This window comes from Pan troglodytes, chromosome 13 (genome assembly GCF_028858775.2).
Source record: "Pan troglodytes isolate AG18354 chromosome 13, NHGRI_mPanTro3-v2.0_pri, whole genome shotgun sequence".
Lineage (NCBI taxonomy): Eukaryota > Metazoa > Chordata > Mammalia > Primates > Hominidae > Pan > Pan troglodytes.
This window is the reverse complement of record NC_072411.2, coordinates 4,511,529-4,583,617: the sequence shown is the minus strand read 5'-3', so window position 1 is coordinate 4,583,617 and position 72,089 is coordinate 4,511,529.

Sequence of the window (72,089 nt, the reverse complement as noted above, 5' to 3'; positions counted from 1 at the left end):
CATGTTTATACAGATCACGGTGTAGATATTTCCTTGTTTATACAAATAGCGGTGTAGTTATTTCCATGTTTATACAGATAGCGGTGTAGATATTTCCATGTATAAACAGATGTCTGTGTAGATATTTCCTTCTTTATACAAATAGCGTTGTAGATATTTCCATGTTTATACAGATAGCGGTGTATATATTTCCATGTTTATACAGATCGCGGTGTAGATATTTCCAAGTTTATACAAATCGCGGTGTAGATATTTCCATGTTCCTTCACATGACTGTGTTGGTATTTCCATGTTTATACAGATGGCTTTGTAGATATTTCCATGTTTATAGAGATAGCGGTGTAGATATTACCATGTTTATACAGATAGCGGTGTAAATATTTCCATGTTTATACAGATCGTGGTGTAGATATTTCCATGTTTATACAGATACCGGTGTAGAAATCTCCATGTTTATACAGACCGCAGTGTAGATATTCCCATGTTTATACAGATAGCGGTGTAGATATTTCCATGTTTGTACAGATGGCGGTGTTGATATTTCCATCTATACACAGATTGCCGTGTATGTATTTCCATGTGTATACAGATGGCATTGTAGATATTTCCATGTTTATACAGATGGTGGGGTAGATATTTCCATGTTTATACAGATGACTGTATAGGTATTTCCATGTTTTTACAGATGGAATTGTAGATATTTCCATGCTTATAGAGATAGCGGTGTAGATATTTCCATATTTATACAGATAACGGTGTAGATATTTCCATGTTTATACAGATAGCAGTGTAAATATTTCCATGTTTATACAGATCACGGTGTAGATATTTCCATGTTTATAGAGACAGCGGTGTAGGTATTTCCATGTTTATACAGATAGCGGTGCAGATATTTCCATGTTTACACAGATGCCTATGCAGATATTTCCATATTTATAGAGAGGGCTGTGTAGATATTTCTATGTTTATACAGATGGCAGTGTAGATATTTAAATGTTCCTACACATGACTGTGTAGGTATTTCCACGTTTATACAGATGTCTTTGTAGATATTTCCATGTTTATAGAGATAGCGGTGCAGATATTTCCATGTTTATTCAGATAACGGTGTATATATTTCCATGTTTATACAGATCATGGTGTGGATATTTCCATATTTATACAAATACCCGTGTAGATATTTCCATGTTTATACAGACCGCAGTGTAGATATTTCCATGTTTATAGAGATAGCAGAGTAGATATTTCCAAGTTTGTACTGATGGCGGTGTTGATCTTTCCATCTATACACAGATTGCCGTGTAGGTATTTCCATGTGTATACAGATGGCATTGTAGATATTTCCATGTTTATACAGATGGTGGTGTAGATATTTCCATGTTTACACAGATGACTGTATAGGTAATTCCATGTTTATACAGATGGCGGTCTATATATTTCCATGTTTATAGAGATAGCGGTGTAGATATTTCCATATTTATACAGATAACGGTGGAGAAATTTCCATGTGTATGCAGATAGCGGTGTAAATATTTCCATGTTTATACAGATCACGGTGTAGATATTTCCATGTTTATATAGATAGCGGTGTAGATATTTCCATGTTTATACAGATAGCGGTGTAGATATTTCCATGTTAATACAGATCACGGTGTAGATATTTCCATGTTTATACAGAGAGCGGTGCAGATATTTCCATGTTTGTACAGATGGCGGTGTTGATATTTCCAACTATACACAGATGACCGTGTAGATATTTATATGTTTATACAGATGGCGGTGCAGATATTTCCATGGATATGTAGATGGCGGTGTAGATATTTCCATGTTTATACAGATAGCGGTGTAGTTATTTCCATGTTTATATAGATAGCGGTGTAGATTTTGCATGTATATACACATGGCTGTGTTGATATTTCCATGTTTATACACATGGTGGTGTAGATATTTCCATGTTTATACAGACATATTTGTAAGTATTTCCATGTTTATACAGATGGCGGTGTAGATATTTTGATGTTTATAGAGATAGCACTGGAGATATTTTCATATTTATAGAGATGGTGGTGTAGATATTTCCATGTTTATAGAGATAGCAGTGTAGATATTTACATGTTTATACAGATGGCTGTGTAGATATTTCCATGTGTATACAGATCGCATTGTAGATATTTCCATGTTTATACAGATGACTGTATAGGTATTTCCATGTTTTTACAGATGGCAGAGCGGATATTTCCATGTTTATAGAGATAGCGGTGTAGATATTTCCATGTTTGTACAGATGGCGGTGTTGATATTTCCATCTATACAAAGATGGCCGTGTAGATATTTCCATGTTTATACAGATGGCGGTGTAGATATTTCCATGGACATGCAGATTGCGGTGTAGATATTTCCATGTTTATACAGACAGCGGTGTAGATATTTCCATGTTTACACAGATGGTGGTGTAGATATTTCCGTGTTTATACACATGGCAGAGTAGATACTTCCATCTTTATGGAGATGGCAGTGTAGATATTTTCATGTTTATAGAGATGGCGGTGTAGATATTTCCATATTTATAGAGATAGCGATGTAGATATTTCCATCTTTCTACAGATGGCAGTGTAGATATTTCCATGTTTATACAGATGGCTGTGTAGATATTTCCATATTTATACAGATGTCTGTGTAGATATTTCCATGTGTATACTGATGGTATTGAACGTATTTCCATGTTTATACAGATGGTGGTGTAGGTATTTCCATGTATATTCAGATGGCTGTGTAGAAATTTCCATGTTTTTACAGATGGCAGTGTAGATATTTCAATGTTTATAGAGATGGCGCTGTAGATATATCCATGTTTATACAGTTCGCGGTGTTGATATTTCCATGTTTACACAGATGGCGGTGTAGATATTTCCATGTTTTTACAGATATCGGTGTAGATATTTCCATGTTTACACAGATTGCGGTGTAGATATTTCCATCTTTCTACAGATGTCATTGTAGATATTTCCATGTTTATACAGATGGCGGTGTAGTTATTTCCATGTTTATATAGATGGTGGTGTAGATATTACCATGTTTATACAGATAGCGGTTTAGATATTTCCATGTTTATACAGATCGTGGTAAAGTTATTTCCATGTTTATACAGATCGAGGTGAAGATATTTCCATGTTTATACAGATCGCGGTGTAGATATTTCCATGTTGATACAGATCGCGGTGTAGATATTTCCATGTTTATACAGATAGCGGTGTAGATATTTCCATGTTTATACAGATAGCGGTGTAGATATTTCCATGTTTATAGAGATAGCGGTGTAGGTATTTCCATGTTTATAGATATAGCGGTGTATATATTTCCATGTTTATATAGATGTCGTTGTAGATATTTCCATGTTTATACCGATAGCGGTGTTATTTCCACGTTTATACAGATAGCGATATAGATATTTCCATGTTTATACAGCTTGTGGTGCAGATATTTGTATCTTTATACAGATGGCATTGTAGATATTTCCTTATTCACACAGATGGCGGTGTAGGTGTTTCCATGTTTATACAGATGGTGGAGTAGTTAGTTCCATGTTTATGGAGATGGCAGTGTAGATATTTTCATGTTTATAGAGTTGGCGGTGTAGGTATTTCCATGTTTATAGAGAGAGCAGTGTAGATATTTACATGTTTATACAGATGGCTGTGTAGATATTTCCATGGGTATACAGATGGCATTGTAGATATTTCCATGTTTATACAGATGACTGTATAGGTATTTCCATGTTTTTACAGATGGCAGAGCAGATATTTCCATGTTTATAGAGATAGCGGTGTACATATTTCCATGTTTGTACAGATGGCGGTGTTGATATTTCCATCTATACACAGAAGGCCGTGTATATATTTCCATGTTTATACAGACAGCGGCGTAGATATTTCCATGTTTACACAGATGGTTGTGTAGATATTTCCGTGTATACACAGATGGCGGTGTAGATATTTCCATGTTTCTACAGATATCGGTGTAGATATTTCCGTGTTTACACAGATTGCGGTGTAGATATTTCCATCTTTCTACAGATGTCTTTGTAGATATTTCCATGTTTATACAGATGGCGGTGTAGATATTTCCATGTTTATATAGATGGTGGTGGAGATATTACCATGCTTATACAGATAGCGGTGTAGATATTTCCATGTTTATACAGATCGTGGTGAAGATATTTCCATGTTTATACAGATCGCGGTGTTGATATTTCCATGTTTACACAGATTGCGGTGTAGATATTTCCATTTTTCTACAGATGTCATTGTAGATATTTCCATGTTTATACAGATGGCGGTGTAGATATTTCGATGTTCATAGAGATAGCAGTGGATATATTTCCATGTTTATACAGATAGCGGTGTAGGTATTTCCATGTTTATACTGATCATGGTGTAGATATTTCCATGTTTATTGAGATGGCGGTGTACATATTTCCATGTTCATAGAGATAGCAGTGTTGATTTTTCCATGTTTATAGAGATAGCGGTGTGGATATTTCCATGTTTATACAGATAGGGGTGAAGACATTTCCGTGTTTATAGAGATGGCGGTGTAGATATTTCCATGTTTATACAGATCACGATGTAGATATTTCCTTGTTTATTCAAATAGCGGTGTAGTTACTTCCATGTTTATAAAGATAGCGGTTTAGATATTTCCATGTATATACAGATGGCTGTGTAGATATTTCCAAGTTTATACAGATGGCTGTGTAGTTATTTCCATGTTTATAAAGATGACTTTGTAGGTATTTCCATGTTTATACAGATGGCGGTGTAGAAATTTCCATATTTATAGAGATAGCAGTGTAGATATTTCCATGTTTATAAAGAGAGCGGTGTAGATATTTCCATGTTTATACAGATCGCGGTGTAGATATTTCCAAGTTTATACAGATCACGGCGTAGATATTTCCATGTTTATACAGATAGGGGTGTAGATATTTCCATGTTTTTACAGATATCGGCGTAGATATTTCCATGTTTACACAGATTGCGGTGTAGATATTTCCATTTTTCTATAGATGGCATTGTAGATATTTCCATGTTTATGCAGTTCGCGGTGTAGATATTTCCATGTTTATATAGATGGTGGTGTAGGTAGTACCATGTTCATACAGATAGCCGTGTAGATATTTCCATGTTTATGCAGATCGCGGTGAAGATATTTCCATATTTATACAGATCGCGGTGTAGATATTTCCATGTTTATACAGATCACGGTGTAGATATTTCCATGTTTATACAGATAGCGGTGTAGATATTTCCATGTTTATAGACATAGCGGTGTAGATATTTCCATGTTCATAAAGATGGCGTTGTAGATATTTCCATGTTTATACCGATAGCGGTGTTGGTATTTCCACGTTTATACAGATAGCGATGTAGATATTTCCATGGTTATACAGCTTGCGGTGCAGATATTTATATCTTTATACAGATGGCATTGTAGATATTTCCTTATTCACACAGATGGCGGTGTAGATGTTTCCATGTTTATACAGATGGCGGAGTAGTTAGTTCCATGTTTACGGAGATGGCAGTGTAGATATTTCAATGTTTATAGAGATGGCGCTGTAGATATTTCCATGTTTATACAGATCGCGGTGTAGATATTTCCATGTTTACACAGATGGCGGTGTAGATATTTCCATGTTTATATAGATGGTGGTGTAGATATTACCATGTTTATACAGATAGCGGTGTAGATATTTCCATGTTTATACAGCTCGCGGTGCAGATATTTATATCTTTATACAGATGGCATTGTAGATATTTCCTTATTCACACAGATGGCGGTGTAGGTGTTTCCATGTTTATACAGATGGCGGAGTAGTTAGTTCCATGTTTATGGAGATGGCAGTGTAGATATTTTCATATTTATAGAGATGGTGGTGTAGATATTTCCATGTTTATAGAGATAGCAGTGTAGATATTTACATGTTTATACAGATGGCTGTGTAGATATTTCCATGTGTATACAGATCGCATTGTAGATATTTCCATGTTTATACAGATGACTGTATAGGTATTTCCATGTTTTTACAGATGGCAGAGCGGATATTTCCATGTTTATAGAGATAGCGGTGTAGATATTTCCATGTTTGTACAGATGGCGGTGTTGATATTTCCATCTATACAAAGATGGCCGTGTAGATATTTCCATGTTTATACAGATGGCGGTGTAGATATTTCCATGGACATGCAGATTGCGGTGTAGATATTTCCATGTTTATACAGACAGCGGTGTAGATATTTCCATGTTTACACAGATGGTGGTGTAGATATTTCCGTGTTTATACACATGGCAGAGTAGATACTTCCATCTTTATGGAGATGGCAGTGTAGATATTTTCATGTTTATAGAGATGGCGGTGTAGATATTTCCATATTTATAGAGATAGCGATGTAGATATTTCCATCTTTCTACAGATGGCAGTGTAGATATTTCCATGTTTATACAGATGGCTGTGTAGATATTTCCATATTTATACAGATGTCTGTGTAGATATTTCCATGTGTATACTGATGGTATTGAACGTATTTCCATGTTTATACAGATGGTGGTGTAGGTATTTCCATGTATATTCAGATGGCTGTGTAGAAATTTCCATGTTTTTACAGATGGCAGTGTAGATATTTCAATGTTTATAGAGATGGCGCTGTAGATATATCCATGTTTATACAGTTCGCGGTGTTGATATTTCCATGTTTACACAGATGGCGGTGTAGATATTTCCATGTTTTTACAGATATCGGTGTAGATATTTCCATGTTTACACAGATTGCGGTGTAGATATTTCCATCTTTCTACAGATGTCATTGTAGATATTTCCATGTTTATACAGATGGCGGTGTAGTTATTTCCATGTTTATATAGATGGTGGTGTAGATATTACCATGTTTATACAGATAGCGGTTTAGATATTTCCATGTTTATACAGATCGTGGTAAAGTTATTTCCATGTTTATACAGATCGAGGTGAAGATATTTCCATGTTTATACAGATCGCGGTGTAGATATTTCCATGTTGATACAGATCGCGGTGTAGATATTTCCATGTTTATACAGATAGCGGTGTAGATATTTCCATGTTTATACAGATAGCGGTGTAGATATTTCCATGTTTATAGAGATAGCGGTGTAGGTATTTCCATGTTTATAGATATAGCGGTGTATATATTTCCATGTTTATATAGATGTCGTTGTAGATATTTCCATGTTTATACCGATAGCGGTGTTATTTCCACGTTTATACAGATAGCGATATAGATATTTCCATGTTTATACAGCTTGTGGTGCAGATATTTGTATCTTTATACAGATGGCATTGTAGATATTTCCTTATTCACACAGATGGCGGTGTAGGTGTTTCCATGTTTATACAGATGGTGGAGTAGTTAGTTCCATGTTTATGGAGATGGCAGTGTAGATATTTTCATGTTTATAGAGTTGGCGGTGTAGGTATTTCCATGTTTATAGAGAGAGCAGTGTAGATATTTACATGTTTATACAGATGGCTGTGTAGATATTTCCATGGGTATACAGATGGCATTGTAGATATTTCCATGTTTATACAGATGACTGTATAGGTATTTCCATGTTTTTACAGATGGCAGAGCAGATATTTCCATGTTTATAGAGATAGCGGTGTACATATTTCCATGTTTGTACAGATGGCGGTGTTGATATTTCCATCTATACACAGAAGGCCGTGTATATATTTCCATGTTTATACAGACAGCGGCGTAGATATTTCCATGTTTACACAGATGGTTGTGTAGATATTTCCGTGTATACACAGATGGCGGTGTAGATATTTCCATGTTTCTACAGATATCGGTGTAGATATTTCCGTGTTTACACAGATTGCGGTGTAGATATTTCCATCTTTCTACAGATGTCTTTGTAGATATTTCCATGTTTATACAGATGGCGGTGTAGATATTTCCATGTTTATATAGATGGTGGTGGAGATATTACCATGCTTATACAGATAGCGGTGTAGATATTTCCATGTTTATACAGATCGTGGTGAAGATATTTCCATGTTTATACAGATCGCGGTGTTGATATTTCCATGTTTACACAGATTGCAGTGTAGATATTTCCATTTTTCTACAGATGTCATTGTAGATATTTCCATGTTTATACAGATGGCGGTGTAGATATTTCGATGTTCATAGAGATAGCAGTGGATATATTTCCATGTTTATACAGATAGCGGTGTAGGTATTTCCATGTTTATACTGATCATGGTGTAGATATTTCCATGTTTATTGAGATGGCGGTGTACATATTTCCATGTTCATAGAGATAGCAGTGTTGATTTTTCCATGTTTATAGAGATAGCGGTGTGGATATTTCCATGTTTATACAGATAGGGGTGAAGACATTTCCGTGTTTATAGAGATGGCGGTGTAGATATTTCCATGTTTATACAGATCACGATGTAGATATTTCCTTGTTTATTCAAATAGCGGTGTAGTTACTTCCATGTTTATAAAGATAGCGGTTTAGATATTTCCATGTATATACAGATGGCTGTGTAGATATTTCCAAGTTTATACAGATGGCTGTGTAGTTATTTCCATGTTTATAAAGATGACTTTGTAGGTATTTCCATGTTTATACAGATGGCGGTGTAGAAATTTCCATATTTATAGAGATAGCAGTGTAGATATTTCCATGTTTATAAAGAGAGCGGTGTAGATATTTCCATGTTTATACAGATCGCGGTGTAGATATTTCCAAGTTTATACAGATCACGGCGTAGATATTTCCATGTTTATACAGATAGGGGTGTAGATATTTCCATGTTTTTACAGATATCGGCGTAGATATTTCCATGTTTACACAGATTGCGGTGTAGATATTTCCATTTTTCTATAGATGGCATTGTAGATATTTCCATGTTTATGCAGTTCGCGGTGTAGATATTTCCATGTTTATATAGATGGTGGTGTAGGTAGTACCATGTTCATACAGATAGCCGTGTAGATATTTCCATGTTTATGCAGATCGCGGTGAAGATATTTCCATATTTATACAGATCGCGGTGTAGATATTTCCATGTTTATACAGATCACGGTGTAGATATTTCCATGTTTATACAGATAGCGGTGTAGATATTTCCATGTTTATAGACATAGCGGTGTAGATATTTCCATGTTCATAAAGATGGCGTTGTAGATATTTCCATGTTTATACCGATAGCGGTGTTGGTATTTCCACGTTTATACAGATAGCGATGTAGATATTTCCATGGTTATACAGCTTGCGGTGCAGATATTTATATCTTTATACAGATGGCATTGTAGATATTTCCTTATTCACACAGATGGCGGTGTAGATGTTTCCATGTTTATACAGATGGCGGAGTAGTTAGTTCCATGTTTACGGAGATGGCAGTGTAGATATTTCAATGTTTATAGAGATGGCGCTGTAGATATTTCCATGTTTATACAGATCGCGGTGTAGATATTTCCATGTTTACACAGATGGCGGTGTAGATATTTCCATGTTTATATAGATGGTGGTGTAGATATTACCATGTTTATACAGATAGCGGTGTAGATATTTCCATGTTTATACAGCTCGCGGTGCAGATATTTATATCTTTATACAGATGGCATTGTAGATATTTCCTTATTCACACAGATGGCGGTGTAGGTGTTTCCATGTTTATACAGATGGCGGAGTAGTTAGTTCCATGTTTATGGAGATGGCAGTGTAGATATTTTCATATTTATAGAGATGGTGGTGTAGATATTTCCATGTTTATAGAGATAGCAGTGTAGATATTTACATGTTTATACAGATGGCTGTGTAGATATTTCCATGTGTATACAGATCGCATTGTAGATATTTCCATGTTTATACAGATGACTGTATAGGTATTTCCATGTTTTTACAGATGGCAGAGCAGATATTTCCATGTTTATAGAGATAGCGGTGTAGATATTTCCATGTTTGTACAGATGGCGGTGTTGATATTTCCATCTATACAAAGATGGCCGTGTAGATATTTCCATGTTTATACAGATGGCGGTGTAGATATTTCCATGGACATGCAGATTGCGGTGTAGATATTTCCATGTTTATACAGACAGCGGTGTAGATATTTCCATGTTTACACAGATGGTGGTGTAGATATTTCCGTGTTTATACACATGGCAGAGTAGATACTTCCATCTTTATGGAGATGGCAGTGTAGATATTTTCATGTTTATAGAGATGGCGGTGTAGATATTTCCATATTTATAGAGATAGCGATGTAGATATTTCCATCTTTCCACAGATGGCAGTGTAGATATTTCCATGTTTATACAGATGGCGGTGTAGATATTTCCATATTTATACAGATGTCTGTGTAGATATTTCCATGTGTATACTGATGGTATTGAACGTATTTCCATGTTTATACAGATGGTGGTGTAGGTATTTCCATGTTTATTCAGATGGCTGTGTAGAAATTTCCATGTTTTTACAGATGGCAGTGTAGATATTTCAATGTTTATAGAGATGGCGCTGTAGATATTTCCATGTTTATACAGTTCGCGGTGTTGATATTTCCATGTTTACACAGATGGCGGTGTAGATATTTCCATGTTTTTACAGATATCGGTGTAGATATTTCCATGTTTACACAGATTGCGGTGTAGATATTTCCATCTTTAAACAGATGTCATTGTAGATATTTCCATGTTTATACAGATGGCGGTGTAGTTATTTCCATGTTTATATAGATGGTGGTGTAGATATTACCATGTTTATACAGATAGCGGTGTAGATATTTCCATGTTTATGCAGATCGTGGTCAAGTTATTTCCATGTTTATACAGATCGAGGTGAAGATATTTCCATGTTTATACAGATCGCGGTGTAGATATTTCCATGTTGATACAGATCGCGGTGTAGATATTTCCATGTTTATACAGATAGCAGTGTAGATATTTCCATGTTTTTACAGATAGCGGTGTAGATATTTCCATGTTTGTAGAGATAGCGGTGTAGGTATTTCCATGTTTATAGATATAGCGGTGTATATATTTCCATGTTTTTATAGATGGCGTTGTAGATATTTCCATGTTTATACCGATAGCGGTGTTATTTCCACGTTTATACAGATAGCGATGTAGATATATCCATGTTTATACAGCTTGTGGTGCAGATATTTGTATCTTTATACAGATGGCATTGTAGATATTTCCTTATTCACACAGATGGTGGTGTAGGTGTTTCCATGTTTATACAGATGGCGGAGTAGTTAGTTCCATGTTTATGGAGATGGCAGTGTAGATATTTTCATATTTATAGAGTTGGCGGTGTAGGTATTTCCATGTTTATAGAGATAGCAGTTTAGATATTTACATGGTTATACAGATGGCTGTGTAGATATTTCCATGGGTATACAGATGGCATTGTAGATATTTCCATGTTTATACAGATGACTGTATAGGTATTTCCATGTTTTTACAGATGGCAGAGCAGATATTTCCATGTTTATAGAGATAGCGGTGTACATATTTCCATGTTTGTACAGATGGCGGTGTTGATATTTCCATCTATACACAGATGGCCGTGTAGATATTTCCATGTTTATACAGACAGCGGTGTAGATATTTCCATGTTTACACAGATGGTGTTGTAGATATTTCCGTGTTTACACAGATGGCGGTGTAGATATTTCCATGTTTCTACAGATAACGGTGTAGATATTTCCGTGTTTACACAGATTGCGGTGTAGATATTTCCATCTTTCTACAGATGTCTTTGTAGATATTTCCATGTTTATACAGATGGCGGTGTAGATATTTCCATGTTTATAAAGATGGTGGTGTAGATATTACCATGTTTATACAGATAGCGGTGTAGATATTTCCATGTTTATACAGATCGTGGTGAAGATATTTCCATGTTTATACAGATCGAGGTGAAGATATTTCCATGTTTGTACAGATCGCGTTGTAGATATTTCCATGTTTATACAGATGGCAGCGTAGATATTTCCATGGACATGCAGATGGCGGTGTAGATATTTCCATGTTCATATAGACAGCCGTGTAGATATTTCCATGTTTACACAGATGGTGGTGTAGATATTTCCGTGCTTATACACATGGCGGAGTAGATACTTCCATCTTTATGGAGATGGCAGTGTAGATATTTTCATGTTTATAGAGATGGCGGTGTAGATATTTCCATATTTATAGAGTTAGCGGTGTAGATATTTCCATCTTTCTACAGATGGCAGTGTAGATATTTCCATGTTTATACAGATGTCGGTGTAGATATTTCCATATTTATACAGATGTCTGTGTAGATATTTCCATGTGTATACTGATGGTATTGTAGGTATTTCCATGTTTATACAGATGGTGCTGTAGGTATTTCCATGTTTATTCAGATGGCTGTGTAGAAATTTCCATGTTTTTACAGATGGCAGTGTAGATATTTCAATGTTTATAGAGATGGCGCTGTAGATATTTCCATGTTTATACAGATCGCGGTGTTGATATTTCCATGTTTACACAGATGGCGGTGTAGATATTTCCATGTTTCTACAGATATCGGTGTAGATATTTCCATGTTTACACAGATTGCGGTGTAGATATTTCCATTTTTCTACAGATGTCATTGTAGATATTTCCATGTTTATACAGATGGCGGTGTAGATATTTCGATGTTCATAGAGATAGCAGTGGATATATTTTCATGTTTATACAGATAGCGGTGCAGATATTTCCATGTTTATACTGATCGTGGTGTAGATATTTCCATGTTTATTGAGATGGCGGTGTAGATATTTCCATGTTCATAGAGATAGCAGTGTTGATTTTTCCATGTTTATAGAGATAGCGTTGTGGATATTTCCATGTTTATACAGATAGGGGTGAAGACATTTCCCTGTTTATAGAGATGGCCGTGTAGATATTTCCATGTTTATACAGATCACGGTGTAGATATTTCCTTGTTTATACAAATAGCGGTGTAGTTACTTCCATGTTTATACAGATAGCGGTTTAGATATTTCCATGTATATACAGATGGCTGTGTAGATATTTCCAAGTTTATACAGATGGCTGTGTAGATATTTCCATGTTTATAAAGATGACTTTGTAGGTATTTCCATGTTTATACAGATGGCGGTGCAGGAATTTCCATGTTTATAGAGATAGCTGTGTAGATATTTCCATGTTTATACAGATAGCAGTGTAGATATTTCCATGTTTATACAGATCGCGGTGTAGATAGTTCCATGTGTATACAGATCGCGGCGTAGATATTTCCATGTTTATACTGATAGGGGTGTAGATATTTCCATGTTTTTACAGATATCGGCGTAGATATTTCCATGTTTACACAGATTGCAGTGTAGATATTTCCATTTTTCTATAGATGGCATTGTAGATATTTCCATGTTTATGCAGTTCGCGGTGTAGATATTTCCATGTTTATATAGATGGTGGTGTAGATAGTACCATGTTCATACAGATAGCCGTGTAGATATTTCCATGTTTATGCAGATCGCGGTGAAGATATTTCCATATTTATACAGATCGCGGTGTAGATATTTCCATGTTTATACAGATCACGGTGTAGATATTTCCATGTTTATACAGATAGCGGTGTAGATATTTCCATGTTTATAGACATAGCGGTGTAGATATTTCCATGTTTATAAAGATGGCGTTGTAGATATTTCCATGTTTATACCGATAGCGGAGTTGGTATTTCCACGTTTATACAGATAGCGATGTAGATATTTCCATGGTTATACAGCTTGCGGTGCAGATATTTATATCTTTATACAGATGGCATTGTAGATATTTCCTTATTCACACAGATGGCGGTGTAGATGTGTCCATGTTTATACAGATGGCGAAGTAGTTAGTTCCATGTTTACGGAGATGGCAGTGTAGATATTTCAATGTTTATAGAGATGGCGCTGTAGATATTTCCATGTTTATACAGATCGCGGTGTAGATATTTCCATGTTTACACAGATGGCGGTGTAGATATTTCCATGTTTATATAGATGGTGGTGTAGATATTACCATGTTTATACAGATAGCGGTGTAGATATTTCCATGTTTATACAGATCGAGGTGAAGATATTTCCATGTTTATACAGATCGCTGTGTAGATATTTCCATGTTTATACAGATCGTGGTGTAGATATTTCCATGTTTATACAGATCGCGGTGTAGATATTTCCATGTTTATACAGATAGCGGTGTAGATATTTCCATGTTTATACAGATAGCGGTGTAGATATTTCCATGTTTATAGAGATAGCGGTGTAGGTATTTCCATGTTTATAGACATAGTGGTGTAGATATTTCCATGTTTATATAGATGGCGTTGTAGATATTTCCATGTTTATACCGATAGCGGTGTTGATATTTCCACGTTTATACAGATAGCGATGTAGATATTTCCATGTTTATACAGCTCGCGGTGCAGATATTTATATCTTTATACAGATGGCATTGTAGATATTTCCTTATTCACACAGATGGCGGTGTAGGTGTTTCCATGTTTATACAGATGGCGGAGTAGTTAGTTCCATGTTTATGGAGATGGCAGTGTAGATATTTTCATATTTATAGAGATGGTGGTGTAGATATTTCCATGTTTATAGAGATAGCAGTGTAGATATTTACATGTTTATACAGATGGCTGTGTAGATATTTCCATGTGTATACAGATGTCAGTGTAGATATTTCCATGTTTATAGAGATGACTGTATAGGTATTTCCATGTTTTTACAGATGGCAGAGCGGATATTTCCATGTTTATAGAGATAGCGGTGTAGATATTTCCATGTTTGTACAGATGGCGGTGTTGATATTTCCATCTATACAAAGATGGCCCTGTAGATGTTTCCATGTTTATACAGATGGCGGTGTAGATATTTCCATGGACATGCAGATTGCGGTGTAGATATTTCCATGTTTATACAGACAGCGGTGTAGATATTTCCATGTTTACACAGATGGCGGTGTAGATATTTCCGTGTTTATACACATGGCAGACTAGATACTTCCATCTTTATGGAGATGGCAGTGTAGATATTTTCATGTTTATAGAGATGGCGTTGTAGATATTTCCATGTTTATACCGATAGCGGTGTTGATATTTCCATGTTTATACCGAGAGCGTTGTAGATATTTCCATGTTTATACAGCTCGCGGTGCAGATATTTATATCTTTATACAGATGGCATTGTAGATATTTCCTTATTCACACAGATGGCGGTGTAGATGTTTCCATGTTTATACCGATGGCGGAGTAGTTAGTTCCATGTTTATGGAGATGGCAGTGTAGATATTTTCATGTTTATAGAGATGGCGGTGTAGATATTTCCATGTTTATAGAGATAGCAGTGTAGATATTTACATGTTTATACAGATGGCTGTGTAGATATTTCCATGTGTATACAGATGGCATTGTAGATATTTCCATGTTTATACAGATGACTGTATAGGTATTTCCATGTTTTTACAGATGGCAGAGCAGATATTTCCATGTTTATAGAGATAGCGGTGTGGATATTTCCATGTGTGTACAGATGGCGGTGTTGATATTTCCATCTATACACAGATGTCCGTGTAGATATTTCCATGTTTATACAGATGGCAGCGTAGATATTTCCATGGACATGCAGATGGCGGTGTAGATATTTCCATTTTCATATAGACAGCCGTGTAGATATTTCCATGCTTACACAGATGGTGGTGTAGATATTTCCATGCTTATACACATGGCGGAGTAGATACATCCATCTTTATGGAGATGGCAGTGTAGATATTTTCATGTTTATAGAGATGGCGGTGTAGATATTTCCATATTTATAGAGTTAGCGGTGTAGATATTTCCATCTTTCTACAGATGGCAGTGTAGATATTTCCATGTTTATACAGATGTCGGTGTAGATATTTCCATATTTATACAGATGTCTGTGTAGATATTTCCATGTGTATACTGTTGGTATTGTAGGTATTTCCATGTTTATACAGATGGTGCTGTAGGTATTTCCATGTTTATTCAGATGGCTGTGTAGAAATTTCCATGTTTTTACAGATGGCAGTGTAGATATTTCAATGTTTATAGAGATGGCGCTGTAGATATTTCCATGTTTATACAGATGGCGGTGTAGATATTTCCATGTTTTTACAGATCTCGGTGTAGATATTTCCATGTTTACACAGATTACGGTGTAGATATTTCCATCTATCTACAGATTTCATTGTAGATATTTCCATGTTTATACAGATGGCGGTGTAGATATTTCCATGTTTATACAGATAGCGGTGTAGATATTTCCATGTTTATACAGATAGCGGTGTAGATATTTCCATGTTTATAGAGATAGCGGTGTAGGTATTTCCATGTTTATAGACATAGCGGTGTAGATATTTCCATGTTTATATAGATGGCGTTGTAGATATTTCCATGTTTATACCGATAGCGGTGTTGATATTTCCACGTTTATAGAGATAGCGATGTAGATATTTCCATGTTTATACAGGTCGCGGTGCAGGTATTTATATCTTTATGCAGATGGCATTGTAGATATTTCCTTATTCACACAGATGGCGGTGTAGATCTTTCCATGTTTATACAGATGGCAGAGTAGATACTTCCATCTTTATGGAGATGGCAGTGTAGATATTTTCATAATTATGGAGATGGCGGTGTAGATATTTCCATGTTTATAGAGATAGCAGTGTAGATATTTTCATGTTTATACAGATGGCTGTGTAGATATTTCCGTGTGTATACAGATGGCATTGTAGATATTTCCATGTTTACACAGATGACTGTATAGGTATTTCCATGTTTTTACAGATGGCAGAGCAGATATTTCCATGTTTATAGAGATAGCGGAGTAGATATTTCCATGATTCTACAGATGGCGGGGTTGATATTTCCATCTATACACAGAGGGCCGTGTACATATTTCCATGTTTATACAGATGGCTGCGTAGTTATTCCCATGGTCATGCAGATGGCGGTGTAGATATTTCCATGTTTATACAGACAGCGGTGTAGATATTTCCATGTTTACACAGATGGTGGTGTAGATATTTCCGTGTTTATACACATGGCGGAGTAGATACTTCCATCTTTACGGAGATGGCAGTGTCGTTATTTTCATGTTTATAGAGATGGCGGTGTAGATATTTCCATATTTATAGAGATAGCGGTGTAGATATTTCCATCTTTCTACAGATGGCAGTGTAGATATTTCCATGTTTACAGATGGCGGTGTAGATATTTCCATATTTATACAGATGTCTGTGTAGATATTTCCATGTGTATACTGATGGTATTGTAGGTATTTCCATGTTTATACAGATGGTGGTGTAGATATTTCCATGTTTATTCAGATGGCTGTGTAGATATTTCCATGTTTTTACCGATGGCAGTGTAGATATTTCAATGTTTATAGAGATGGCGCTGTAGATATTTCCATGTTTACACAGATGGCGGTGTAGATATTTCCATGTTTTTACAGATCTCGGTGTAGATATTTCCATGTTTACACAGATTGCGGTGTAGATATTTCCATCTTTCTACAGATGGCATTGTAGATATTTCCATGTTTATACAGATGGCGGTGTAGATATTTCCATGTTTATACAGAAAGCGGTGTAGATATTTCCATGTTTATAGAGATAGCGGTGTAGGTATTTCCATGTTTATAGATATAGCGGTGTAGATATTTCCATGTTTATATAGATGGCGTTCTAGATATTTTCATGTCTATACCAATAGCGGTGCTGATATTTCCAAGTTTATACAGATTGCGATGTAGATATTTCCATGTTTATACAGCTCGCGGTGCAGATATTTATATCTTTATACAAATGGCACTGTAGATATTTCCTTTTTCACACAGATGGCGGTGTAGATGTTTCCATGTTTATACAGATGGCGTAGTAGTTATTTCAATGTTTATGGAGATGGCAGTGTAGATATTTTCATGTTTATAGAGATGGTGGTGTATATATTTCCATGTTTATAGAGATAGCAGTGTAGATATTTACATGTTTGTAAAGATGGCGGTGTTGATATTTCCATCTATTCACAGATGGCCGTGTAGATATTTCCATGTTTATACAGACAGCGGTGTAGATATTTCCACGTTTACACAGATGGTGGTGTAGATATTTCCGTGTTTACACAGATGGCCGTGTAGATATTTCCATGTTTCTACAGATAACGGTGAAGATATTTCCATGTTTACACAGATTGCGGTGTAGATATTTCCATCTTTCTACAGATGGCAATGTAGATATTTCCATGTTTATACAGATGTCGGTGTAGATATTTCCATATTTATACAGATGTCTGTGTAGATATTTCCATGTGTATACTGATGGTATTGTAGGTATTTCCATGTTTATACAGATGGTGATGTAGGTATTTCCATGTTTATTCAGATGGCTGTGTAGAAATTTCCATGTTTTTACAGATGGCAGTGTAGATATTTCAATGTTTATAGAGATGGCGCTGTAGATATTTCCATGTTTATTCAGATCGCGGTGTTGATATTTCCATGTTTACACAGATGGCGGTGTAGATATTTCCATGTTTCTACAGATAACGGTGTAGATATTTCCGTGTTTACACAGATTGCGGTGTAGATATTTCCATCTTTCTACAGATGTCTTTGTAGATATTTCCATGTTTATACAGATGGCGGTGTAGATATTTCCATGTTTATAAACATGGTGGTGTAGATATTACCATGTTTATACAGATAGCGGTGTAGATATTTCCATGTTTATACAGATCGTGGTGGAGATATTTCCATGTTTATACAGATCGAGGTGAAGATATTTCCATGTTTGTACAGATCGCGTTGTAGATATTTCCATGTTTATACAGATGGCAGCGTAGATATTTCCATGGACATGCAGATGGCGGTGTAGATTTTTCCATGTTCATATAGACAGCCGTGTAGATATTTCCATGTTTACACAGATGGTGGTGTAGATATTTCCGTGCTTATACACATGGCGGAGTAGATACTTCCATCTTTATGGAGATGGCAGTGTAGATATTTTCATGTTTATAGAGATGGCGGTGTAGATATTTCCATATTTATAGAGTTAGCGGTGTAGATATTTCCATCTTTCTACAGATGGCAGTGTAGATATTTCCATGTTTATACAGATGTCGGTGTAGATATTTCCATATTTATACAGATGTCTGTGTAGATATTTCCATGTGTATACTGATGGTATTGTAGGTATTTCCATGTTTATACAGATGGTGCTGTAGGTATTTCCATGTTTATTCAGATGGCTGTGTAGAAATTTCCATGTTTTTACAGATGGCAGTGTAGATATTTCAATGTTTATAGAGATGGCGCTGTAGATATTTCCATGTTTATACAGATCGCGGTGTTGATATTTCCATGTTTACACAGATGGCGGTGTAGATATTTCCATGTTTCTACAGATATCGGTGTAGATATTTCCATGTTTACACAGATTGCGGTGTAGATATTTCCATTTTTCTACAGATGTCATTGTAGATATTTCCATGTTTATACAGATGGCGGTGTAGATATTTCGATGTTCATAGAGATAGCAGTGGATATATTTCCATGTTTATACAGATAGCGGTGTAGATATTTCCATGTTTATACTGATCGTGGTGTAGATATTTCCATGTTTATTGAGATGGCGGTGTAGATATTTCCATGTTCATAGAGATAGCAGTGTTGATTTTTCCATGTTTATAGAGATAGCGGTGTGGATATTTCCATGTTTATACAGATAGGGGTGAAGACATTTCCCTGTTTATAGAGATGGCGGTGTAGATATTTCCATGTTTATACAGATCACGGTGTAGATATTTCCTTGTTTATACAAATAGCGGTGTAGTTATTTCCATGTTTATACAGATAGCGGTTTAGATATTTCCATGTATATACAGATGGCTGTGTAGATATTTCCAAGTTTATACAGATGGCTGTGTAGATATTTCCATGTTTATAAAGATGACTTTGTAGGTATTTCCATGTTTATACAGATGGCGGTGCAGGAATTTCCATGTTTATAGAGATAGCTGTGTAGATATTTCCATGTTTATACAGATAGCGGTGTAGATATTTCCATGTTTATACAGATCGCGGTGTAGATATTTCCATGTGTATACAGATCGCGGCGTAGATATTTCCATGTTTATACTGATAGGGGTGTAGATATTTCCATGTTTTTACAGATATCGGCGTAGATATTTCCATGTTTACACAGATTGCAGTGTAGATATTTCCATTTTTCTATAGATGGCATTGTAGATATTTCCATGTTTATGCAGTTCGCGGTGTAGATATTTCCATGTTTATATAGATGGTGGTGTAGATAGTACCATGTTCATACAGATAGCCGTGTAGATATTTCCATGTTTATGCAGATCGCGGTGAAGATATTTCCATATTTATACAGATCGCGGTGTAGATATTTCCATGTTTATACAGATCACGGTGTAGATATTTCCATGTTTATACAGATAGCGGTGTAGATATTTCCATGCTTATAGACATAGCGGTGTAGATATTTCCATGTTTATAAAGATGGCGTTGTAGATATTTCCATGTTTATACCGATAGCGGAGTTGGTATTTCCACGTTTATACAGATAGCGATGTAGATATTTCCATGGTTATACAGCTTGCGGTGCAGATATTTATATCTTTATACAGATGGCATTGTAGATATTTCCTTATTCACACAGATGGCGGTGTAGATGTTTCCATGTTTATACAGATGGCGAAGTAGTTAGTTCCATGTTTACGGAGATGGCAGTGTAGATATTTCAATGTTTATAGAGATGGCGCTGTAGATATTTCCATGTTTATACAGATCGCGGTGTAGATATTTCCATGTTTACACAGATGGCGGTGTAGATATTTCCATGTTTATATAGATGGTGGTGTAGATATTACCATGTTTATACAGATAGCGGTGTAGATATTTCCATGTTTATACAGATCGAGGTGAAGATATTTCCATGTTTATACAGATCGCTGTGTAGATATTTCCATGTTTATACAGATCGCGGTGTAGATATTTCCATGTTTATACAGATCGCGGTGTAGATATTTCCATGTTTATACAGATAGCGGTGTAGATATTTCCATGTTTATACAGATAGCGGTGTAGATATTTCCATGTTTATAGAGATAGCGGTGTAGGTATTTCCATGTTTATAGACATAGTGGTGTAGATATTTCCATGTTTATATAGATGGCGTTGTAGATATTTCCATGTTTATACCGATAGCGGTGTTGATATTTCCACGTTTATACAGATAGCGATGTAGATATTTCCATGTTTATACAGCTCGCGGTGCAGATATTTATATCTTTATACAGATGGCATTGTAGATATTTCCTTATTCACACAGATGGCGGTGTAGTTGTTTCCATGTTTATACAGATGGCGGAGTAGTTAGTTCCATGTTTATGGAGATGGCTGTGTAGATATTTTCATATTTATAGAGATGGTGGTGTAGATATTTCCATGTTTATAGAGATAGCAGTGTAGATATTTACATGTTTATACAGATGGCTGTGTAGATATTTCCATGTGTATACAGATGTCAGTGTAGATATTTCCATGTTTATAGAGATGACTGTATAGGTATTTCCATGTTTTTACAGATGGCAGAGCGGATATTTCCATGTTTATAGAGATAGCGGTGTAGATATTTCCATGTTTGTACAGATGGCGGTGTTCATATTTCCATCTATACAAAGATGGCCCTGTAGATATTTCCATGTTTATACAGATGGCGGTGTAGATATTTCCATGGACATGCAGATTGCGGTGTAGATATTTCCATGTTTATACAGACAGCGGTATAGATATTTCCATGTTTACACAGATGGTGGTGTAGATATTTCCGTGTTTATACACATGGCAGACTAGATACTTCCATCTTTATGGAGATGGCAGTGTAGATATTTTCATGTTTATAGAGATGGCGTTGTAGATATTTCCATGTTTATACCGATAGCGGTGTTGATATTTCCATGTTTATACCGAGAGCGTTGTAGATATTTCCATGTTTATACAGCTCGCGGTGCAGATATTTATATCTTTATACAGATGGCATTGTAGATTTTTCCTTATTCACACAGATGGCGGTGTAGATGTTTCCATGTTTATACCGATGGTGGAGTAGTTCCATGTTTATGGAGATGGCAGTGTAGATATTTTCATGTTTATAGAGATGGCAGTGTAGATATTTCCATGTTTATAGAGATAGCAGTGTAGATATTTACATGTTTATACAGATGGCTGTGTAGATATTTCCATGTGTATACAGATGGCATTGTAGATATTTCCATGTTTATACAGATGACTGTATAGGTATTTCCATGTTTTTACAGATGGCAGAGCAGATATTTCCATGTTTATAGAGATAGCGGTGTGGATATTTCCATGTGTGTACAGATGGCGGTGTTGATATTTCCATCTATACACAGATGTCCGTGTAGATATTTCCATGTTTATACAGATGGCAGCGTAGATATTTCCATGGACATGCAGATGGCGGTGTAGATATTTCCATTTTCATATAGACAGCCGTGTAGATATTTCCATGTTTACACAGATGGTGGTGTAGATATTTCCATGCTTATACACATGGCGGAGTAGATACATCCATCTTTATGGAGATGGCAGTGTAGATATTTTCATGTTTATAGAGATGGCGGTGTAGATATTTCCATATTTATAGAGTTAGCGGTGTAGATATTTCCATCTTTCTACAGATGGCAGTGTAGATATTTCCATGTTTATACAGATGTCGGTGTAGATATTTCCATATTTATACAGATGTCTGTGTAGATATTTCCATGTGTATACTGATGGTATTGTAGGTATTTCCATGTTTATACAGATGGTGCTGTAGGTATTTCCATGTTTATTCAGATGGCTGTGTAGAAATTTCCATGTTTTTACAGATGGCAGTGTAGATATTTCAATGTTTATAGAGATGGCGCTGTAGATATTTCCATGTTTATACAGATGGCGGTGTAGATATTTCCATGTTTTTACAGATCTCGGTGTAGATATTTCCATGTTTACACAGATTACGGTGTAGATATTTCCATCTATCTACAGATTTCATTGTAGATATTTCCATGTTTATACAGATGGCGGTGTAGATATTTCCATGTTTATACAGATAGCGGTGTAGATATTTCCATGTTTATACAGATAGCGGTGTAGATATTTCCATGTTTATAGAGATAGCGGTGTAGGTATTTCCATGTTTATAGACATAGCGGTGTAGATATTTCCATGTTTATATAGATGGCGTTGTAGATATTTCCATGTTTATACCGATAGCGGTGTTGATATTTCCACGTTTATAGAGATAGCGATTTAGATATTTCCATGTTTATACAGCTCGCGGTGCAGGTATTTATATCTTTATGCAGATGGCATTGTAGATATTTCCTTATTCACACAGATGGCGGTGTAGATATTTTCATAATTATGGAGATGGCGGTGTAGATATTTCCATGTTTATAGAGATAGCAGTGTAGATATTTTCATGTTTATAGAGATGGCTGTGTAGATATTTCCATGTGTATACAGATGGCATTGTAGATATTTCCATGTTTACACAGATGACTGTATAGGTATTTCCATGTTTTTACAGATGGCAGAGCAGATATTTCCATGTTTATAGAGATAGCGGTGTAGATATTTCCATGTTTCTACAGATGGCGGTGTTGATATTTCCATCTATACACAGATCGCCGTGTACATATTTCCATGTTTATACAGATGGCTGCGTAGATATTCCCATGGACATGCAGATGGCGGTGTAGATATTTCCATGTTTATAAAGACAGCGGTGTAGATATTTCCATGTTTACACAGATGGTGGTGTAGATATTTCCGTGTTTATACACATGGCGGAGTAGATACTTCCATCTTTACGGAGATGGCAGTGTCGTTATTTTAATGTTTATAGAGATGGCGGTGTAGATATTTCCATACTTATAGAGATAGCGGTGTAGATATTTCCATCTTTCTACAGATGGCAGTGTAGATATTTCCATGTTTATACAGATGTCGGTGTAGATATTTCCATATTTATACAGATGTCTGTGTAGATATTTCCATAGTTATACAGATGACTGTGTAGATACTTCCATGTGTATACTGATGGTATTGTAGGTATTTCCATGTTTATACCGATGGTGGTGTAGATATTTCCATGTGTATACTGATGGTTTTGTAGGTATTTCCATGTTTATACCGATGGTGGTGTAGATATTTCCATGTTTATTCAGATGACTGTGAAGATATTTCCATGTATTTACAGAACACAGTGTAGATATTTCAATGTTTTTAGAGATGGCGCTGTAGATATTTCCATGTTTATACAGATCGCGGTGTAGATATTTCCATGTTTACACAGATGGCGGTGTAGATATTTCCATGTTTTTACAGATATCGGTGTAGATATTTCCATGTTTACACAGATTGCGGTGTAGATATTTCCATCTTTCTACAGATGGCATTGTAGATATTTCCATGTTTATACAGATGGCGGTGTAGATATTTCCATGTTTATATAGATGGTGGTGTAGATATTACCATGTTTACAGATAGCGGTGTAGATATTTCCATGTTTATACAGATCGTGGTGAAGATATTTCCATGTTTATACAGATCGAGGTGAAGATATTTCCATGTTTATACAGATCGCGGTGTAGATATTTCCATGTTTACACAGATGGCGGTGTAGATATTTCCATCTTTCTACAGATGGCATTGTAGATATTTCCATGTTTATACAGATAGCGGTGTAGATATTTCCATGTTTATACAGATAGGGGTGTAGGTATTTCCACGTTTATACAGATAGCGGTGTAGGTATTTCCATGTTTATAGACATAGCGGTGTAGATATTTCCATGTTTATATAGATGGCGTTGTAGATATTTCCATATTTATACCGATAGCAGTGTTGGTATTTCCACGTTTATACAGATAGCGATGTAGATATTTCCATGTTTATACAGCTCGCGGTGCAGATATTTATATCTTTATACAGATGGCATTGTAGATATTTCCTTATTCACACAGATGGCGGTGTAGATGTTTCCATGTTTATACAGATGGCGGAGTAGTTACTTCCATGTTTATGGAGATGGAAGTGCAGATATTTTCATGTTTATAGAGATGGCGGTGTAGATATTTCCATGTTTATAGAGATAGCCGTGTAGATATTTACATGTTTATATAGATGGCTGTGTAGATATTTCCATGTGTATACAGATGGCATTGTAGATATTTCCATGTTTATACAGATGAGTGTATAGGTATTTCCATGTTTTTACAGATGGCAGTGCAGATATTTCCATGTTTATAGAGATAGCGGTGTAGATATTTCCATGGTTGTACAAACGGCGGTGTTGGTATTTCCATCTATACACAGATGGCCGTGTAGATATTTCCATGTTTAAACAGATGGTGGCGTAGTTATTTCCATGGACATGCAGGTGGCGGTGTAGATATTTCCGTATTTATAGAGATAGCGGTGTAGGTATTTCCATGTTTACACAGATGGTGGTGTAGATATTTCCGTGTTTATAAACATGGCGGAGTAGATACTTCCATCTTTATGGAGATGGCAGTGTAGACATTTTCATGTTTACAGAAATGGCGGTGTAGATATTTCCATATTTATAGAGATAGCAGTGTAAATATTTCCATCTTTCTACAGATGGCATTGTAGATACTTCCATTTTTATACAGATGGCGGGGTAGGTATTTCCATATTTATACAAATGTCTGTGTAGATATTTCCATGTGTATACAGATGGTATTGTAGGTATTTCCATGTTTATACAAATGGTTGTGTAGATATTTCCATGTTTATTCAGATGACTTTGTAGATATTTCCATGTTTTTACAGATGGCAGTGTAGATATTTCAATGTTTATAGAGATGGCGCTGTAGATATTTCCATGTTTATACAGATAACGGTGGAGATATTTCCATGTTTATACAGAGAGCAGTGGAGATATTTCCATGTTTATACACATAGCGGTGTACATATTTCCATGTTTATAGAGACAGCGGTGTAGGTATTTCCATGTTTATACCGATAGCGGTGCAGATATTTCCATGTTTACACAGATGCCTATGCAGATATTTCCATATTTATACTGAGGGCTGTGTAGATATTTCTATGTTTATACAGATGGCAGTGTAGATATTTAAATGTTCCTACACATGACTGTGTAGGTGTTTCCATGTTTATACAGATGTCTTTGCAGATATTTCCATGTTTATAGAGATAGCGGTGCAGGTATTTCCATGTTTATACAGATAGCGGTGTATATATTTCCATGTTTATACAGATCATGGTGTGGATATTTCCATGTTTATACAGATACCGGTGTAGATATTTGCATGTTTACACAGACCGCAGTGTAGATATTTCCATGTTTATAGAGATAGCAGTGTAGATATTTCCATGTTTGTACAGATGGCGGTGTTGATGTTTCCATCTATACACAGATTGCCATGTAGGTATTTTCATGTGTATACAGATGGCATTGTAGATATTTCCATGTTTATACAGATGGTGGTGTAGATATTTCCATATTTACACAGATGACTGTATAGGTATTTCCATGCTTATACAGATGGTGGTGTAGATATTTCCATGTTTATATAGATAGCGGTGTAGATATTTCCATATTTATACAGATAACGCTGTAGAAATTTCCATGTTTATACAGATAGCGGTGTAAATATTTCCATGTTTATACAGATCACGGTGTAGATATTTCCATGTTTATAGAGATAGCGGTGTAGATATTTCCATGTTTATACAGATAGCGTTGTAGATATTTCCATGTTTATACCGAGAGCGGTGCAGATATTTCCATGTTTGTACAGATGGCGGTGTTGATATTTCCATCTATACACAGATGACCATGTAGATATTTCCATGTTTATACACATGGCGGCACAAATATTTCTTTGGATATGTAGATGGTGGTGTAGATATTTCCATGTATATACAGATAGTGCTGTACTTATTTCCGTGTTTATGTAGAGAGCGGTGTAGATATTTCCATGTATATACACAAGGCTGTGTAGATATTTCCATGTTTATACAGATGGCGGTGTACATATTTCCATGTTTATACAGATAACTTTGTATTTCCATGTTTATACAGATGGCGGTGTATATATTTCGATGTTTATAGAGATCACAGTGGAGATATTTCCATGTTTATACAGTTAGCGGTGTAGTTATTTCCATGTTTATATGGATAGCGGTGTAGATATTTCCATGTATATACACATGGCTGTGTAGATATTTCCATGTTTATACAGATGGCGGAGTAGATATTTCCATGTTTATACAGATAACTTTGTAAGTATTTCCATGTTTATACAGATGGCGGTGTAGATATTTCGATGTTTATAGAGTTAGCAGTGGAGATATTTCCATGTTTATACAGATAGCGGTGCAGATCTTTCTATGTTTATACTGATCGCGGTGTAGATATTTCCATGTTTATAGAGATGGCGGTGTAGATATGTCGATGTTCATTGAGATAGCGGTGTTGATTTTTCCATGTTTATAGAGATAGCTGTGTGGATATTTCAATGTTTCTACACATAGGGGTGTAGATATTTCCATGTTTATACAGATAGGGGTGTAGATATTTCTATGTTTATAGAGATGGTGGTGTAGATATTTCCATCTTTATACAGATCATGGTGTAGATATTTCCATGTTTTTACAGATCGCGGTGTTGTTATTACCATGTTTATAGGGATAGTGGTGCAAATATTTCCACATTTATACAGATAGCGGCGTAGTTATTAGCATGTTTATACAGATAGCGGTGTAGATATTTCCATGTATAAACAGATGTCTGTGTATATATTTCCATGTTTAAACAGATGGCGGTGTAGATATTTCCTTGTTTATACAAATAGCGGTGTAGTTATATCCAAGTTTATACAGATAGCGGTGTAGATATTTCCATGTATATACAGCTGACTTTGTAGTTATTTCCATGTTTATACAGATGGCGGTGTAGGTAATTCCATGTTTATAGAGATAGCTGTGTAGACATTTCCATGTTTATACAGATAGCCGTGTATATATTTCCATGTTTATACAGATAGCGGTGTAGATATTTCCATGTTTATAGAGATGGCGTTGTAGATATTTCCATGTTTATACCCATAGCGGTTTTGGTATTTCCACGTTTATACAGATAGCGATGTAGAGATTTCCATGTTTAAACAGCTCGCGGTGGAGATATTTATAACTTTATGCAGATGGCATTGTAGATATTTCCTTATTCACACAGATGGCAGTGTAGATGTTTCCATGTTTATACAGATGGCGGAGTAGTTAGTTCCATGTTTATGGAGATGGCAGTGTAGATATTTTCATGTTTATAGAGATGGCGGTGTAGAGATTTCCATGTTTATAGAGATAGCAGTGTAGATATTTACATGTTTATACAGATGGCTGTGTAGATATTTCCATGTGTATACAGATGGCATTGTAGATATTTCCAAGTTTATACAGATGACTGTATAGATATTTCCATGTTTTTACAGATGGCAGAGCAGATATTTCCATGTTTATAGAGATAGCGGTGTAGATATTTCCATGTTTGTACAGATGGCGGTGTTGATATTTCCATCTACACACAGATGGCCGTGTACATATTTCCATGTTTATACAGATGGCGGCGTAGATATTTCCATGGACATGCAGATGGCGGTGTAGATATTTCCATGTTTATACAGACATCGGTGTAGATATTTCCATGTTTACACAGATGGTGGTGTAGATATTTCCGTGTTTATGCACATGGCGGAGTAGATACTTCCATCTTTATGGAGATGGCAGTGTTGATATTTTCATGTTTATAGAGATGGCGGTGTAGATATTTCCATATTTATAGAGATAGCGGTGTAGATATTTCCATGTATATACACATGGCTGTGTAGATATTTCCATGTTTATACAGATGTCGCTGTAGATATTTCCATGTTTACACAGATAACTTTGTAAGTATTTCCATGTTTATACAGATGGCGGTGTAGATATTTCTATGTTTATAGAGTTAGCAGTGGAGATATTTCCATGTTTATACAGATAGCGGTGTAGATCTTTCCATGTTTATACTGATCACGGTGTAGATATTTCACTGTTTATAGAGATGGCGCTGTAGATATTTCCATGTTTATACAGATCGCGGTGCAAATATTTCCATGTTTACACAGATGTCGGTGTAGATATTTCCATGTTTTTACAGATATCTGTGTAGATATTTCCATGTTTACACAGATTGCGTTGTAGATATTTCCATCTTTCTACAGATGGCATTGTAGATATTTCCATGTTTATACAGATGGCCGTGTAGATATTTCCATGTTTATATAGATGGTCGTGTAGATATTACCATGTTTACAGATAGCGGTGTAGATATTTCCATGTTTATACAGATCTTGGTGAAGATATTTCCATGTTTATACAGATTGAGGTGACGATGTTTCCATGTTTATACAGATCGCGGTGTAGATATTTCCATGTTTTCACAGATGGCGGTGTAGATATTTCCATGTTTTTACAGATATCGGTGTAGATATTTCAATGTTTACACAGATTGCGGTGTAGATATTTCCATCTTTCTACAGATGGCATTTTAGATATTTCCATGTTTATACAGAGAGCGGTGTAGATATTTCCATGTTTACACAGATAGGGGTGTAGTTATTTCCACGTTTATAGAGATAGCGGTGTAGGTATTTCCATGTTTATAGACATGGCGGTGTAGACATTTCGATGTTTATATAGATGGCGTTGTAGATATTTCCATATTTATACCGATAGCGGTGTTGGTATTTCCACGTTTATACAGATAGCGATGTAGATATTTCCATGTTTATACAGCTCGCGGTGCAGATATTTATAAATTTATACAGATGGCATTGTACATATTTCCTTATTCACACAGATGGCGGTGTAGATGATTCCATGTTTATACAGATGGCGGAGTAGTTAGTTCCATGTTTATGAAGATGGCAGTGTAGATATTTTCATGTTTATAGAGATGGCGGTGTAGATATTTCCATGTTTATAGAGATAGCAGTGTAGATATTTCCATGTTTATACAGATGGCTGTGTAGATATTTCCATGTGTATACAGATGGCATTGTAGATATTTCCATGTTTATACAGAAGACTGTATAGGTATTTCCATGTTTTTACAGATGGCAGTGCAGATATTTCCATGTTTATAGAGATAGCGGTGTAGATATTTCCATGGTTGTACAGATGGCGGTGTTGGTATTTCCATCTATACACAGATGGCCGTGTAGATATTTCCATGTTTATACACATGGCGGCACACATATTTCTTTGGATATGTAGATGGTGGTGTAGATATTTCCATGTATATACAGATAGTGCTGTACTTATTTCCGTGTTTATATAGAGAGCGGTGTAGATATTTCCATGTATATACACAAGGCTGTGTAGATATTTCCATGTTTATACAGATGGCGGTGTACATATTTCCATGTTTATACAGACAACTTTGTATTTCCATGTTTATACAGATGGCGGTGTATATATTTCGATGTTTATAGAGATCACAGTGGAGATATTTCCATGTTTATACAGTTAGCGCTGTAGTTATTTCCATGTTTATATGGATAGCGGTGTAGATATTTCCATGTATATACACATGGCTGTGTAGATATTTCCATGTTTATACAGATGGCGGAGTAGATATTTCCATGTTTATACAGATAACTTTGTAAGTATTTCCATGTTTATACAGATGGCGGTGTAGATATTTCGATGTTTATGGAGTTAGCAGTGGAGATATTTCCGTGTTTATACAGATAGCGGTGCAGATCTTTCTATGTTTATACTGATCGCGGTGTAGATATTTCCATGTTTATAGAGATGGCGGTGTAGATATGTCGATGTTCATTGAGATAGCGGTGTTGATTTTTCCATGTTTATAGAGATAGCTGTGTGGATATTTCCATGTTTCTACACATAGGGGTGTAGATATTTCCATGTTTATACAGATAGGGGTGTAGATATTTCTATGTTTATAGAGATGGTGGTGTAGATATTTCCATCTTTATACAGATCATGGTGTAGATATTTCCATGTTTATACAGATTGCGGTGTTGTTATTACCATGTTTATAGGGATAGTGGTGCAAATATTTCCACATTTATACAGATAGCGGCGTAGTTATTAGCATGTTTATACAGATAGCGGTGTAGATATTTCCATGTATAAACAGATGTCTGTGTATATATTTCCATGTTTAAACAGATGGCAGTGTAGATATTTCCTTGTTTATACAAATAGCGGTGTAGTTATATCCAAGTTTATACAGATAGCGGTGTAGATATTTCCATGTATATACAGCTGACTTTGTAGTTATTTCCATGTTTATACAGATGGCGGTGTAAGTAATTCCATGTTTATAGAGATAGCTGTGTAGACATTTCCATGTTTATACAGATAGCCGTGTATATATTTCCATGTTTATACAGATAGCGGTGTAGATATTTCCATGTTTATAGAGATGGCGTTGTAGATATTTCCATGTTTATACCCATAGCGGTGTTGGTATTTCCACGTTTATACAGATAGCGATGTAGATATTTCCATGTTTAAACAGCTCGCGGTGGAGATATTTATAACTTTATGCAGATGGCATTGTAGATATTTCCTTATTCACACAGATGGCGGTGTAGATGTTTCCATGTTTATACAGATGGCGGAGTAGTTAGTTCCATGTTTATGGAGATGGCAGTGTAGATATTTTCATGTTTATAGAGATGGCGGTGTAGATATTTCCATGTTTATAGAGATAGCAGTGTAGATATTTACATGTTTATACAGATGGCTGTGTAGATATTTCCATGTGTATACAGATGGCATCGTAGATATTTCCAAGTTTATACAGATGACTGTATAGATATTTCCATGTTTTTACAGATGGCAGAGCAGATATTTCCATGTTTATAGAGATAGCGGTGTAGATATTTCCATGTTTGTACAGATGGCGGTGTTGATATTTCCATCTATACACAGATGGCCGTGTACATATTTCCATGTTTATACAGATGGCGGCGTAGATATTTCCATGGACATGCAGATGGCGGTGTAGATATTTCCATGTTTATACAGACAGCGGTGTAGATATTTCCATGTTTACACAGATGGTGGTGTAGATATTTCCGTGTTTATACACATGGCGGAGTAGATACTTCCATCTTTATGGAGATGGCAGTGTAGATATTTTCATGTTTATAGAGATGGCGGTGTAGATATTTCCATATATATAGAGATAGCGGTGTAGATATTTCCATGTATATACACATGGCTGTGTAGATATTTCCATGTTTATACAGATGTCGCTGTAGATATTTCCATGTTTATACAGATAACTTTGTAAGTATTTCCATGTTTATACAGATGGCGGTGTAGATATTTCGATGTTTATAGAGTTAGCAGTGGAGATATTTCCATGTTTATACAGATAGCGGTGTAGATCTTTCCATGTTTATACTGATCACGGTGTAGATATTTCAATGTTTATAGAGATGGCGCTGTAGATATTTCCATGTTTATACAGATCGCGGTGCAAATATTTCCATGTTTACACAGATGTCGGTGTAGATATTTCCATGTTTTTACAGATATCTGTGTAGATATTTCCATGTTTACACAGATTGCGTTGTAGATATTTCCATCTTTCTACAGATGGCATTGTAGATATTTCCATGTTTATACAGATGGCCGTGTAGATATTTCCATGTTTATATAGATGGTCGTGTAGATATTACCATGTTTACAGATAGCGGTGTAGATATTTCCATGTTTATACAGATCTTGGTGAAGATATTTCCATGTTTATACAGATTGAAGTGACGATGTTTCCATGTTTATACAGATCGCGGTGTAGATATTTCCATGTTTTCCCAGATGGCGGTGTAGATATTTCCATGTTTTTACAGATATCGGTGTAGATATTTCCATGTTTACACAGATTGCGGTGTAGATATTTCCATCTTTCTACAGATGGCATTTTAGATATTTCCATGTTTATACAGAGAGCGGTGTAGATATTTCCATGTTTATACAGATAGGGGTGTAGTTATTTCCACGTTTATAGAGATAGCGGTGTAGGTATTTCCATGTTTATAGACATAGCGGTGTAGACATTTCCATGTTTATATAGATGGCGTTGTAGATATTTCCATATTTATACCGATAGCGGTGTTGGTATTTCCACGTTTATACAGATAGCGAAGTAGATATTTCCATGTTTATACAGCTCGCGGTGCAGATATTTATAAATTTATACAGATGGCATTGTACATATTTCCTTATTCACACAGATGGCGGTGTAGATGATTCCATGTTTATACAGATGGCGGAGTAGTTAGTTCCATGTTTATGAAGATGGCAGTGTAGATATTTTCATGTTTATAGAGATGGCGGTGTAGATATTTCCATGTTTATAGAGATAGCAGTGTAGATATTTCCATGTTTATACAGATGGCTGTGTAGATATTTCCATGTGTATACAGATGGCATTGTAGATATTTCCATGTTTATACAGAAGACTGTATAGGTATTTCCATGTTTTTACAGATGGCAGTGCAGATATTTCCATGTTTATAGAGATAGCGGTGTAGATATTTCCATGGTTGTACAGATGGCGGTGTTGGTATTTCCATCTATACACAGATGGCCGTGTAGATATTTCCATGTTTATACAGATGGCGGCGTAGTTATTTCCATGGACATGCAGATGGCGGTGTAGATATTTTCGTATTTATACAGATAGCGGTGTAGATATTTCCATGTTTACACAGATGGTGGTGTAGATATTTCCGTGTTTATACACATGTCGGAGTAGACACTTCCATCTTTATGGAGATGGCAGTGTAGATATTTTCATGTTTACAGAAATGGCGGTGTAGATATTTCCATATTTATAGAGATAGCGGTGTAGATATTTCCATCTTTCTACAGATGGCAGTGTAGATATTTCCATGTTTATACACATGGCGGGGTAGGTATTTCCATATTTATACAAATGTCTGTGTAGATATTTCCATGTGTATACAGATGGTATTGTAGGTATTTCCATGTTTATACAGATGGTGGTGTAGATATTTCCATGTTTATTCAGATGACTTTGTAGATATTTCCATGTTTTTATAGATGGCAGTGTAGATATTTCAATGTTTATACAGATAGCGGTGCAGATATTTCCATGTTTGTACAGATGGCTGTGTTGATATTTCCACCTATACACAGATGACCATGTAGATATTTCCATGATTATACAGATGGCGGCGCAGATATTTCTTTGGATATGTAGATGGTGGTGTAGATATTTCCATGTATATACAGATAGTGCTGTACTTATTTCCATGTTTATATGGAGAGCGGTGTAGATATTTCCATGAATGTACACATGGCTGTGTAGATATTTCCATGTTTATACAGATGGCGGTGTAGATATTTCCATGTTTATACAGATAACTTTGTATTTCCATGTTTATACAGATGGCGGTGTAGATATTTCCAGGTATATACACATGGCTGTGTAGATATTTCCATGTTTATACAGATGGCGGTGTAGATACTCCATGTTTATACAGATAACTTTGTAAGTATTTCCATGTTTATACAGATGGCTTTGTAGATATTTCGATGTTTATAGAGTTAGCAGTGGAGATATTTCCATGTTTATACAGATAGCGGTGTAGATCTTTCCATGTTTCTACTGATCGCGGTGTAGATATTTCCATGTTTATAGAGATGGCGGTGTAGATATTTCCATGTTCATTGAGATAGCGGTGTTGATTTTTCCATGTTTATAGAGATAGCTGTGTGGATATTTCCATGTTTATACACATAGGGGTGTAGATATTTCCATGTTTATACAGATAGGGGTGTAGATATTCCCATGTTTATAGTGATAACGGTGTAGATATTTCCATGTTTATACAGATAGCTAGGTAGTTATTTCCATACTTATACAGATAGTGGTGTAGATATTTCCATGTTTATACAGATGGCTGTGTAGATATTTCCATGTTTATACAGATGGCGGTTTAGATATTTCCATGTTTATAGTGATAACGGTGTAGATATTTCCATGTTTATACAGATAGCGGTGTAGATATTTCCATATTTACAGAGATAGCGTTGAAGATATTTCAATCTTTGCACAGATTGCGGTGTAGATATTTCCATGTTTATACAGATAGCTGTGTAGATATTTCCATGTGTATATAGATGGCAGTGTAGATATTTACATGTTTATAAAGATGGTGGTGTAGATATTTCCATGTTTATACAGATGACTGTGTAGATATTTGCATGTTTTTACAGATGGCGGTGTAGATATTTCCATGTTTATAGAGATAGCGGTGTAGATATTTCCATGTTTATACACACAGCTGTGTAGATATTACAATGTGTATAAGAGGTAGTGGTGTAGATATTTCCATATTTATACAGATAGCGGTGTAGATATTTCCATGTTTATACAGATGGCGGTGTAGGTATTTCCATGTTTATACAGATGGCGGTGTAGATATTTCCGTGTTTATACAGGTGGCAGTGTAGATATTTCCATGTTTATAGGGATAGCAGTGTAGGAATTTCCATGTTTACAGAGATACCGGTGTAGATATTTCCATATTTGCGCAGATTGCAGTATAGATATTGTCATCTTTAAACAGATAGCGGTGTAGATATTTCCAAGTTTAGACAGATAGCTGTGTAAATATTTCCATGTTTACGCAGATAGCATTGTAGATATTTCCATGTTTCTAGAGATAGCGGTGTAGGTATTTCGTTGTTTAAACAGATAACGGTGTAGATATTTCCAGGTTTATACAGATAGAGATTTAGATATATCCACGATTATAAAGATAGCGATGTAGATGTTTCCACGTTTATACAGATAGCGGTGTAGATATTTCCACGTTTTACAGATAGCGGTGTAGATATTTCCATCTTTATACAGATAGCGGTGTAGATATTTCCATGTTTATGCAGATGGCGGTATAGATAATTCCATGTTTATACTGATAGCGGTGGAGATATTTCCTTGTTTATACAGATCGTGGTGTAGATATTTCCATGTTTCTACAGATAGCGGTGTAGATATTTCCATTTTTGTACAGATAGCGGTGTAGATATTTCCATATTTATAAAGATAGCGGTGGAGATATTTCCATGTTTATACAAATGGCGTTGTAGGTATTTCCATGTTTATACAGATGGTGGTGAAGATATTTCCATGTTTATATAGATAGCGGAGTAGATATTTCCATGTTTATACAGATAGCGGTGTAGATATTTCCATGTTTACACAGATAGCGATGTAGATATTTCCAAGTTTACACACATAGCTGTGTAGATATTTCCAAGTTTACACAGATAGCGTTGTAGACATTTGCATGTTTATACAGATAGCGGTGTAGATATTTCCATGTTTATACAGATAGCGGTATAGATATTTCCATGTTTATACAGATGGCAGTGTAGATATATCCATGTTTATACAGATGGCGGTGTAGATATTTTCATGTTTATATAGATAGCGTTGTAGATATTTCAATGTTTATACAGATATCGGTGTATTTATTTCCATACTAATACAGATAGTGGTGTAGATATTTCCATGTTTATACAGATGGCGGAGTAGATATTTCCATGTTTACACATATAGCAGTGTAGATATTTCCATGTTCATGCAGATGGTAGTGAAAATATTTCCATGTATATAGAGATGGCGGTGTAGATATTTCTATGTTTATAGAGATAGCGGTGTAGATATTTCCATGTGAATAGAGATTGTGGTGTAGGTATTTCCATGTTAATAGTGATAGTGGTGAAGGTAATTCGTTGTTTATACAGATAGCGATGTAGATATTTCCATCTTTATAGAGATGGCAGTGTAGATATTTCCATGTTTATAGAGATAGGGATGTAGATATTTCCATGATTATACAGCTGGCGGTGTAGATAGTTCCATGTTTATGGAGATGGCGGTGTAGATATTTTCATGTTTGTAGAGATGGTGATGTAGATATTTCCATATTTATAGAGAATGCGGTGTAGACATTTCCATTTTTATAGAGATTGCAGTGTAGGTATTTCCATGTTTATAGAGATAGCGGTGAAGGTATTTCCATGTTTATACAGATGGCGTTGTAGATATTTCCATGTTTATTCAGATGGCCGTGTATTACCATGTTTATAAGATAGCAGTGTAGATATTTCCATGTTTACAGAGATAGAGTTGTAGATATTTCCGTCTTTGCACAGATTGCAGTGTAGATATTTCCATCTTTACACAAATAGCGGTGCAGATATTTCAAAGTTTACACAGATAGCTGGGTAGATATTTCCATATTTACACAGATAGCGTTGTAGATATTTCCATGTTTATAGAGATAAAGGTGGAGATATTTCCATGTTTATACAGATAGCGATGTAGACATTTCCATGTTTATACAGATAGCGGTGTAGATATTTCCATGTTTATAGAGATAGCGGTGTAGATATTTCCATGTTTATGTAGATGGCTGTGTAGATATTTCCATGTGTATACAGATGGCAGTGTAGCTATTTCCATGTTTATTGAGATGGTGGTGTAGATATTTCCAGGTTTATACAGACGACTGTGTAGATATTTGCTTGTTTTTACAATTGGCAGTGTATATATTTCCAAGTTTATACAGATAGCGGTGTAGATATTTCCACGTTTGTACAGATGGCGTTGTAGGTATTTCCATGTTTATACAGATGGCGGTGTAGATATTTCCATGTTTATACAGATAGCGGTGTAGATATTTCCATGTTTATACAGATAGCGGTGTAGATATTTCAATGCTTTCAGAGATAGCAATGTAGATATTTCCATGTTTGCACAGATTGCGGTGTAGATATTTCCGTCTTTACACAGATAGCGATGTAGATATTTCGAAGTTTACACAGAAAGCTATGTAGATATTTCCATGTTTACACAGATAGCATTGTAGGTATTTCCATGTTTATACAGATAGTGGTGTAGATATTTCCATGTTTATACAGACAGCGGTACAGATATTTCCATGTTTATTCGGATAGCGGTGGAGATATTTCCTGGTTTATACAGATCGTGGTGTAGATATATCCATGTTTATACAGATAGCGGTGTAGATATTTCCATGTTTATGCAGGTAGCGGTGTAGATATTTCCATGTTTATACAGATATCACTGTAGATATTTCCATGTTTATACAGGCAGCAGTGTAGATATTTCCATGTTTACAGAGATAGCGGTGTGGATATTTCCATGTTTACAGAGATAGCGGTGTAGATATTTCCATCTTTGCAGAGACTGCGGTATAGGTATTTCCATCTTTACACAGATAGCGTTGTAGATATTTCCAAGTTTACACATATAGCAGTGTAGATCTTTCCATGTTTATACAGATAGCGGTGTAGATATTTCCATGTTTGTACAGATGGCGTTGTAGGTATTTCCATGTTTATACAGATGGCGGTGTAGATATTTCCATGTTTACACAGATGGTGGTGTAGATATTTCCATGTTTACACATATAGCGGTGTAGATATTTCCATGTTCATGCAGATGGTAGTGAAGATATTTCCATGTATATAGAGATGGCAGTGTAGATATTTCTATGTTTATAGAGATAGCGGTGTAGATATTTCCATGTGTATAGAGATTGTGGTGTAGCTATTTCCATGTTTATAGTGGTAGTGGTGAAGGTATTTCTTTGTTTATACAGATAGCGGTGTAGATATTTCCATCTTTAAAGAGATGGCAGTGTAGATATTTCCATGTTTACAGAGATAGGGATGTAGATATTTCCATGATTTTACAGCTGGCGGTGTAGATAGTTCCATGTTTATGGAGATGGCGGTGTAGATATTTTCATGTTTGTAGAGATGGTGGTGTAGATATTTCCATGTTTGTAGAGAATGCGGTGTAGATATTTCCATTTTTATAGAGATTGCAGTGTAGGTATTTCCATGTTTATAGAGATAGCGGTGAAGGTATTTCCATGTTTATACAGATGGCGGTGAAGATATTTCCATGTTTACTCAGATGGCGGTGTATTTCCATCTTTATACAGATAGCAGTGTAGATATTTCCATGCTTACAGAGATAGAGTTGTAGATATTTCCGTCTTTGCATAGATTGCAGTGTAGATATTTCCATCTTTACACAAATAGCGGTGCAGATATTTCAAAGTTTACACAGATAGCTGGGTAGATATTTCCATGTTTACACAGATAGCGTTGTAGATATTTCCATGTTTATAGAGATAACGGTGGAGATATTTCCATGTTTATACAGATAGCGATGTAGACATTTCCATGTTTATACAGATAGCGGTGTAGATATTTCCATGTTTATAGAGACAGCGTTGTAGATATTTCCATGTTTATGCAGATGGCTGTGTTGATATTTCCATGTGTATACAGATGGCAGTGTAGCTATTTCCATGTTTATTGAGATGGTGGTGTAGATATGTCCAGGTTTATACAGACGTGTGTGTAGATATTTGCTTGTTTTTACAATTGGCGGTGAATATATTTCCATGTTTATACAGATAGCGGTGTAGATATTTCCATGTTTGTACAGATTGCGTTGTAGGTATTTCCATGTTTATACAGATGGCGGTGTAGATATTTCCATGTTTATACAGATAGCGGTGTAGATATTTCCATATTTATAGAGATAGCGGTGTAGATATTTCCATGTTTATACAAATGGTGTTGTAGGTATTTCCATGTTTATACAGATGGTGGTGTAGATATTTCCATGTTTATATAGATAGCGGAGTAGATATTTCCATGTTTATACAGATAGCGGTGTAGATATTTCCATGTTTACACAGATAGCGATGTAGATATTTCCAAGTTTACTCAGAAAGCTGTGTAGATATTTCCATGTTTACACAGATAGCGTTGTAGGTATTTCCATGTTTATACAGATAGCGGTGTAGATATTTCCATGTTTATGCAGGTAGCGGTGTAGATATTTCCATGTTTATACAGATATCGGTGTAGATATTTCCATGTTCATACAGGCAGCGGAGTAGATATTTCCATGTATACAGAGATAGCGGTGTGGATATCTCCATGTTTACAGAGATAGCGGTGTAGATATTTCCATCTTTGCAGAGACTGCGGTATAGTTATTTCCATCTTTACACAGATACCGATGTAGATATTTCCAAGTTTACACATATAGCAGTGTAGATATTTGCATGTTTACACAGATAGCGTTGTAGATATTTCCATGTTTATACAGACAGCGGTGCAGATATTTCCATGTTTATTCGGATAGCGGTGGAGATATTTCCTGGTTTATACAGATCGTGGTGTAGATATTTCCATGTTTATACAGATAGCGGTGTAGATATTTCCATGTTTATGCAGGTAGCGGTGTAGATATTTCCATGTTTATACAGATATCACTGTAGATATTTCCATGTTTATACAGGCAGCAGTGTAGATATTTCCATGTTTACAGAGATAGCGGTGTGGATATTTCCATGTTTACAGAGATAGCGGTGTAGATATTTCCATCTTTGCAGAGACTGCGGTATAGGTATTTCCATCTTTTCACAGATAGCGTTGTAGATATTTCCAAGTTTACACATATAGCAGTGTAGATATTTCCATGTTTATACAGATAGCGGTGTAGATATTTCCATGTTTGTACAGATGGCATTGTAGGTATTTCCATGTTTATACAGATAGCAGTGAAAATATTTCCATGTTTATGTTGACAGCTTCGTACATATTTCCATGTTTATACTGATGGCAGTGTAGATATTTCCATGTTTATACGGATAGTGGTGTAGATATTTCCAAGTTTTTACTGGTAGAGGTGCAGACAATTCCATGTTTATGCAGATTTCTGTGTAGATATTTCCATCTTTCTACAGATGACAGTGTAGATGTTTCTATGTTTATAGAGTTGGTGGTGAAGATATTTTCATGTTTATACAGATGGCGGTGTAGTTATTTCCATGTTTATGCTGATGGCGGTGTAGATATTTCCATGTTTCTAGAGATGGCATTTTAGATATTTCTACGTTTATAGATATAGCGGTGTAGATAATGCCATGTTTATACACATAGCGGTGTAGGTTTTTCCATGTTTATACAGATAGCGGTGTAGATATTTCCATGTTTATACAGACAGCGGTGTAGATATTTCCATGTTTATACAGATAGTGGTGTAGATATTTCCATGTTTATGCAATTGACTGTTTAGTTATTTCCTTGTTTATACAGATGGCGGTGTAGATATTTCTATCTTCATACAGATAACCCTGTAGATATTTCCATGTTTATACAGATATCGGTGTAGATATTTCCATGTTGATACAGATAGCGGTGGAGATATTTCCATGTTTATACAGATAGCGGTGGATGTATTTCCATGTTTATACAGATGGCGGTGTAGATACTTCCAAGATTACAAAGATAGCGGTGTAGATATTTCCATGTTTATTCAGATAACTGTGTAGATATTTCCATGTTTTTACAGATGGCGGTTTAGATATTTGCATGTTTAGGCAGTTAGCGGTGTGGCTATTTCCATGTTTATACAGATAGCGATGTAGATATTTCCATTTTCATAGAGTTGGCTGTTTTGATATTTCCTTGTTTATACAGATGGCAGTGTAGGTATTTCCATGTTTATACCGATAGTGGTGTAGATATTTTCATGTTTACACAGATGACTGTTTAGCTATTTCCATGTTTATACAAATGGCAGTGTAGATATTTCCATGTTTATAGAGATAGCCATGTAGACATTTCCATGTTTATACAGATAGCGGTGTAGACATTTCCATGTTTTTAGAGATAGCATGTAGATATTTCCATATTTATACAGATAGCAGTGCAGATATTTCCAAGTTTATACAGATAGAAGTGTAGGTATTTCCATATTTATACAGGTAGCGGTGTAGATATTTCCATATTTATACAGATAGCCGTGTAGATATTTCCATGTTTATTCAGATGGCGGTGTACACATTTGCATGTTTATACAGGTAGCGGTGTGGTTTTTTCCATGTTTATGCAGATGGCAGAGTAGATATCTGCATGTTTATGCCAATAGCGATGGAGATATTTCCATGTTTATACAGATAACGGTGTAGATATTTCCATGTTTATACAGATAGCGGTGGAGATATTTCCATGTTTATACAGATGGCAGTGTAGATATTTCCATGTTTATACAGATGGCATTGAAGATATTTCCATGTTTATACAGATGGAGATGTAGATATTTCCATGTTTACACGGATATTGTTGTAGATATTTCCACGTTTATAGAGATAGCGGTGTAGATATTTCCATGTTTATAAAGATAGCAGTGTAGATATTTCCATGTTTATACAGATAGCAGTGTAGATATTTCCATGTTTATACAGAAAACGGTGTAGATATTTCCACGTGTATATAGATTGCAGTGTTGCTATTTCCATGTTTATAGAGATAGCGGTGTAGATATTTCCATGCTTATACAGATAGCGGTGTAGGTATTTCCATGTGTATACAGATGGCAGTGTAGATATTTCCATGTTTATACAGATGGCATTGTAGATATTTCCACGTTTATACAGATAGCAGTGAAAATATTTCCATGTTTATGTAGACAGCTGCGTAGATATTTCCATGTTTATACAGATGGCAGTGTAGATATTTCCATGTTTATACAGATAGTGCTGTAGATATTTCCAAGTTTATACAGTTAGAGGTGTAGATATTTCCATGTTTATGCAGATCTCTGTGTAGATATTTCCATCTTTCTGCAGATGACAGTGTAGATGTTTCTATGTTTACAGAGTTGGTGGTGAAGATATTTTCATGTTTATACATATGGCGGGGTAGTTATTTCCATGTTTATGCTGATGGCCGTGTAGATATTTCCATGTTTCTAGAGATGGCGTTTTAGATATTTTTATGTTTATAGAGATAGCGGTGTAGATAATTCCATGTTTATACACATAGCGGTGTAGGTATTTCCATGTTTATACAGATAGCGGTGTAGATGTTTCCATATTTATACAGATATCGTTGTAGATATTTCCATGTTTATACAGATAGTGGTGTAGATATTTCCATGTTTATGCAATTGACTGTGTAGCTATTTCCTTGTATATACAGATGGCGGTGTAGATATTACTATCTTTATACAGATAACCTTGTAGATATTTCCATGTTTATACAGATAGCAGTGTAGATATTTCCATGTTTATATAGATAGCGGTGGAGATATTTGCATGTTTATACAGATAGCGGTGGAGGTATTTCCATGTTTATACAGATGGCTGTGTAGATACTTCCAAGTTTACAAAGATAGCGGTGTAGATATTTCCATGTTTATACAGATAGCGGTGTAGATATTTCCATGTTGATACAGATTGCGGTGTAGGTATTTCCATGTTTATAGAGATAGCTGTGTAGATATTTCCATGTTTATACAGATGGCTGTGTAGATATTTCCAAGTGTATACTGATGGCAGTGTAGATATTTCCATGTTTATACAGATGGAGGTGTAGTTATTTCCCAGTTTATACAGCTGACTGTGTAGATATTTTCATGTTTTTACAGATGGCAGTGTAGATATTCCAATGTTTATACAGATAGCCGTGTCGCTATTTCCATATTTATACAGATGGCAGTGTAGATATTGCCACGTTTATAGAGATAGATGTGTAGATATTTCCATGTTTATACAGATGGCAGTGTAGATATTTCCATGTTTATACAGATAGTGGTGTAGGGGTTTCCATGTTTATACAGATTACTTTGTAGGTATTTCAATGTTTATACAGATGGCGGTGTAGTTATTTCCATGTTTATAGAGATAGTGGTGAAGATATTTCCATATTTATACAGATAGCGGTGTAGATATTTCCATGTTTATACAGATATTGGTGTAGATATTTCCATGTTTATACAGATAGCGGTGTAGACATTTCCATGTTTGTACAGATCGTGGTGTAGATATTTCCATGTTTATACAGATAGCGGTGTAGACATTTCCATGTTTATACAGATAGCGGTGTAGACATTTCCATGTTTGTACAGATCGTGGTGTAGATATTTCCATGTTTATGCAGACAGCGGTGTATATATTTCCATGTTTACACAGATAGCGCTGTAGATATTTCCAATTTTTAAACAGATGGTAGTGTAGATAGTTCCATGTTTATGGAGATGGCAGTGTAGGTATTTTCATGTTGATAGACGTAGCGGTGTAGGTATTTCCATATTTATAGAGATAGCGGTGTAGATATTTCAATGTTTATAAAGGTAGAGGTGAAGGTACATCCATGTGTATAGAGATAGCGGTGCAGATGTTTACAAATTTATACTGATGGCTCTGAAGATATTTCCATGTGTATACAGATGGCAGGGAAGGTTCTTCCATGTGTATACAGATGGCAGGGTAGATACTTCCATGTTTATAGAGATGGTGGTGTAGATAATTCCATGTTTATACAGATGACTGTGTAGATATTTCCATGTTTTTACAGATGGCAGTGTAGATATTCCAATGTTTATACAGATAGCCGTGTCGCTATTTCCATATTTATACAGATGGCAGTGTAGATATTGCCACGTTTATAGAGATAGATGTGTAGATATTTCCATGTTTATACAGATGGCAGTGTAGATATTTCCATGTTTATACAGATAGTGGTGTAGGGGTTTCCATGTTTATACAGATTACTTTGTAGGTATTTCAATGTTTATACAGATGGCGGTGTAGTTATTTCCATGTTTATAGAGATAGTGGTGAAGATATTTCCATATTTATACAGATAGCGGTGTAGATATTTCCATGTTTATACAGATATTGGTGTAGATATTTCCATGTTTATACAGATAGCGGTGTAGACATTTCCATGTTTGTACAGATCGTGGTGTAGATATTTCCATGTTTATACAGATAGCGGTGTAGACATTTCCATGTTTATACAGATAGCGGTGTAGACATTTCCATGTTTGTACAGATCGTGGTGTAGATATTTCCATGTTTATGCAGACAGCGGTGTATATATTTCCATGTTTACACAGATAGCGCTGTAGATATTTCCAATTTTTAAACAGATGGTAGTGTAGATAGTTCCATGTTTATGGAGATGGCAGTGTAGATATTTTCATGTTGATAGACGTAGCGGTGTAGGTATTTCCATATTTATAGAGATAGCGGTGTAGATATTTCAATGTTTATAAAGGTAGAGGTGAAGGTACATCCATGTGTATAGAGATAGCGGTGCAGATGTTTACAAATTTATACTGATGGCTCTGAAGATATTTCCATGTGTATACAGATGGCAGGGAAGGTTCTTCCATGTGTATACAGATGGCAGGGTAGATACTTCCATGTTTATAGAGATGGTGGTGTAGATAATTCCATGTTTATACAGATGACTGTGTAGATATTTCCATGTTTATATAGATGGCGGTGTAGATATTTCCATGTTTCTAGAGATAGCGGTGTAGATATTTCATGTTTATACAGATAGTTGTGCAGCTATTTCCATGTTTATAGAGATAGCGATGTAGATATTTCCATCTTTGCACAGATTGCGTTGTAGATATTTCCATCTTTAAACACATAGCAGTGTAGATATTTCCATGTTTAAACAGATAGCTGTGTAGATATTTCCAAGTTTACACAGATAGCATTCTATATATTTCCGTGTTTATACAGATAGCGGTGTAGATATTTCCATTTTTATACAGATAGCAGTGGAGATATTTCCATGTTTATACAGATGGCGGTGTAGATATTTCCAACTTTATACAGATAGCGATATAGATATTTCCATGTTTATACAGATGGCAGTGTAGATATTTCCAAGATTATACAGATTGTGGTGTAGATATTCCCCTGTTTATACAGATGGCGGTGTAGATATTTCCATGTTTATACAGATGGCAGTGTAGGTATTTCCATATTTATAGAGACGGCGGTGTAGATATTTCTCTGTTTATAGAGATAGCGGTGTAGATATTTCCATGTTTATAGGGATGGCGGGGTAAGTATTTCCATGTTTATAGAGATAGCGGTGTAGATATTTCCATGTGTATACAGATAGTGGTGTAGATATTTCCCTGTTTATACAGATAGCTGTTTAGTTATATCCATGTTTATACAGCTCACAGTGTAGATATTTCCATCTTTATACAGAAAGCGGTGTATATATTTCCATGTTTATACAGATGGCATTGTAGATAGTTCCAAGTTTATGGAGATGGCGGTGTAGATATTTTCATGTGTATAGAGATGGCGGTGTAGATATTTCCATGTTTATAGAGATAGCACTGTAGATATTTCCATGTTTATACAGATGGATGTGTAGATATTTCCATGTGTATACAAATGGCTGTGTAGATATTTCCATGTTTATAAAGATGGTGGTGTAGATATTTCCATGTTTATACAGAGGACTGTGTAGATATTTCCAAGTTTATACAGATGGTGGTGTAGATATTTTCATGTTTATACAGATAGCGCTGTAGATATTACCATGTTTGTACAGATAGCGGTGTAGATATTTCCATGTTTATAGAGATAGCGGTGTAGATATTTCCATATTTATACTGATATCGGTGTAGATTTATCAATGTTTATATAGATGGAGGTGTAGATATTTCCATGTTTATAGAGATGGCGTTGTAGATATTTCCATGATTATACAAATGGCAGTGTAGATATTTCCATGTTTATACAGATAGCGGTGTAGATATTTCCATGTTTATACAGATTACGGTGTAGTCATTTCCATCTTTCTACAGATGGCAGTGTGTATATTTCTATGTTTATACAGTTTGCGGTGAAGATATTTCCAGGTTTATAGAGATAGCGGTGTAGATATATCCACGTTCATAGAGATAGCAGTGAGGATATTTCCATGTTTATACACATGAGTGTGGCGGTGTAGGTATTTCCATGTTTATGCGGATGACGGTGTAGATATTTCCATTTTTATAGAGATGGCGGTGAAGATATTTCTATGTTTATAGAGATAACAGTGTAGTTATTTCCATGATTATAGAGATGGGTGTGTAAGTGTTTCCATGTTTATAGATACAGCGGTGTAGATATTTCCATGTTGATACAGATAGCGGTGCAGATATTTCCATGTTTATACAGATAGCGGAGTTGGCATTTCCATGTTTATACAGCTCATGGTGTAGATATTTGCATCTTTATACAGATGACAGTGTAGGTATTTCCATGTTTATACAGATAGCAGTGTAGATATTTCCATGTTTATAGAGATGACGGTGTAGATATTTCCATGTTTATACAAATGGCGGTGTAGATATTTCCATGTTTACACAGATAGCGGTGTAGATATTTCCATGTTTATACAGATAGCAGTGTAGATATTTACATGTTTACACAGATAGCGGTGTAGATATTTCCATGTTTACACAGATAGCGGTGTAGATATTTCCATTTTTACACAGATGCTGTTGTAGATAGTTCCATGTTTATGGAGATGGCACTGTAGATATTTTCATGTTTATAGAGATGGCGGTGTAGATATTTCCATATTTATATAGATAGCGGTATAGATATTTCAATGTTTACAGGTGGAGGTGTAGCTATTTCCATGTTTATAGAGATAGCGGTGAAGATATTTCCATGTATCTACAGATGGCTATGTAGATATTTCCATGAGTATGTAGATGGCAGTGTAGATATTTCCATGTGTATAAAGATGGTGGTGTAGATATTTCCCTGTTTATACAGATGGCTGTGTATATATTTCCATGTTTTTACGGAGGGCGGTCTAGATATTTCCATGTTTATACTGATATCAGTGTAGATATTTCCATGTTTATAGAAATGGCTGTGTAGATATTTCCAAGTTTATACAGAGGGCAGTGAAGATATTTCCATGTTTATACACATAGTGGTGTAGATATTTCCATCTTTATACAGATGACTGTTTAGATATTTCCATTTTTATGCAGATGGCGGTGTAGATATTTCCATGTTTATAGAGATAGCGGTTTAGATATTTCCAAGTTTATACAGAGGGCAGTGAAGATATTTCCATATTTGCGCAGATTGCAGTGTATATTGCCATCTTTACACAGATAGCGGTGTAGATATTTCCAAGTTTAGACAGATAGCGGTGTACATATTTCCTTGTTGATACAGATATCGGTGTAGATATTTCCAGGTTTATACAGACAACAGTTTAGATATATCCACGATTATAAAGATAGCGATGTAGATATTTCCACGTTTATACAGATAGCGTTGTAGATATTTCCATCTTTATACAGATAGCGGTGTAGATATTTCCATGTTTATACAGATGGCGGTGTAGATAATTCCATGTTAAAACACATGGCGGTGTAGATATTTCCTTGTTTATACAGATAGCGGTGTAGATATTTCCATGTTTATACAGTTAGCGGTGTAGATATTTCCATTTTTATACAGATAGCGGTGTAGATATTTCCATATTTATAGAGATAGCGGCGTAGATATTTCCATGTTTATACAAATGGCTTTGTAGGTATTTCCCTGTTTGTACAGATGGTGGAGAAGATATTTCCATGTTTATATAGATAGCGGAGTAGATATTTCCATGTTTATACATATAGCAGTGTAGATATTTCCATGTTTACACAGATAGCGATGTAGATATTTCCAAGTTTACACAGATAGCTGTGTAGATATTTCCATGTTTGCACAGATAGCGTTGAAGATATTTGCATGTTTATACAGATAGCGGTGTAGATATTTCCATGTTTATACAGATAGCGGTATAGATATTTCCATCTTTATAGAGATGGCTGTGTAGATATTTCCATGTTTATACAGTTCGCGGTGTGGATATTTTCATGTTTATATAGATAACGGTGTAGATATTTCCATGTTTATACAGATAGCTGGGTAGTTATTTCCATACTTATACAGATAGTGGTGTAGATATTTCCATGTTTATACAGATGGCTGTGTAGATATTTCCATGTTTATACAGATGGCGGTTTAGATATTTCCATGTTTATAGTGATAACGGTGTAGATATTTCCATGTTTATACAGATAGCGGTGTAGATATTTCCATATTTACAGAGATAGCGTTGAAGATATTTCAATCTTTGCACAGATTGCGGTGTAGATATTTCCATGTTTATACAGATAGCTGTGTAGATATTTCCATGTGTATATAGATGGCAGTGTAGATATTTACATGTTTATAAAGATGGTGGTGTAGATATTTCCATGTTTATACAGATGACTGTGTAGATATTTGCATGTTTTTACAGATGGCGGTGTAGATATTTCCATGTTTATAGAGATAGCGGTGTAGATATTTCCATGTTTATACACACAGCTGTGTAGATATTACAATGTGTATAAGAGGTAGTGGTGTAGATATTTCCATATTTATACAGATAGCGGTGTAGATATTTCCATGTTTATACAGATGGCGGTGTAGGTATTTCCATGTTTATACAGATGGCGGTGTAGATATTTCCGTGTTTATACAGGTGGCAGTGTAGATATTTCCATGTTTATAGGGATAGCAGTGTAGGAATTTCCATGTTTACAGAGATACCGGTGTAGATATTTCCATATTTGCGCAGATTGCAGTATAGATATTGTCATCTTTAAACAGATAGCGGTGTAGATATTTCCAAGTTTAGACAGATAGCTGTGTAAATATTTCCATGTTTACGCAGATAGCATTGTAGATATTTCCATGTTTCTAGAGATAGCGGTGTAGGTATTTCGTTGTTTAAACAGATAACGGTGTAGATATTTCCAGGTTTATACAGATAGAGATTTAGATATATCCACGATTATAAAGATAGCGATGTAGATGTTTTCACGTTTATAGAGATAGCGGTGTAGATATTTCCATCTTTATACAGATAGCGGTGTAGATATTTCCATGTTTATGCAGATGGCGGTATAGATAATTCCATGTTTATACTGATAGCGGTGGAGATATTTCCTTGTTTATACAGATCGTGGTGTAGATATTTCCATGTTTCTACAGATAGCGGTGTAGATATTTCCATTTTTGTACAGATAGCGGTGTAGATATTTCCATATTTATAAAGATAGCGGTGGAGATATTTCCATGTTTATACAAATGGCGTTGTAGGTATTTCCATGTTTATACAGATGGTGGTGAAGATATTTCCATGTTTATATAGATAGCGGAGTAGATATTTCCATGTTTATACAGATAGCGGTGTAGATATTTCCATGTTTACACAGATAGCGATGTAGATATTTCCAAGTTTACACACATAGCTGTGTAGATATTTCCAAGTTTACACAGATAGCGTTGTAGACATTTGCATGTTTATACAGATAGCGGTGTAGATATTTCCATGTTTATACAGATAGCGGTATAGATATTTCCATGTTTATACAGATGGCAGTGTAGATATATCCATGTTTATACAGATGGCGGTGTAGATATTTTCATGTTTATATAGATAGCGTTGTAGATATTTCAATGTTTATACAGATATCGGTGTATTTATTTCCATACTAATACAGATAGTGGTGTAGATATTTCCATGTTTATACAGATGGCGGAGTAGATATTTCCATGTTTACACATATATCAGTGTAGATATTTCCATGTTCATGCAGATGGTAGTGAAAATATTTCCATGTATATAGAGATGGCGGTGTAGATATTTCTATGTTTATAGAGATAGCGGTGTAGATATTTCCATGTGAATAGAGATTGTGGTGTAGGTATTTCCATGTTAATAGTGATAGTGGTGAAGGTAATTCGTTGTTTATACAGATAGCGATGTAGATATTTCCATCTTTATAGAGATGGCAGTGTAGATATTTCCATGTTTATAGAGATAGGGATGTAGATATTTCCATGATTATACAGCTGGCGGTGTAGATAGTTCCATGTTTATGGAGATGGCGGTGTAGATATTTTCATGTTTGTAGAGATGGTGATGTAGATATTTCCATATTTATAGAGAATGCGGTGTAGACATTTCCATTTTTATAGAGATTGCAGTGTAGGTATTTCCATGTTTATAGAGATAGCGGTGAAGGTATTTCCATGTTTATACAGATGGCGTTGTAGATATTTCCATGTTTATTCAGATGGCCGTGTATTACCATGTTTATAAGATAGCAGTGTAGATATTTCCATGTTTACAGAGATAGAGTTGTAGATATTTCCGTCTTTGCACAGATTGCAGTGTAGATATTTCCATCTTTACACAAATAGCGGTGCAGATATTTCAAAGTTTACACAGATAGCTGGGTAGATATTTCCATATTTACACAGATAGCGTTGTAGATATTTCCATGTTTATAGAGATAAAGGTGGAGATATTTCCATGTTTATACAGATAGCGATGTAGACATTTCCATGTTTATACAGATAGCGGTGTAGATATTTCCATGTTTATAGAGATAGCGGTGTAGATATTTCCATGTTTATGTAGATGGCTGTGTAGATATTTCCATGTGTATACAGATGGCAGTGTAGCTATTTCCATGTTTATTGAGATGGTGGTGTAGATATTTCCAGGTTTATACAGACGACTGTGTAGATATTTGCTTGTTTTTACAATTGGCAGTGTATATATTTCCAAGTTTATACAGATAGCGGTGTAGATATTTCCACGTTTGTACAGATGGCGTTGTAGGTATTTCCATGTTTATACAGATGGCGGTGTAGATATTTCCATGTTTATACAGATAGCGGTGTAGATATTTCCATGTTTATACAGATAGCGGTGTAGATATTTCAATGCTTTCAGAGATAGCAATGTAGATATTTCCATGTTTGCACAGATTGCGGTGTAGATATTTCCGTCTTTACACAGATAGCGATGTAGATATTTCGAAGTTTACACAGAAAGCTATGTAGATATTTCCATGTTTACACAGATAGCATTGTAGGTATTTCCATGTTTATACAGATAGTGGTGAAGATATTTCCATGTTTATACAGACAGCGGTGCAGATATTTCCATGTTTATTCGGATAGCGGTGGAGATATTTCCTGGTTTATACAGATCGTGGTGTAGATATATCCATGTTTATACAGATAGCGGTGTAGATATTTCCATGTTTATGCAGGTAGCGGTGTAGATATTTCCATGTTTATACAGATATCACTGTAGATATTTCCATGTTTATACAGGCAGCAGTGTAGATATTTCCATGTTTACAGAGATAGCGGTGTGGATATTTCCATGTTTACAGAGATAGCGGTGTAGATATTTCCATCTTTGCAGAGACTGCGGTATAGGTATTTCCATCTTTACACAGATAGCGTTGTAGATATTTCCAAGTTTACACATATAGCAGTGTAGATATTTCCATGTTTATACAGATAGCGGTGTAGATATTTCCATGTTTGTACAGATGGCGTTGTAGGTATTTCCATGTTTATACAGATGGTGGTGTAGATATTTCCATGTTTACACAGATGGTGGTGTAGATATTTCCATGTTTACACATATAGCGGTGTAGATATTTCCATGTTCATGCAGATGGTAGTGAAGATATTTCCATGTATATAGAGATGGCAGTGTAGATATTTCTATGTTTATAGAGATAGCGGTGTAGATATTTCCATGTGTATAGAGATTGTGGTGTAGCTATTTCCATGTTTATAGTGGTAGTGGTGAAGGTATTTCTTTGTTTATACAGATAGCGGTGTAGATATTTCCATCTTTAAAGAGATGGCAGTGTAGATATTTCCATGTTTACAGAGATAGGGATGTAGATATTTCCATGATTTTACAGCTGGCGGTGTAGATAGTTCCATGTTTATGGAGATGGCGGTGTAGATATTTTCATGTTTGTAGAGATGGTGGTGTAGATATTTCCATGTTTGTAGAGAATGCGGTGTAGATATTTCCATTTTTATAGAGATTGCAGTGTAGGTATTTCCATGTTTATAGAGATAGCGGTGAAGGTATTTCCATGTTTATACAGATGGCGGTGAAGATATTTCCATGTTTACTCAGATGGCGGTGTATTTCCATCTTTATACAGATAGCAGTGTAGATATTTCCATGCTTACAGAGATAGAGTTGTAGATATTTCCGTCTTTGCATAGATTGCAGTGTAGATATTTCCATCTTTACACAAATAGCGGTGCAGATATTTCAAAGTTTACACAGATAGCTGGGTAGATATTTCCATGTTTACACAGATAGCGTTGTAGATATTTCCATGTTTATAGAGATAACGGTGGAGATATTTCCATGTTTATACAGATAGCGATGTAGACATTTCCATGTTTATACAGATAGCGGTGTAGATATTTCCATGTTTATAGAGACAGCGTTGTAGATATTTCCATGTTTATGCAGATGGCTGTGTTGATATTTCCATGTGTATACAGATGGCAGTGTAGCTATTTCCATGTTTATTGAGATGGTGGTGTAGATATGTCCAGGTTTATACAGACGTGTGTGTAGATATTTGCTTGTTTTTACAATTGGCGGTGAATATATTTCCATGTTTATACAGATAGCGGTGTAGATATTTCCATGTTTGTACAGATTGCGTTGTAGGTATTTCCATGTTTATACAGATGGCGGTGTAGATATTTCCATGTTTATACAGATAGCGGTGTAGATATTTCCATATTTATAGAGATAGCGGTGTAGATATTTCCATGTTTATACAAATGGTGTTGTAGTTATTTCCATGTTTATACAGATGGTGGTGTAGATATTTCCATGTTTATATAGATAGCGGAGTAGATATTTCCATGTTTATACAGATAGCGGTGTAGATATTTCCATGTTTACACAGATAGCGATGTAGATATTTCCAAGTTTACTCAGAAAGCTGTGTAGATATTTCCATGTTTACACAGATAGCTTTGTAGGTATTTCCATGTTTATACAGATAGCGGTGTAGATATTTCCATGTTTATGCAGGTAGCGGTGTAGATATTTCCATGTTTATACAGATATCGGTGTAGATATTTCCATGTTCATACAGGCAGCGGAGTAGATATTTCCATGTATACAGAGATAGCGGTGTGGATATCTCCATGTTTACAGAGATAGCGGTGTAGATATTTCCATCTTTGCAGAGACTGCGGTATAGTTATTTCCATCTTTACACAGATACCGATGTAGATATTTCCAAGTTTACACATATAGCAGTGTAGATATTTGCATGTTTACACAGATAGCGTTGTAGATATTTCCATGTTTATACAGACAGCGGTGCAGATATTTCCATGTTTATTCGGATAGCGGTGGAGATATTTCCTGGTTTATACAGATCGTGGTGTAGATATTTCCATGTTTATACAGATAGCGGTGTAGATATTTCCATGTTTATGCAGGTAGCGGTGTAGATATTTCCATATTTATACAGATATCACTGTAGATATTTCCATGTTTATACAGGCAGCAGTGTAGATATTTCCATGTTTACAGAGATAGCGGTGTGGATATTTCCATGTTTACAGAGATAGCGGTGTAGATATTTCCATCTTTGCAGAGACTGCGGTATAGGTATTTCCATCTTTTCACAGATAGCGTTGTAGATATTTCCAAGTTTACACATATAGCAGTGTAGATATTTCCATGTTTATACAGATAGCGGTGTAGATATTTCCATGTTTGTACAGATGGCATTGTAGGTATTTCCATGTTTATACAGATAGCAGTGAAAATATTTCCATGTTTATGTTGACAGCTTCGTACATATTTCCATGTTTATACTGATGGCAGTGTAGATATTTCCATGTTTATACGGATAGTGGTGTAGATATTTCCAAGTTTTTACTGGTAGAGGTGCAGACAATTCCATGTTTATGCAGATTTCTGTGTAGATATTTCCATCTTTCTACAGCTGACAGTGTAGATGTTTCTATGTTTATAGAGTTGGTGGTGAAGATATTTTCATGTTTATACAGATGGCGGTGTAGTTATTTCCATGTTTATGCTGATGGCGGTGTAGATATTTCCATGTTTCTAGAGATGGCATTTTAGATATTTCTACGTTTATAGATATAGCGGTGTAGATAATGCCATGTTTATACACATAGCGGTGTAGGTTTTTCCATGTTTATACAGATAGCGGTGTAGATATTTCCATGTTTATACAGACAGCGGTGTAGATATTTCCATGTTTATACAGATAGTGGTGTAGATATTTCCATGTTTATGCAATTGACTGTTTAGTTATTTCCTTGTTTATACAGATGGCGGTGTAGATATTTCTATCTTCATACAGATAACCCTGTAGATATTTCCATGTTTATACAGATATCGGTGTAGATATTTCCATGTTGATACAGATAGCGGTGGAGATATTTCCATGTTTATACAGATAGTGGTGGATGTATTTCCATGTTTATACAGATGGCGGTGTAGATACTTCCAAGATTACAAAGATAGCGGTGTAGATATTTCCATGTTTATTCCGATAACTGTGTAGATATTTCCATGTTTTTACAGATGGCGGTTTAGATATTTGCATGTTTAGGCAGTTAGCGGTGTGGCTATTTCCATGTTTATACAGATAGCGATGTAGATATTTCCATTTTCATAGAGTTGGCTGTTTTGATATTTCCTTGTTTATACAGATGGCAGTGTAGGTATTTCCATGTTTATACCGATAGTGGTGTAGATATTTACATGTTTACACAGATGACTGTTTAGCTATTTCCATGTTTATACAAATGGCAGTGTAGATATTTCCATGTTTATAGAGATAGCCATGTAGACATTTCCATGTTTATACAGATAGCGGTGTAGACATTTCCATGTTTTTAGAGATAGCATGTAGATATTTCCATATTTATACAGATAGCAGTGCAGATATTTCCAAGTTTATACAGATAGAAGTGTAGGTATTTCCATATTTATACAGGTAGCGGTGTAGATATTTCCATATTTATACAGATAGCCGTGTAGATATTTCCATGTTTATTCAGATGGCGGTGTACACATTTGCATGTTTATACAGGTAGCGGTGTGGTTTTTTCCATGTTTATGCAGATGGCAGAGTAGATATCTGCATGTTTATGCCAATAGCGATGGAGATATTTCCATGTTTATACAGATAACGGTGTAGATATTTCCATGTTTATACAGATAGCGGTGGAGATATTTCCATGTTTATACAGATGGCAGTGTAGATATTTCCATGTTTATACAGATGGCATTGAAGATATTTCCATGTTTATACAGATGGAGATGTAGATATTTCCATGTTTACACGGATATTGTTGTAGATATTTCCACGTTTATAGAGATAGCGGTGTAGATATTTCCATGTTTATAAAGATAGCAGTGTAGATATTTCCATGTTTATACAGATAGCAGTGTAGATATTTCCATGTTTATACAGAAAACGGTGTAGATATTTCCACGTGTATATAGATTGCAGTGTTGCTATTTCCATGTTTATAGAGATAGCGGTGTAGATATTTCCATGCTTATACAGATAGCGGTGTAGGTATTTCCATGTGTATACAGATGGCAGTGTAGATATTTCCATGTTTATACAGATGGCATTGTAGATATTTCCACGTTTATACAGATAGCAGTGAAAATATTTCCATGTTTATGTAGACAGCTGCGTAGATATTTCCATGTTTATACAGATGGCAGTGTAGATATTTCCATGTTTATACAGATAGTGCTGTAGATATTTCCAAGTTTATACAGTTAGAGGTGTAGATATTTCCATGTTTATGCAGATCTCTGTGTAGATATTTCCATCTTTCTGCAGATGACAGTGTAGATGTTTCTATGTTTACAGAGTTGGTGGTGAAGATATTTTCATGTTTATACATATGGCGGGGTAGTTATTTCCATGTTTATGCTGATGGCCGTGTAGATATTTCCATGTTTCTAGAGATGGCGTTTTAGATATTTTTATGTTTATAGAGATAGCGGTGTAGATAATTCCATGTTTATACACATAGCGGTGTAGGTATTTCCATGTTTATACAGATAGCGGTGTAGATGTTTCCATATTTATACAGATATCGTTGTAGATATTTCCATGTTTATACAGATAGTGGTGTAGATATTTCCATGTTTATGCAATTGACTGTGTAGCTATTTCCTTGTATATACAGATGGCGGTGTAGATATTACTATCTTTATACAGATAACCTTGTAGATATTTCCATGTTTATACAGATAGCAGTGTAGATATTTCCATGTTTATATAGATAGCGGTGGAGATATTTGCATGTTTATACAGATAGCGGTGGAGGTATTTCCATGTTTATACAGATGGCTGTGTAGATACTTCCAAGTTTACAAAGATAGCGGTGTAGATATTTCCATGTTTATACAGATAGCGGTGTAGATATTTCCATGTTGATACAGATTGCGGTGTAGGTATTTCCATGTTTATAGAGATAGCTGTGTAGATATTTCCATGTTTATACAGATGGCTGTGTAGATATTTCCAAGTGTATACTGATGGCAGTGTAGATATTTCCATGTTTATACAGATGGAGGTGTAGTTATTTCCCAGTTTATACAGCTGACTGTGTAGATATTTTCATGTTTTTACAGATGGCAGTGTAGATATTCCAATGTTTATACAGATAGCCGTGTCGCTATTTCCATATTTATACAGATGGCAGTGTAGATATTGCCACGTTTATAGAGATAGATGTGTAGATATTTCCATGTTTATACAGATGGCAGTGTAGATATTTCCATGTTTATACAGATAGTGGTGTAGGGGTTTCCATGTTTATACAGATTACTTTGTAGGTATTTCAATGTTTATACAGATGGCGGTGTAGTTATTTCCATGTTTATAGAGATAGTGGTGAAGATATTTCCATATTTATACAGATAGCGGTGTAGATATTTCCATGTTTATACAGATATTGGTGTAGATATTTCCATGTTTATACAGATAGCGGTGTAGACATTTCCATGTTTGTACAGATCGTGGTGTAGATATTTCCATGTTTATACAGATAGCGGTGTAGACATTTCCATGTTTATACAGATAGCGGTGTAGACATTTCCATGTTTGTACAGATCGTGGTGTAGATATTTCCATGTTTATGCAGACAGCGGTGTATATATTTCCATGTTTACACAGATAGCGCTGTAGATATTTCCAATTTTTAAACAGATGGTAGTGTAGATAGTTCCATGTTTATGGAGATGGCAGTGTAGGTATTTTCATGTTGATAGACGTAGCGGTGTAGGTATTTCCATATTTATAGAGATAGCGGTGTAGATATTTCAATGTTTATAAAGGTAGAGGTGAAGGTACATCCATGTGTATAGAGATAGCGGTGCAGATGTTTACAAATTTATACTGATGGCTCTGAAGATATTTCCATGTGTATACAGATGGCAGGGAAGGTTCTTCCATGTGTATACAGATGGCAGGGTAGATACTTCCATGTTTATAGAGATGGTGGTGTAGATAATTCCATGTTTATACAGATGACTGTGTAGATATTTCCATGTTTTTACAGATGGCAGTGTAGATATTCCAATGTTTATACAGATAGCCGTGTCGCTATTTCCATATTTATACAGATGGCAGTGTAGATATTGCCACGTTTATAGAGATAGATGTGTAGATATTTCCATGTTTATACAGATGGCAGTGTAGATATTTCCATGTTTATACAGATAGTGGTGTAGGGGTTTCCATGTTTATACAGATTACTTTGTAGGTATTTCAATGTTTATACAGATGGCGGTGTAGTTATTTCCATGTTTATAGAGATAGTGGTGAAGATATTTCCATATTTATACAGATAGCGGTGTAGATATTTCCATGTTTATACAGATATTGGTGTAGATATTTCCATGTTTATACAGATAGCGGTGTAGACATTTCCATGTTTGTACAGATCGTGGTGTAGATATTTCCATGTTTATACAGATAGCGGTGTAGACATTTCCATGTTTATACAGATAGCGGTGTAGACATTTCCATGTTTGTACAGATCGTGGTGTAGATATTTCCATGTTTATGCAGACAGCGGTGTATATATTTCCATGTTTACACAGATAGCGCTGTAGATATTTCCAATTTTTAAACAGATGGTAGTGTAGATAGTTCCATGTTTATGGAGATGGCAGTGTAGATATTTTCATGTTGATAGACGTAGCGGTGTAGGTATTTCCATATTTATAGAGATAGCGGTGTAGATATTTCAATGTTTATAAAGGTAGAGGTGAAGGTACATCCATGTGTATAGAGATAGCGGTGCAGATGTTTACAAATTTATACTGATGGCTCTGAAGATATTTCCATGTGTATACAGATGGCAGGGAAGGTTCTTCCATGTGTATACAGATGGCAGGGTAGATACTTCCATGTTTATAGAGATGGTGGTGTAGATAATTCCATGTTTATACAGATGACTGTGTAGATATTTCCATGTTTATATAGATGGCGGTGTAGATATTTCCATGTTTCTAGAGATAGCGGTGTAGATATTTCATGTTTATACAGATAGTTGTGCAGCTATTTCCATGTTTATAGAGATAGCGATGTAGATATTTCCATCTTTGCACAGATTGCGTTGTAGATATTTCCATCTTTAAACACATAGCAGTGTAGATATTTCCATGTTTAAACAGATAGCTGTGTAGATATTTCCAAGTTTACACAGATAGCATTCTATATATTTCCGTGTTTATACAGATAGCGGTGTAGATATTTCCATTTTTATACAGATAGCAGTGGAGATATTTCCATGTTTATACAGATGGCGGTGTAGATATTTCCAACTTTATACAGATAGCGATATAGATATTTCCATGTTTATACAGATGGCAGTGTAGATATTTCCAAGATTATACAGATTGTGGTGTAGATATTCCCCTGTTTATACAGATGGCGGTGTAGATATTTCCATGTTTATACAGATGGCAGTGTAGGTATTTCCATATTTATAGAGACGGCGGTGTAGATATTTCTCTGTTTATAGAGATAACGGTGTAGATATTTCCATGTTTATAGGGATGGCGGGGTAAGTATTTCCATGTTTATAGAGATAGCGGTGTAGATATTTCCAGGTGTATACAGATAGTGGTGTAGATATTTCCCTGTTTATACAGATAGCTGTTTAGTTATATCCATGTTTATACAGCTCACAGTGTAGATATTTCCATCTTTATACAGAAAGCGGTGTATATATTTCCATGTTTATACAGATGGCATTGTAGATAGTTCCAAGTTTATGGAGATGGCGGTGTAGATATTTTCATGTGTATAGAGATGGCGGTGTAGATATTTCCATGTTTATAGAGATAGCACTGTAGATATTTCCATGTTTATACAGATGGATGTGTAGATATTTCCATGTGTATACAAATGGCTGTGTAGATATTTCCATGTTTATAAAGATGGTGGTGTAGATATTTCCATGTTTATACAGAGGACTGTGTAGATATTTCCAAGTTTATACAGATGGTGGTGTAGATATTTTCATGTTTATACAGATAGCGCTGTAGATATTACCATGTTTGTACAGATAGCGGTGTAGATATTTCCATGTTTATAGAGATAGCGGTGTAGATATTTCCATATTTATACTGATATCGGTGTAGATTTATCAATGTTTATATAGATGGAGGTGTAGATATTTCCATGTTTATAGAGATGGCGTTGTAGATATTTCCATGATTATACAAATGGCAGTGTAGATATTTCCATGTTTATACAGATAGCGGTGTAGATATTTCCATGTTTATACAGATTACGGTGTAGTCATTTCCATCTTTCTACAGATGGCAGTGTGTATATTTCTATGTTTATACAGTTTGCGGTGAAGATATTTCCAGGTTTATAGAGATAGCGGTGTAGATATATCCACGTTCATAGAGATAGCAGTGAGGATATTTCCATGTTTATACACATGAGTGTGGCGGTGTAGGTATTTCCATGTTTATGCGGATGACGGTGTAGATATTTCCATTTTTATAGAGATGGCGGTGAAGATATTTCTATGTTTATAGAGATAACAGTGTAGTTATTTCCATGATTATAGAGATGGGTGTGTAAGTGTTTCCATGTTTATAGATACAGCGGTGTAGATATTTCCATGTTGATACAGATAGCGGTGCAGATATTTCCATGTTTATACAGATAGCGGAGTTGGCATTTCCATGTTTATACAGCTCATGGTGTAGATATTTGCATCTTTATACAGATGACAGTGTAGGTATTTCCATGTTTATACAGATAGCAGTGTAGATATTTCCATGTTTATAGAGATGACGGTGTAGATATTTCCATGTTTATACAAATGGCGGTGTAGATATTTCCATGTTTACACAGATAGCGGTGTAGATATTTCCATGTTTATACAGATAGCAGTGTAGATATTTACATGTTTACACAGATAGCGGTGTAGATATTTCCATGTTTACACAGATAGCGGTGTAGATATTTCCATTTTTACACAGATGCTGTTGTAGATAGTTCCATGTTTATGGAGATGGCACTGTAGATATTTTCATGTTTATAGAGATGGCGGTGTAGATATTTCCATATTTATATAGATAGCGGTATAGATATTTCAATGTTTACAGGTGGAGGTGTAGCTATTTCCATGTTTATAGAGATAGCGGTGAAGATATTTCCATGTATCTACAGATGGCTATGTAGATATTTCCATGAGTATGTAGATGGCAGTGTAGATATTTCCATGTGTATAAAGATGGTGGTGTAGATATTTCCCTGTTTATACAGATGGCTGTGTATATATTTCCATGTTTTTACGGAGGGCGGTCTAGATATTTCCATGTTTATACTGATATCAGTGTAGATATTTCCATGTTTATAGAAATGGCTGTGTAGATATTTCCAAGTTTATACAGAGGGCAGTGAAGATATTTCCATGTTTATACACATAGTGGTGTAGATATTTCCATCTTTATACAGATGACTGTTTAGATATTTCCATTTTTATGCAGATGGCGGTGTAGATATTTCCATGTTTATAGAGATAGCGGTTTAGATATTTCCTAGTTTATACAGAGGGCAGTGAAGATATTTCCATATTTGCGCAGATTGCAGTGTATATTGCCATCTTTACACAGATAGCGGTGTAGATATTTCCAAGTTTAGACAGATAGCGGTGTACATATTTCCTTGTTGATACAGATATCGGTGTAGATATTTCCAGGTTTATACAGACAGCAGTTTAGATATATCCACGATTATAAAGATAGCGATGTAGATATTTCCACGTTTATACAGATAGCGTTGTAGATATTTCCATCTTTATACAGATAGCGGTGTAGATATTTCCATGTTTATACAGATGGCGGTGTAGATAATTCCATGTTAAAACACATGGCAGTGTAGATATTTCCTTGTTTATACAGATAGCGGTGTAGATATTTCCATGTTTATACAGTTAGCGGTGTAGATATTTCCATTTTTATACAGATAGCGGTGTAGATATTTCCATATTTATAGAGATAGCGGCGTAGATATTTCCATGTTTATACAAATGGCTTTGTAGGTATTTCCCTGTTTGTACAGATGGTGGAGAAGATATTTCCATGTTTATATAGATAGCGGAGTAGATATTTCCATGTTTATACATATAGCAGTGTAGATATTTCCATGTTTACACAGATAGCGATGTAGATATTTCCAAGTTTACACAGATAGCTGTGTAGATATTTCCATGTTTGCACAGATAGCGTTGAAGATATTTGCATGTTTATACAGATAGCGGTGTAGATATTTCCATGTTTATACAGATAGCGGTATAGATATTTCCATCTTTATAGAGATGGCTGTGTAGATATTTCCATGTTTATACAGTTCGCGGTGTGGATATTTTCATGTTTATATAGATAACGGTGTAGATATTTCCATGTTTATACAGATAGCTGGGTAGTTATTTCCATACTTATACAGATAGTGGTGTAGATATTTCCATGTTTATACAGATGGCTGTGTAGATATTTCCATGTTTATACAGATGGCGGTTTAGATATTTCCATGTTTATAGTGATAACGGTGTAGATATTTCCATGTTTATACAGATAGCGGTGTAGATATTTCCATATTTACAGAGATAGCGTTGAAGATATTTCAATCTTTGCACAGATTGCGGTGTAGGTATTTCCATGTTTATACAGATAGCTGTGTAGATATTTCCATGTGTATATAGATGGCAGTGTAGATATTTACATGTTTATAAAGATGGTGGTGTAGATATTTCCATGTTTATACAGATGACTGTGTAGATATTTGCATGTTTTTACAGATGGCGGTGTAGATATTTCCATGTTTATAGAGATAGCGGTGTAGATATTTCCATGTTTATACACACAGCTGTGTAGATATTACAATGTGTATAAGAGGTAGTGGTGTAGATATTTCCATATTTATACAGATAGCGGTGTAGATATTTCCATGTTTATACAGATGGCGGTGTAGGTATTTCCATGTTTATACAGATGGCGGTGTAGATATTTCCGTGTTTATACAGGTGGCAGTGTAGATATTTCCATGTTTATAGGGATAGCAGTGTAGGAATTTCCATGTTTACAGAGATACCGGTGTAGATATTTCCATATTTGCGCAGATTGCAGTATAGATATTGTCATCTTTAAACAGATAGCGGTGTAGATATTTCCAAGTTTAGACAGATAGCTGTGTAAATATTTCCATGTTTACGCAGATAGCATTGTAGATATTTCCATGTTTCTAGAGATAGCGGTGTAGGTATTTCGTTGTTTAAACAGATAACGGTGTAGATATTTCCAGGTTTATACAGATAGAGATTTAGATATATCCACGATTATAAAGATAGCGATGTAGATGTTTCCACGTTTATACAGATAGCGGTGTAGATATTTCCACGTTTTACAGATAGCGGTGTAGATATTTCCATCTTTATACAGATAGCGGTGTAGATATTTCCATGTTTATGCAGATGGCGGTATAGATAATTCCATGTTTATACTGATAGCGGTGGAGATATTTCCTTGTTTATACAGATCGTGGTGTAGATATTTCCATGTTTCTACAGATAGCGGTGTAGATATTTCCATTTTTGTACAGATAGCGGTGTAGATATTTCCATATTTATAAAGATAGCGGTGGAGATATTTCCATGTTTATACAAATGGCGTTGTAGGTATTTCCATGTTTATACAGATGGTGGTGAAGATATTTCCATGTTTATATAGATAGCGGAGTAGATATTTCCATGTTTATACAGATAGCGGTGTAGATATTTCCATGTTTACACAGATAGCGATGTAGATATTTCCAAGTTTACACACATAGCTGTGTAGATATTTCCAAGTTTACACAGATAGCGTTGTAGACATTTGCATGTTTATACAGATAGCGGTGTAGATATTTCCATGTTTATACAGATAGCGGTATAGATATTTCCATGTTTATACAGATGGCAGTGTAGATATATCCATGTTTATACAGATGGCGGTGTAGATATTTTCATGTTTATATAGATAGCGTTGTAGATATTTCAATGTTTATACAGATATCGGTGTATTTATTTCCATACTAATACAGATAGTGGTGTAGATATTTCCATGTTTATACAGATGGCGGAGTAGATATTTCCATGTTTACACATATAGCAGTGTCGATATTTCCATGTTCATGCAGATGGTAGTGAAAATATTTCCATGTATATAGAGATGGCGGTGTAGATATTTCTATGTTTATAGAGATAGCGGTGTAGATATTTCCATGTGAATAGAGATTGTGGTGTAGGTATTTCCATGTTAATAGTGATAGTGGTGAAGGTAATTCGTTGTTTATACAGATAGCGATGTAGATATTTCCATCTTTATAGAGATGGCAGTGTAGATATTTCCATGTTTATAGAGATAGGGATGTAGATATTTCCATGATTATACAGCTGGCGGTGTAGATAGTTCCATGTTTATGGAGATGGCGGTGTAGATATTTTCATGTTTGTAGAGATGGTGATGTAGATATTTCCATATTTATAGAGAATGCGGTGTAGACATTTCCATTTTTATAGAGATTGCAGTGTAGGTATTTCCATGTTTATAGAGATAGCGGTGAAGGTATTTCCATGTTTATACAGATGGCGTTGTAGATATTTCCATGTTTATTCAGATGGCCGTGTATTACCATGTTTATAAGATAGCAGTGTAGATATTTCCATGTTTACAGAGATAGAGTTGTAGATATTTCCGTCTTTGCACAGATTGCAGTGTAGATATTTCCATCTTTACACAAATAGCGGTGCAGATATTTCAAAGTTTACACAGATATCTGGGTAGATATTTCCATATTTACACAGATAGCGTTGTAGATATTTCCATGTTTATAGAGATAAAGGTGGAGATATTTCCATGTTTATACAGATAGCGATGTAGACATTTCCATGTTTATACAGATAGCGGTGTAGATATTTCCATGTTTATAGAGATAGCGGTGTAGATATTTCCATGTTTATGTAGATGGCTGTGTAGATATTTCCATGTGTATACAGATGGCAGTGTAGCTATTTCCATGTTTATTGAGATGGTGGTGTAGATATTTCCAGGTTTATACAGACGACTGTGTAGATATTTGCTTGTTTTTACAATTGGCAGTGTATATATTTCCAAGTTTATACAGATAGCGGTGTAGATATTTCCACGTTTGTACAGATGGCGTTGTAGGTATTTCCATGTTTATACAGATGGCGGTGTAGATATTTCCATGTTTATACAGATAGCGGTGTAGATATTTCCATGTTTATACAGATAGCGGTGTAGATATTTCAATGCTTTCAGAGATAGCAATGTAGATATTTCCATGTTTGCACAGATTGCGGTGTAGATATTTCCGTCTTTACACAGATAGCGATGTAGATATTTCGAAGTTTACACAGAAAGCTATGTAGATATTTCCATGTTTACACAGATAGCATTGTAGGTATTTCCATGTTTATACAGATAGTGGTGTAGATATTTCCATGTTTATACAGACAGCGGTGCAGATATTTCCATGTTTATTCGGATAGCGGTGGAGATATTTCCTGGTTTATACAGATCGTGGTGTAGATATATCCATGTTTATACAGATAGCGGTGTAGATATTTCCATGTTTATGCAGGTAGCGGTGTAGATATTTCCATGTTTATACAGATATCACTGTAGATATTTCCATGTTTATACAGGCAGCAGTGTAGATATTTCCATGTTTACAGAGATAGCGGTGTGGATATTTCCATGTTTACAGAGATAGCGGTGTAGATATTTCCATCTTTGCAGAGACTGCGGTATAGGTATTTCCATCTTTACACAGATAGCGTTGTAGATATTTCCAAGTTTACACATATAGCAGTGTAGATCTTTCCATGTTTATACAGATAGCGGTGTAGATATTTCCATGTTTGTACAGATGGCGTTGTAGGTATTTCCATGTTTATACAGATGGCGGTGTAGATATTTCCATGTTTACACAGATGGTGGTGTAGATATTTCCATGTTTACACATATAGCGGTGTAGATATTTCCATGTTCATGCAGATGGTAGTGAAGATATTTCCATGTATATAGAGATGGCAGTGTAGATATTTCTATGTTTATAGAGATAGCGGTGTAGATATTTCCATGTGTATAGAGATTGTGGTGTAGCTATTTCCATGTTTATAGTGGTAGTGGTGAAGGTATTTCTTTGTTTATACAGATAGCGGTGTAGATATTTCCATCTTTAAAGAGATGGCAGTGTAGATATTTCCATGTTTACAGAGATAGGGATGTAGATATTTCCATGATTTTACAGCTGGCGGTGTAGATAGTTCCATGTTTATGGAGATGGCGGTGTAGATATTTTCATGTTTGTAGAGATGGTGGTGTAGATATTTCCATGTTTGTAGAGAATGCGGTGTAGATATTTCCATTTTTATAGAGATTGCAGTGTAGGTATTTCCATGTTTATAGAGATAGCGGTGAAGGTATTTCCATGTTTATACAGATGGCGGTGAAGATATTTCCATGTTTACTCAGATGGCGGTGTATTTCCATCTTTATACAGATAGCAGTGTAGATATTTCCATGCTTACAGAGATAGAGTTGTAGATATTTCCGTCTTTGCATAGATTGCAGTGTAGATATTTCCATCTTTACACAAATAGCGGTGCAGATATTTCAAAGTTTACACAGATAGCTGGGTAGATATTTCCATGTTTACACAGATAGCGTTGTAGATATTTCCATGTTTATAGAGATAACGGTGGAGATATTTCCATGTTTATACAGATAGCGATGTAGACATTTCCATGTTTATACAGATAGCGGTGTAGATATTTCCATGTTTATAGAGACAGCGTTGTAGATATTTCCATGTTTATGCAGATGGCTGTGTTGATATTTCCATGTGTATACAGATGGCAGTGTAGCTATTTCCATGTTTATTGAGATGGTGGTGTAGATATGTCCAGGTTTATACAGACGTGTGTGTAGATATTTGCTTGTTTTTACAATTGGCGGTGAATATATTTCCATGTTTATACAGATAGCGGTGTAGATATTTCCATGTTTGTACAGATTGCGTTGTAGGTATTTCCATGTTTATACAGATGGCGGTGTAGATATTTCCATGTTTATACAGATAGCGGTGTAGATATTTCCATATTTATAGAGATAGCGGTGTAGATATTTCCATGTTTATACAAATGGTGTTGTAGGTATTTCCATGTTTATACAGATGGTGGTGTAGATATTTCCATGTTTATATAGATAGCGGAGTAGATATTTCCATGTTTATACAGATAGCGGTGTAGATATTTCCATGTTTACACAGATAGCGATGTAGATATTTCCAAGTTTACTCAGAAAGCTGTGTAGATATTTCCATGTTTACACAGATAGCGTTGTAGGTATTTCCATGTTTATACAGATAGCGGTGTAGATATTTCCATGTTTATGCAGGTAGCGGTGTAGATATTTCCATGTTTATACAGATATCGGTGTAGATATTTCCATGTTCATACAGGCAGCGGAGTAGATATTTCCATGTATACAGAGATAGCGGTGTGGATATCTCCATGTTTACAGAGATAGCGGTGTAGATATTTCCATCTTTGCAGAGACTGCGGTATAGTTATTTCCATCTTTACACAGATACCGATGTAGATATTTCCAAGTTTACACATATAGCAGTGTAGATATTTGCATGTTTACACAGATAGCGTTGTAGATATTTCCATGTTTATACAGACAGCGGTGCAGATATTTCCATGTTTATTCGGATAGCGGTGGAGATATTTCCTGGTTTATACAGATCGTGGTGTAGATATTTCCATGTTTATACAGATAGCGGTGTAGATATTTCCATGTTTATGCAGGTAGCGGTGTAGATATTTCCATGTTTATACAGATATCACTGTAGATATTTCCATGTTTATACAGGCAGCAGTGTAGATATTTCCATGTTTACAGAGATAGCGGTGTGGATATTTCCATGTTTACAGAGATAGCGGTGTAGATATTTCCATCTTTGCAGAGACTGCGGTATAGGTATTTCCATCTTTTCACAGATAGCGTTGTAGATATTTCCAAGTTTACACATATAGCAGTGTAGATATTTCCATGTTTATACAGATAGCGGTGTAGATATTTCCATGTTTGTACAGATGGCGTTGTAGGTATTTCAATGTTTATACAGATGGCGGTGTAGATATTTCCATGTTTACACAGATGGTGGTGTAGATATTTCCATGTTTACACATATAGCGGTGTAGATATTTCCATGTTCATGCAGATGGTAGTGAAGATATTTCCATGTATATAGAGATGGCGGTGTAGATATTTCTATGTTTATAGAGATAGCGGTGTAGATATTTCCATGTGTATAGAGATTGTGGTGTAGCTATTTCCATGTTTATAGTGATAGTGGTGAAGGTATTTCTTTGTTTATACAGATAGCGGTGTAGATATTTCCATCTTTAAAGAGATGGCAGTGTAGATATTTCCATGTTTATAGAGATAGGGATGTAGATATTTCCATGATTATACAGCTGGCGGTGTAGATAGTTCCATGTTTATGGAGATGGCGGTGTAGATATTTTCATGTTTGTAGAGATGGTGGTGTAGATATTTCCATGTTTGTAGAGAATGCGGTGTAGATATTTCCATTTTTATAGAGATTGCAGTGTAGGTATTTCCATGTTTATAGAGATAGCGGTGAAGGTATTTCCATGTTTATACAGATGGCGGTGTAGATATTTCCATGTTTACTCAGATGGCGGTGTATTTCCATGTTTATACAGATAGCAGTGTAGATATTTCCATGTTTACAGAGATAGAGTTGTTGATATTTCCGTCTTTGCATAGATTGCAGTGTAGATATTTCCATCTTTACACAAATAGCGGTGCAGATATTTCAAAGTTTACACAGATAGCTGGGTAGATATTTCCATGTTTACACAGATAGCGTTGTAGATATTTCCATGTTTATAGAGATAACGGTGGAGATATTTCCATGTTTATACAGATAGCGATGTAGACATTTCCATGTTTATACAGATAGCGGTGTAGATATTTCCATGTTTATAGAGATAGCGTTGTAGATATTTCCATGTTTATGCAGATGGCTGTGTTGATATTTCCATGTGTATACAGATGGCAGTGTAGCTATTTCCGTGTTTATTGAGATGGTGGTGTAGATATGTCCAGGTTTATACAGACGTGTGTGAAGATATTTGCTTGTTTTTACAATTGGCGGTGAATATATTTCCATGTTTATACAGATAGCGGTGTAGATATTTCCATGTTTGTATAGATTGCGTTGTAGGTATTTCCATGTTTATACAGATGGCGGTGTAGATATTTCCATGTTTATACAGATGGCGGTGTAGATATTTCCATGTTTATACAGATAGCGGTGTAGATATTTCCATATTTATAGAGATAGCGGTGTAGATATTTCCATGTTTATACAAATGGCGTTGTAGGTATTTCCATGTTTATACAGATGGTGGTGTAGATATTTCCATGTTTATATAGATAGCGGAGTAGATATTTCCATGTTTATACAGATAGCGGTGTAGATATTTCCATGTTTACACAGATAGCGATGTAGATATTTCCAAGTTTACACAGAAAGCTGTGTAGATATTTCCATGTTTACACAGATAGCGTTGTAGGTATTTCCATGTTTATACAGATAGCGGTGTAGATATTTCCATGTTTATGCAGGTAGCGGTGTAGATATTTCCATGTTTATACAGATATCGGTGTAGATATTTCCATGTTCATACAGGCAGCGGAGTAGATATTTCCATGTATACAGAGATAGCGGTGTGGATATCTCCATGTTTACAGAGATAGCGGTGTAGACATTTCCATCTTTGCAGAGACTGCGGTATAGATATTTCCATCTTTACACAGATACCGATGTAGATATTTCCAAGTTTACACATATAGCAGTGTAGATATTTGCATGTTTACACAGATAGCGTTGTAGACATTTCCATGTTTATACAGATAGCGGTGTAGGTATTTCCATGTTTATACAGATGGCGGTGTAGATATTTCCATGTTTATACAGATGGCGGTGTAGATATTTCCATGTTTATACTGATAGCGGTGTAGATATTTCCATGTTTATTCAGATAGCGGTGTAGATATTTCCATGTTTATATACATGGCCGTGTATTTCCATGTTTATACACATAGCAGTGTAGATATTTCCATGTTTACAGAGATAGCGGTGTAGATATTTCCATCTTTGCACAGATTGCGGTGTAGATATTTCCATCTTTAAACAGATAGCGATGTAGATATTTCCAAGTTTACACAGATAGCTGTGTTGATATTTCCATGTTTACACAGATAGCGTTGTAGATATTTCCATGTTTATACAATTAGCGGTGTAGATATTTCCATGTTTATGCAGATAGCTGCAAAGATATTTCCATGTTTATACTGATAGCGGTGGAGATATTTCCTTGTTTATACAGATCGTGGTGTAGATATTTCCATGTTTATACAGATAGCGGTGCAGATATTTCCATTTTTGTACAGGTAGCGGCGTAGATATTTCCATGTTTATACAGATAGCGTTGTAGATATTTCCATGTTTATAAAGATAGCAGTGTAGATATTTCCATGTTTCTAGAGATTGTGGTGTAGGTATTTCCATCTTTCCACATATTGTAGTGTAGTTATTTCCATGTTTCTACAGATGGTGGTGTAGATAATTCCATGTTTACACAGATGGTGGTGTAGATATTTCCATGTTTACACATATAGCGGTGTAGATATTTCCATGTTCATGCAGATGGTAGTGAAGATATTTCCATCTATATAGAGATGGCGGTATAGATATTTCTATGTTTATAGAGATAGCGGTGTAGTTATTTCCATGTCTATAGAGATTGTGGTGTAGCTATTTCCATGTTTATAGTGATAGTGGTGAAGGTATTTCTTTGTTTATACAGATAGCGGTGTAGATATTTCCATCTTTATAGAGATGGCAGAGTAGATATTTCCATGTTTATAGAGATTGGGATGTAGATATTTCCATCATTATACAGCTTGCGGTGTAGATAGTTCCATGTTTATGGAGATGGCGGTGTAGATATTTTCATGTTTGTAGAGATGGTGGTGTAGATATTTCCATGTTTGTAGAGAATGCGGTTTAGATATTTCCATTTTTATAGAGATTGCAGTGTAGGAATTTCCATGTTTATAGAGATAGCGGTGAAGGTATTTCCATGTTTATACAGATGGCGGTGTAGATATTTCCATGTTTACTCAGATGGCGGTGTATTTCAATGTTTATACAGATAGCAGTGTAGATATTTCCATGTTTATACAGGTAGCGGTGTAGATATTTCCATGTTTGTACAGATGGCGTTGTAGGTATTTCCATGTTTATACAGATGGCAGTGTAGATATT